Source organism: Drosophila gunungcola, unplaced genomic scaffold (assembly GCF_025200985.1).
Source record: "Drosophila gunungcola strain Sukarami unplaced genomic scaffold, Dgunungcola_SK_2 000121F, whole genome shotgun sequence".
NCBI classification, from domain to species: domain Eukaryota; kingdom Metazoa; phylum Arthropoda; class Insecta; order Diptera; family Drosophilidae; genus Drosophila; species Drosophila gunungcola.
Window position 1 is genome coordinate 37,949 of NW_026453282.1, and position 72,089 is coordinate 110,037.

Here is a 72,089-nt window from a genome sequence, read left to right on the forward strand (position 1 = left end):
ATTAATTAATATAAAAAAAATTATGTTAATTGTCATTTCTCGGGCAATTGAGCGATGTTGGTCATTTTTCAAGAACTGAAAAAAGTAAGTTATTCGCTTTATTGCGATACGAATTTGCGAGGAAGAGAATAGTGAAAACGGCACTCGCCATGATTAACGGCAGCAAATCTAGCAAAGGTTTCTTCTGGTGGTTCCAGAAATATTTAAGTATATTTAAGTATATTTAAGTATATTTAAGTATATTTAAGTATATTTAAGTATATTTAAGTATATTTAAGTATATTTAAGTATATTTAAGTATATTTAAGTATATTTAAGTATATTTAAGTATATTTAAGTATATTTAAGTATATTTAAGTATATTTAAGTATATTTAAGTATATTAAGTATATTTAAGTATATTAAGTATATTTAAGTATATTTAAGTATATTTAAGTATATTTAAGTATATTTAAGTATATTTAAGTATATTTAAGTATATTTAAGTATATTAAGTATATTTAAGTATATTTAAGTATATTTAAGTATATTTAAGTATATTTAAGTATATTTAAGTATATTTAAGTATATTTAAGTATATTTAAGTATATTTAAGTATATTAAGTATATTTAAGTATATTTAAGTATATTTAAGTATATTTAAGTATATTTAAGTATATTTAAGTATATTTAAGTATATTTAAGTATATTAAGTATATTTAAGTATATTTAAGTATATTTAAGTATATTTAAGTATATTTAAGTATATTTAAGTATATTTAAGTATATTTAAGTATATTTAAGTATATTTAAGTATATTTAAGTATATTTAAGTATATTAAGTATATTTAAGTATATTTAAGTATATTTAAGTATATTTAAGTATATTTAAGTATATTTAAGTATATTTAAGTATACAAACCAGAAGAATAAAAAAGGAGAGACCAGACCTAGCAACGACCAACGAAGCCACACTCGGCCGCAGCTTGCAAACTGAGTCCCCATTCTACCAAAAGTAGTATCTAGTATATCTAGTATACCTAATACAACCCATACCTGTCGAGATGCTGCACTACATACGCTCCGACAAATATTTAATTTCTAGAAAATAACTTCATTTTATTAGATTTAGTATGCATACATTGTTGTAGGGAATATCCACTTTACCAATTCTAACATTGTGACACAGTGTTCTTACATAAACTGGCCAACAGAAATATGATTACCAAAAACGCGCCTCAGAGCCAGACATATGGAAAGTGCAACTGTCAGCATTTTCCTTTGGCCTGATCGCATAAGCAGCAGATGTATGTAAGCGTAACCATTTCTAGGTATAAGGCCGCTGCCGGCGTCAGCGAGCAGCGCAGCTCCGAGCCACTAGCCCTTAGAACCAATGCCATTATGACTCTCAATAAATTAAGATGTAACAAAACCGACCTTATTGTCGAGATAAATCACACATCTCCTAATTGGAAATTGTGGGATCATACTTAATACAGTGCCAAAGACTGGAGGCGTCCAGCTGATGCTGAAGGGTCCTGCGAATGATGACAATATTTTATTTCAATACAAATATGACAAAAATATGACTACATAAAATTAATTATAAGAACCATTTGTAAAATTGTGTGGGACCTTCTCTACCCGATTAGAAGTACAGCACGTAAAGCTATACAAAACCATAGGCAAGAAAATGTTTTTTTGAAAATATAAAATAAAATATATATAAAAACTAATAATTTACCAAAAAAAAAATAATGAGAAACAATAGTGTTATGTTCCGAAGAAATAAGAAGACACGATCGCGTTGCGGTCAAATATACAAGTGATTTATTCGGCTCCCTTCGCATTCTTTTTTACATGTTTTGAGTGTGTTAGATTGTGCGTGTACATGTTATAAGATGATGCAATAGGAACAGAGTTTTCATAAGAAAGGCTGATACCAGGAAATTACTTTAAAGAATGATGATGAAATATTCTTTTGTAGTTACGATACAAGTTAATCACAGAAATTTCTTTATTTTTTCCGAGAAATATTGCAACATTGTCAATGGCAACCCGCTTGTTCAATAACAAACACACGCATCCGGTTAACAGCCACAGCGCAATACCAAAATTCTGATTCTTCAAACCTTGCAGTTTCAGCCGCTTCATCAGAGCTAGGCCACCGCCGCGATCTCTTCCGTGACGTCGATGTCGCTGCCCCAACCCACAGCTTAGATCAGGGTATTTTTCAGTAGGAAACAAAAAGGAAGACATCCGGATCACGAGGAGGTGTAGCCACATCATGTTAAGTTAAGGGAAATAGTGAATAAGTGAAGGCAACAAAACCAAAATTAAAACTAAAACAAAAGCGAAAAATTTCTATACTAAAAATAAATTAAACTTAAAATTTTAAAATTTGAATTCTATTTAAATCTAAATTGAATCTAAAACTTAAAAATAAATTTAATTATTTTTAGTTATTAAAATATTATTCCTATAAAGTTTTTATTTAATATTCATTTGAAAAAAAATAATTAAAGTTATAAAAGTAATTAAGTGATTTAAATTTTATTAAACATTTTTACTATATTACAATTAAAATTCGAATTAAACTTACAAAAGAGAACAACATCAAGCTAATCTAGTTCCACAACAAAGGCAAATCCATAGACAAGAATTACATCAGGAATACAGAGACAATATGGCAGTGCAAGAGATACAAGAAGCAGTTAGAAACATAATTGCTCAGTAATTACATTAAACTCAAAATCAGAAAGCCTCGAAGGTTTGGATAGGGTACCAGACATCGTAAAAAAGCTTACGGGAATTTTCTGGCAACCCAACAGAATTCAGCTCTTGAATAAAGGGTGTAGATAGAGTTCTTAAAACATATAAACACACTGTAGGCACATCTAAGTATTATGGGATTCTACATACCATACGTAATAAAATCAAGGGAAACGCAGACACTGCGCTAGAATCTTATAATACTACACTTAACTGGAATCCCATTTCTAATTGCTTAACTTTGCACTACGCAGATAAGCAGGATTTGTGCACTCTTGAATACAAAATGAGGACTTCGCGGAGATTTATCTCGTATTCTCGGTATTATGGAACCAACCGTTCTTCCTTCAGCTTTACATCTTTGTATAATCTTAGAGAGCCAAGCGTTCCGTTTGACGCCATCTCGGTTTGCGGAAATATTAATATTGTGCACTCTTGAATACCAAATGACAACTCTATGCCAGGGTGCTCACCAGTCGGTAGACGAGTTTAATCAATCGGTCTAAAAAAACCTTTCGCTTATCCTTAAAGTGGGATGTATGGAATTAGGGATGGAAGCAGAACAACTCATGACGAAAATGTATTGGGACAAAGCCTTAGACACTTTTGTGCGCGGACTTCGCGGAGATTTATCTGGTCTTCCGGTATGATGACCAACCGATTGTCCTTCAGCTTTACATCTTTGCACAAAGTTAGAGAGCCAAGCGTTCACAAAACAGCCAATTTATTTAACGACCCTAATAGAATAATTAAATTTAAAATTAATTTAAAAACATTTGATGCCATTTTGGGAAACGATAGTTTAAAAAATGTAGGAGCAATAATTAACGCTAATACCAAATCTATTAAAAATTGGAAAAGCAGTCAATATTAAAGAAAACAAAATCAAAGCAGTAATTTTAATTATGCCTCGGACAGATCATCTTACTGGGACACATAAATCAGATCTTAAACAACTTATTCAGAAATATCCAAATCTATTTGACGAACCAAATGAAAAATTGACCTACACATCCAACGTGAAAGCTAAGATAATACCGACACAAATTCTTTTAAAAGAAAGCGATATAAACAGCCTTCTTCTTCACAAGACTTCCATTGGTCTGTAATGCGATGCCCTAAGTATTGAAGTTCCTTACACTTATCAGCGTTTACTTTCAGGTTCGCCGCTCGCAGTCTTCTGAATACTTTCTTTCGGTTCCGCATTTGCTCCTCTAGTGTCCGTCCGATGAGGATTATATCATCCTGATATGCGAAAGCGTGCGGCATCGTTTCGGGCCCAATTACCTGGTCCAACGCCCGCTGGAATATTGCTGATGCCGAGTGTAAACCGAAAGGCATAACTTTCCATTGAAACAGGCCGTTCCCTGGCACTGTGAATGCGGTGTACTGCCTGCTGGCTGCCTCTAACGGTATCTGCCAGTACCCGTCCTTTAAGTCGAGGCTGCTAATGTATTTAGCTTCACGGAGTTGGTCCAGGATGTAGTTGATCATCGGCATTGGATATGCATCCTTCACGGACTTTGCGTTGATCTGCCTGAAATCCACAAATAGCCTTCATTTCCCGTTCTTCTTTCTCACCATGACTATTGGTGAGCTGTACGGACTCCTTGACGGTTCGATGCAGCCCTTTTCAAGTAGCTCGTCTACTTTGGCGTTGATCTCTCCCTGGATTTTTGGATTCTTCGGATAGTACCGCTGTTTGACCGGCTGATCGTCCTTCATGGTGATCCTGTGTACTGCCACGTTTGACGTGCCTTGCAGATTTTTCAGGCTCTCCAACTCGATCTTTAACAACTGGTATACATCCTTTTCCGAAAATCCTTTCGCGGCTTCCACGACTGCTACCGACAGTTTTTCCTCCAGCCAGCCTCGGTGTCTGTCCCTCGCCGGTATCACCACTCTGTGACCTGAGCATTTCACCTCGTCTCCGATTTTGGTGAGGAAGTTCCATCCTAGCACCAGTGCGTCGATCAATCCTGGGAGGATCAGCAGCTCCATTGACACTTTTCTTGTGCCCAGTCCGATTTGAATTTCTAGCTGCGATTTTACGTCTCCGCATCTACCGTCCGCCATCCGTACTTGCCTCTTTGTGGGTCCAACCTTTCCTGCCGCCTGCAGCCTGTCCGCCAGCTCTTTGCTGATGAAACTCGCTGTCGCGCCGGTGTCCACCGTGGCCTTAACATTCGCGTCACCTAAGAGCACTGTGGCGGACAGTTGCATTTCTTCCGCCTTCAGGTCGCCCATTATTTTTGAGAGGCAGCACATTACGATCTCTGGCCGCCCCTCGGAGGCTGGGATCGTTGCGCGCTACCCGAACAGCACTCCACCATTTGGACGCTTATCTTTCCGCATCGCCAGCAGAACGTGAGTCGCCGGTTCCGGCACTCCTTCGTCCAATGGTCCGCGCCCCCGCATCTGCGGCAGAGTGGTTTGTGTGGTTTGTGTGGTTTCCTTTCCTGATCTTTCCTTGGACTATCAGGGTACCAAAACCACTCACCTCGTTACTTAAAAAGCACCCTAATCTCAGAAGAAGTAAATTACAGTATCAAAATTTTAACGAGGAATTTGTGTTGACAACAGATGCCTCCGATCGCGCAATCGGAGCAGTAATTTCAGAAAAGGAAAGGAAAGCCGAAGAAAACTACTAAACGGCAAAGAAAGATATGTTAGCACTTCATGGACAGTAATAACACTTAGAGGATATCTCTACGGTGGAACCAAGGTTAAAATCTATTCTGACCACGAACCACTTACACACGATTGTAATTGAAAGGGAGGTAGAGCGATCAAGAAATGGAAATAATATCTTGACGAATATAATAAAGAACTACTTTATAAACCCGAAAAGGAAAACATAGTGGCCGATGCTTTGTCTAGGATCCCTAAAAGCAGCCAAATAAACTCATTAACCGTGTGGTTAGCGGCGAAGAACAATGCCACAGCTCGTAATAAAATCACGAGAAACGCAGAAACTGCGTTAGAATCTTATAATACTACACTTAACTGGAATGCCATTTCTAAATGTTTAACTTTGCACTACGCAGATAAGCAGGATTTGTGCACTCTTAAATACCAAATGACAACTCTCTGCCAGGGTGCTCACCAGTCGGTAGACGAATTTAATCAATCGGTCTACAAAAATTTTTCGCTTATGGAATTAGGAATGGAAGCAGAACAACTCATGACATGTATAGGAACACTTTTGTGCGAGGACTTCGCGGAGATTTATTTCGTCTTCTCGGTATGACGGAACCAACCGATCTTCCTTCACCTTTACATCTTTGTATACTGTTAGAGCTCCTTTTGACGCCATCTCGGTAGGCGGAAATATTAAAATTACACATCACAAAACAGCCAAAACAGCCTAGTACAATAATTAAATTTTTTTATTACCAACTTTAAAACTTTTTGATGCCATTTTGGGAAACGATAGATTAAAAAATGTAGGAGCAATAATTAACGCTAATACCAAATCTATTAAAAAATGGAAAATCAATCAATATTAAAGAAATCAAGAATGGAAGTAAACCCTAAGCCGAAGTTCGTATACCCTTGTAGCTATTGCAAATATTAATATTCTTGAAAACATTAAAATTATGATTTACTTGAAGCTGTGATGATTTGCAGCTCAATTATTTGATAGTTCCTATGAAAGCTACATGATATCGTTGTCCGATTTTAATAAAATTAAATGCGTTATTTTGAACTGTCAAATTATTAATTAATCAAAAAGAATTAACAAAAAATACGAAATAAAAAAGTTAAATTAAAAATTTTTTTTTAATATTTTTATTGTTTTTAAGGAAGCTATATGACATAGTAGTCCGATTTTAATGAAATTTAAACCATAATTCTGAAATATTTATCCATTGCTTATGTCGAAGAACTAATCAAAATATAAAAACAGAAAAGTTATAATTTTTTTTCATTTATTTTTCCGATTGTTCCTATAAGAGCTATATGCTATAGTGGTCCGATCCGGCTCGTTCCGACTTATATACTACCTGCAATAGAAAGACAACTTTTGGGAAAGTTTGATGCAGGTAGCTTTAAAACTGAGGGACTAGTTTGCGTAGAAACGGACGGATAGACGGATGGACAGACGGACATGGCTAGATCGACTCTCCTCGTGATGCTGATCAAGAATATATATACTTTATAGGGTCGGAGATGTCTCCTTCACTGCGTTGCAAACTTCTGACTGAAATTATTATACCCTCTGCAAGGGTATAAAAAAATCAAAGCAATAAATTTAATTATTCCTCGGACGGATCATCTTACTTGGACACATAAATCAGATCTTAAACAACTTATTCAGAAATATCCAAATCTATTTGGCGAACCAAACCAAATCCAACGTGAAAGCTTAGATACGCACAAATACCGACACACCAGTCTACTCGAAATTTTATAAATATTGTAACGACCTGATTTCTTATGTATGCTCGCTCGCTACGTTAACGGGCGGCTAGCTCAGAGAGGTTATGGGTTCGTTCCACCAAATTTATATTGGGTGATTGTATTTGACCAATGAATAACGCAAGAGTTCTGTTGGGATCGTAACGGTTTTTTTTTTCGTCTCCTTATACAAGCCTCGCGGCTCTTCAGCTGCTGCTGCTCCTCGTCGTCCTCTGCGGCGTCGCTCCTCGTAGCTGTCCTTCGCGGCGTCGCTCCTCGTCGTCGACTGCTTGCTGGTATCTGACTCGTGACGGCTCCTTCGAGACTCTGGATATTATGCGAACCTCACTGTCGGGACCGGCAAGGTGTTTCGGATAGCAGGTAGAACGAGGTTTTGCCTTTCGCCTAGCCACCTTTATCGCAGGCTCCCTAAGTTGGTCCGGATTGTGTCGGGAAGGTGTATCGCCTAGCAGGTTGAACTAGGTTCGACCTCTTCGCCCAGTCACCTTTATCGCAGACTCCACGCAAGGACTCCCTGAGCTCTATTTAACCACGACCTAGCACCCGTTATATCTCATCGTTGAAGCCTCAGCCTTGTAGACCCTCAGTCGTTCGGCGTCTCGACTTTGCGATCTTGATCCTGGTACTCGGCACTTGATTAACTTCTACTGGTCTCGCGTACACGCACTCGCTTTGATTCTCGCACTATTACTTCTTCTGTGCTGCGCTTGCGCCGCCTTTTATAGCCTGTGATGGTCCCGTTATTTCCCTTTTCCAGCTCGCGTGACCGGGTCCAAGGTCCACTGCCGCACCGTTAGTTCACGGTGCGTCCTCTTTTTGCGGGTCCGAAGTCCGCCAATTTACCGTTCGACTCTGTTGCCCTTGGCGTGTGAGGGTGCAATGTCCAGCGTGGTACCGTTAATCCACGGTGTCTCCGCTTTGCCCGGGTCCAAGGTCCGTTGTTTACCGTTTGACCTTGTTGCCCTTGACTCCTCCGGCATTCTCGCCTCCTTCGCTGTTGCTATGCAGCTCTCCTGCCTCGGCATTTGTGGGGAGTTTTAAGACTCCTCACATTTCCCCCTTCCTTCGGAAATGTTATGAAAGTGGTTATCTCTCCCTGTTGTTCGTTCATTAAAATTCCCCGCCAAACTCGTTCTCCTTGTGACCCCATACAGTTCCCCAAAAGACTTCAACTTTCCCTGAACTGTCCTCGTAAGACTCCCCCCAGACAGCGCTCTGAAAGAGCTTTCCCGTGGCTGTGTTGCGTTAGCCTGTTTCCCAGAAAGTTCCCGAAAGACTTGAACTTTCCCCAAAACTGCATCTCGTTCCTTAGACAGTTCCCCGCGTAAAATTTGAATTTCCATAAACTGTCTTCGTAAGACTCCCCCAGACAGCGCTCTGAAAGAGCTTTCCCATGGCTGTGATGCGTTAGCCTGTTCCCCAGACAGTTCCCCGAAAGACTTAAACTTTCCCAAAACTGCATCTCGCTCAGACAATTCCCCGTGTTTGAAATCACCATTCAGATTCCCGTCGTCTGGCCACTCTACTGACCCTGTCTCGATCGCACTTATCAATAGTGGGTCCAGCATTGCCATCGTTGTATCCAGTATTTTTTTTCCTCACGGCCTCGTTGTTTTGGAAAAACTGGTGAGTAAACTTGATGCTTGTAATTTTCCTTTCACTAACGACTTTTTTTTTACAGCGACACCATGAGCATGATGCCCCTGACATGTCTCGGGGTGCTTACCCTGGACCGCGTGCCCCGAAAGACCCTTGCGGCAGCAAGTGACCCTCCCTCGCCAATACGCCTGCGGCAGCCTCGTGTTTTCTGCTGACCCGTGTGCTTGGCCCGCGATCCGCCCCCTCACCGCCCCCGCTCCGCGATCGGCTGCTGCGGTTGACCACTCTTTTTTTTTCTGTGTTGTGCTGTGCTGTGATCCCCTACGTAAATAACAACTGCTGGGCTTCAATGCTGGGACCCGCTTTATTGGGCATTAAACACCCGCACCCGGCCCCCTGCTACCTTTACTCGGTAGTGCTCTCCTCCGTCCAGCATGAGCTTGGCCCACCTGTCCTTCCTGCGCCTCCCACGCTGCCGTCGCGCCTCTTCGGCCACCCGCTACGGCCACTCGCCTCCGGAACCTCCGAACACGGTTCCGCGCCCTCCGACTGCTGTCTCCGCAGCGTCGGCCTCGCAGGCCGTCTCCAGCGGTGGTGGCCACTCCCACGGCCCCTTCCCCAGAACCGCCTCGGGCGTCACCTTCAGTCCCTCGCGATCGGCCGTCTCCGCGACGCGTTTCGCCGACTTTGTTCTCGGATCGCGCGGGTTCAACGGCGGTAAGCGCTGCCACTCGATGGCCTCGATAGCATCCCGCATACGGGTCTCCTCCGCTGCCTTCTCGGGCGCGGGCCACCTCCATGTGACCGTCTGCTGATGACACCGCCGCCCCTCCACCACGATGGTCCGCAGTGCTTGCGCGACCTGCGCCTGTGGCAGCGTGGTAGCGGCGACGGCGATCGTGGTGGTGGCGGTGGTGGTGGTGTCGGTGCACGTGGTGGCGGTTGCGGCGGCTGCGCTTCCGACGGCGACTGCGGTGCCGACAGCGGCGGCTGCATCTGCTCCTCCGGCGACTGCAGCTGCTCCTGCGGCGGCTGTGGCTGCTCCTCCGTCGGCTGTGGCTGCTCCTGCGGCGGCTCCCAGAGTGCGGCCTCCTCTGCTTCGGCGTCCCTCAGCCTCTGCTGTCACGCGGCGACTGCTGCCCTCCTCGCCACCCGCCGGGCCTCCCATTGGCGGACAGTGATCGCCCGCGCCTCCAAGATGCGAGCCCACTCCTTGGGCTTACCCGACGGTGGTTTCTGCTCTAGGCAGATCCTCCCGAGCCCTGCCGTCGCCATGCTCAACCAGCAGCTCGTCGCCGTCCGAGGACACCTCGGGACTGACGGTCTCCGTCCCCTCCTCCTTCTCACTCGTGTCCTCCTGTCCACTCTCGTCAGAGGAGATGTCGACGACCTCTCCGACCTCCGTCGCGCTCGGGCCTACATCCTCCTCCTCAGCCGGCAACTCCACGTCCGAGATCTCTCCGGTGGACTCCTCGTCAGCCTCGCTGACCGGTGACGGGGATCGCGACACCAGGGGGGACGCCAGAAGCTGGAGGACGGAATCGGAGTCCCGTCTCCATTTCGCCACTGGCTGTTCCCCGGCGCGCTCCTCCCTCACCTCGTGCTCCACTCGTTGTTGGGTGTTGCTCTTACGTGCGTCATCATGACTATCTTTTTTGGAAAGACCTGAACCATGCAGCGCCGTCGCTGACGAAACCTCGGTTCTTCCGCGTATCCTCGGTTCCGTTATTCGCGGAGACGTGTACCGGTAACGGGACTCGCTCTCCGCTCTGTGCCCGTGTAATGTTTCAAAGTAACGGTGCCCTCCGTGTACACGCCTCCTACGCAACCCGTGCATGTGTGCGTTTAGCCGGTAACGGTGCCTACGGCTTTTAACCCTCCCTATTCCGCTCTCGCGCTCCTGAAGTGTGCCTGTGTGTGTGTGCTTGACCGTTAATTTCGATACCGTGTATCGTCCTCCCCCTTTCTTTGGTTGTTGAGACTGTCCTTCTTTGCTTTGCGGTTTTAACTGGCTTATGTGCGTTTTCCTTTCTTTGCCCGTGTGTTCGTGCCGCAGGTTGCAAATAACCGGAGAATAGAAATTAATTATTTTAAACGGTCCCTCGTATCTGGGGGCCAGTTTCGACGCGAATCCTTCTGCCGCCTTGGATAGATGGTGCTCCTTGGCCCATACCGTGTCTCCAATCTGCGGTTTCCAAGGGCGCCTCCGGAGATTGTAGTGGCGCGCCTGATCCTACGCCGCCTTCTCCATGTTCCGTCTGACCAGCTCGAAGATTTCGTTTATTTTTTTTTGCATTGTCCGATGGGGTCTGGGTTTCCCTTCCTGTGCCGGTGGTTTCTTCATCAAACAACGCGTACCCTGCGTGACGAATGCCGGCGAATACCCTGTGGACTCGGCTACACTAGTGTTCACGGCCAGCTGCAATTCCGGCCATTTCTCATCCCGTTCTCTGGTCTTGTCCGGCAAACTAGGCGATCATTGTTTTTACAGTTCTATTGGCCCTCTCCGTGGGATTCTCTTGTGGTGTGTACGGGGCTGTGAACTGGTGCCGCACTCCCAACTCTGTCAACAACCGCTTGAACGCCCTGCCCGTGAATTGCACCCCGTTATCGGTGATCAAGACCTTCGGCACGCCGTACCTTGAGACAATCCTTTCCCGGATTGCCTTTTCCAGCGTCTCTGTGGTAGCCCTCACATTGACACTATTTCCGTCCATTTCGAGAACCGATCTACGAGCACTAGTAGCATCGAGTTCCCGTGTTTCGACCGAGGAAGCGGCCCAACGAAATCGGCGCATACTGTGGCCCAGGGCTCCTCTGGGATCTGTGTGAGCATTTTTCCGGCTGCCTGGAGCTGACTGGGCTTGTACCTGAGGCAGCTCTCACAATTCCGCACGTGCTTCCTAATGTCGCGGTGCATGCCCGGCCAATAATACCTCGCTGCCACCCTCGCGATCGTCTTCCGGCCGTCGGCATATCGTGGTTCTCGGCCATGACTCGCTGCCTTGACCCGCTTGGTACGCAAAGCTTCCATGCGACCACATCCTCGTTGCCTGCTCTGTGAGGAATGTGCCGGTACAGCCGGTCAGCGTCCACTAAAAGTCCGGATATTTTTGGGGGTTCTGTACTATCTTGGCCCTTATGTCCCTTATCCAGCTACATTCGGCTTGTTTTGCTGGCTGACCAGGTGACTTCGTTTTCAACCTTCGGCAGGTTTCAGGTAAGGGCTGCCGCGACAGTGCGTCCACCACAATATTCAGCTGTCCTTTCCTGTATGTGATTTCGATGTCGTATTGCTGGAGCTCCAGTGCCCACCGCGCGATTCTTCCGGTTGGGCTCTCGATGCTATTCAACCACTTCAGGGCCATGTGATCTGTTATTACATTGAAGTGGTATCCCTCTAGGTGTGGCTTTAATTTCCTTATGATCCACACGATTGCTAAACATTCCTTTTCAGTGGCGGAGTAACTCTTTTCCGACCCGTTTAGAGTCCGGCTGGAATAGGAGATCACCCGCTCACCCTGGTCGGAATTTTAAGTGAGAATGGCGCCCAGCCCGTAATCGCTGGCATCGGTCTGCAGCACAAACGGCTTTGTAAAATCCGGGCATGCCAAAATTGGGTCAAAGGCCTGCTGGTGGTCGTCGGTCCATTCCCATTTGACACCCTTTCGGAGAAGGGCGTTCAGCGGATGCACTAGTGTGGCAAAATCTGGCACAAAACGCCTGTACCACGACGCCACTCCCAAATACTGCCGCAGTTCTTTGGCAGTTGCCGGTGGTTTTAGCAATGCAATCGCTGATACCTTTTCCGGATCCGTCCCAATGCCTTGGTCTGTAATGCGATGCCCTAAGTATTGAAGTTCCTTACACTTATCAGCGTTTACTTTCAGGTTCGCCGCTCGCAGTCTTCTGAATACTTTCTTTAGGTTCCGCATTTGCTCCTCTAGTGTCCGTCCGATGAGGATTATATCATCCTGATATGCGAAAGCGTGCGGCATCGTTTCGGGCCCAATTACCTGGTCCAACGCCCGCTGGAATATTGCTGATGCCGAGTGTAAACCGAAAGGCATAACTTCCATTGAAACAGGCCGTTCCCTGGCACTGTGAATGCGGTGTACTGCCTGCTGGCTGCCTCTAACGGTATCTGCCAGTACCCGTCCTTTAAGTCGAGGCTGCTAATGTATTTAGCTTCACGGAGTTGGTCCAGGATGTAGTTGATCATCGGCATTGGATATGCATCCTTCACGGACTTTGCGTTGATCTGCCTGAAATCCACAAATAGCCTTCATTTCCCGTTCTTCTTTCTCACCATGACTATTGGTGAGCTGTACGGACTCCTTGACGGTTCGATGCAGCCCTTTTCAAGTAGCTCGTCTACTTTGGCGTTGATCTCTCCCTGGATTTTTGGATTCTTCGGATAGTACCGCTGTTTGACCGGCTGATCGTCCTTCATGGTGATCCTGTGTACTGCCACGTTTGACGTGCCTTGCAGATTTTTCAGGCTCTCCAACTCGATCTTTAACAACTGGTATACATCCTTTTCCGAAAATCCTTTCGCGGCTTCCACGACTGCTACCGACAGTTTTTCCTCCAGCCAGCCTCGGTGTCTGTCCCTCGCCGGTATCACCACTCTGTGACCTGAGCATTTCACCTCGTCTCCGATTTTGGTGAGGAAGTTCCATCCTAGCACCAGTGCGTCGATCAATCCTGGGAGGATCAGCAGCTCCATTGACACTTTTCTTGTGCCCAGTCCGATTTGAATTTCTAGCTGCGATTTTACGTCTCCGCATCTACCGTCCGCCATCCGTACTTGCCTCTTTGTGGGTCCAACCTTTCCTGCCGCCTGCAGCCTGTCCGCCAGCTCTTTGCTGATGAAACTCGCTGTCGCGCCGGTGTCCACCGTGGCCTTAACATTCGCGTCACCTAAGAGCACTGTGGCGGACAGTTGCATTTCTTCCGCCTTCAGGTCGCCCATTATTTTTGAGAGGCAGCACATTACGATCTCTGGCCGCCCCTCGGAGGCTGGGATCGTTGCGCGCTACCCGAACAGCACTCCACCATTTGGACGCTTATCTTTCCGCATCGCCAGCAGAACGTGAGTCGCCGGTTCCGGCACTCCTTCGTCCAATGGTCCGCGCCCCCGCATCTGCGGCAGAGTGGTTTGTGTGGTTTGTGTGGTTTCCTTTCCTGATCTTTCCTTGGACTATCAGGGTACCAAAACCACTCACCTCGTTACTTAAAAAGCACCCTAATCTCAGAAGAAGTAAATTACAGTATCAAAATTTTAACGAGGAATTTGTGTTGACAACAGATGCCTCCGATCGCGCAATCGGAGCAGTAATTTCAGAAAAGGAAAGGAAAGCCGAAGAAAACTACTAAACGGCAAAGAAAGATATGTTAGCACTTCATGGACAGTAATAACACTTAGAGGATATCTCTACGGTGGAACCAAGGTTAAAATCTATTCTGACCACGAACCACTTACACACGATTGTAATTGAAAGGGAGGTAGAGCGATCAAGAAATGGAAATAATATCTTGACGAATATAATAAAGAACTACTTTATAAACCCGAAAAGGAAAACATAGTGGCCGATGCTTTGTCTAGGATCCCTAAAAGCAGCCAAATAAACTCATTAACCGTGTGGTTAGCGGCGAAGAACAATGCCACAGCTCGTAATAAAATCACGAGAAACGCAGAAACTGCGTTAGAATCTTATAATACTACACTTAACTGGAATGCCATTTCTAAATGTTTAACTTTGCACTACGCAGATAAGCAGGATTTGTGCACTCTTAAATACCAAATGACAACTCTCTGCCAGGGTGCTCACCAGTCGGTAGACGAATTTAATCAATCGGTCTACAAAAATTTTTCGCTTATGGAATTAGGAATGGAAGCAGAACAACTCATGACATGTATAGGAACACTTTTGTGCGAGGACTTCGCGGAGATTTATTTCGTCTTCTCGGTATGACGGAACCAACCGATCTTCCTTCACCTTTACATCTTTGTATACTGTTAGAGCTCCTTTTGACGCCATCTCGGTAGGCGGAAATATTAAAATTACACATCACAAAACAGCCAAAACAGCCTAGTACAATAATTAAATTTTTTATTACCAACTTTAAAACTTTTTGATGCCATTTTGGGAAACGATAGATTAAAAAATGTAGGAGCAATAATTAACGCTAATACCAAATCTATTAAAAAATGGAAAATCAATCATATTAAAGAAATCAAGAATGGAAGTAAACTTCGGCAAGCCGAAGTTCGTATACCCTTGTAGCTATTGCAAATATTAAATATTCTTGAAAACATTAAAATTATGATTTACTTGAAGCTGTGATGATTTGCAGCTCAATTATTTGATAGTTCCTATGAAAGCTACATGATATCGTTGTCCGATTTTAATAAAATTAAATGCGTTATTTTGAACTGTCAAATTATTAATTAATCAAAAAGAATTAACAAAAAATACGAAATAAAAAAGTTAAATTAAAATTTTTTTTTAATATTTTTATTGTTTTTAAGGAAGCTATATGACATAGTAGTCCGATTTTAATGAAATTTAAACCATAATTCTGAAATATTTATCCATTGCTTTATGTCGAAGAACTAATCAAAAAATAAAAACAGAAAAGTTATAATTTTTTTCATTTATTTTTCCGATTGTTCCTATAAGAGCTATATGCTATAGTGGTCCGATCCGGCTCGTTCCGACTTATATACTACCTGCAATAGAAAGACAACTTTTGGGAAAGTTTGATGCAGGTAGCTTTAAAACTGAGGGACTAGTTTGCGTAGAAACGGACGGATAGACGGATGGACAGACGGACATGGCTAGATCGACTCTCCTCGTGATGCTGATCAAGAATATATATACTTTATAGGGTCGGAGATGTCTCCTTCACTGCGTTGCAAACTTCTGACTGAAATTATTATACCCTCTGCAAGGGTATAAAAAAATCAAAGCAATAAATTTAATTATTCCTCGGACGGATCATCTTACTTGGACACATAAATCAGATCTTAAACAACTTATTCAGAAATATCCAAATCTATTTGGCGAACCAAACCAAATCCAACGTGAAAGCTTAGATACGCACAAATACCGACACACCAGTCTACTCGAAATTTTATAAATATTGTAACGACCTGATTTCTTATGTATGCTCGCTCGCTACGTTAACGGGCGGCTAGCTCAGAGAGGTTATGGGTTCGTTCCACCAAATTTATATTGGGTGATTGTATTTAACCAATGAATAACGCAAGAGTTCTGTTGGGATCGTAACGGTTTTTTTTTCGTCTCCTTATACAAGCCTCGCGGCTCTTCAGCTGCTGCTGCTCCTCGTCGTCCTCTGCGGCGTCGCTCCTCGTAGCTGTCCTTCGCGGCGTCGCTCCTCGTCGTCGACTGCTTGCTGGTATCTGACTCGTGACGGCTCCTTCGAGACTCTGGATATTATGCGAACCTCACTGTCGGGACCGGCAAGGTGTTTCGGATAGCAGGTAGAACGAGGTTTTGCCTTTTCGCCTAGCCACCTTTATCGCAGGCTCCCTAAGTTGGTCCGGATTGTGTCGGGAAGGTGTATCGCCTAGCAGGTTGAACTCGGTTCGACCTCTTCGCCCAGTCACCTTTATCGCAGACTCCACGCAAGGACTCCCTGAGCTCTATTTAACCACGACCTAGCACCCGTTATATCTCATCGTTGAAGCCTCAGCCTTGTAGACCCTCAGTCGTTCGGCGTCTCGACTTTGCGATCTTGATCCTGGTACTCGGCACTTGATTAACTTTCTACTGGTCTCGCGTACACGCACTCGCTTTGATTCTCGCACTATTACTTCTTCTGTGCTGCGCTTGCGCCGCCTTTTATAGCCTGTGATGGTCCCGTTATTTCCCTTTTCCAGCTCGCGTGACCGGGTCCAAGGTCCACTGCCGCACCGTTAGTTCACGGTGCGTCCTCTTTTTGCGGGTCCGAAGTCCGCCAATTTACCGTTCGACTCTGTTGCCCTTGGCGTGTGAGGGTGCAATGTCCAGCGTGGTACCGTTAATCCACGGTGTCTCCGCTTTGCCCGGGTCCAAGGTCCGTTGTTTACCGTTTGACCTTGTTGCCCTTGACTCCTCCGGCATTCTCGCCTCCTTCGCTGTTGCTATGCAGCTCTCCTGCCTCGGCATTTGTGGGGAGTTTTAAGACTCCTCACATTTCCCCCTTCCTTCGGAAATGTTATGAAAGTGGTTATCTCTCCCTGTTGTTCGTTCATTAAAATTCCCCGCCAAACTCGTTCTCCTTGTGACCCCATACAGTTCCCCAAAAGACTTCAACTTTCCCTGAACTGTCCTCGTAAGACTCCCCCCAGACAGCGCTCTGAAAGAGCTTTCCCATGGCTGTGTTGCGTTAGCCTGTTTCCCAGAAAGTTCCCGAAAGACTTGAACTTTCCCCAAAACTGCATCTCGTTCCTTAGACAGTTCCCCGCGTAAAATTTGAATTTCCATAAACTGTCTTCGTAAGACTCCCCCAGACAGCGCTCTGAAAGAGCTTTCCCATGGCTGTGATGCGTTAGCCTGTTCCCCAGACAGTTCCCCGAAAGACTTAAACTTTCCCAAAACTGCATCTCGCTCAGACAATTCCCCGTGTTTGAAATCACCATTCAGATTCCCGTCGTCTGGCCACTCTACTGACCCTGTCTCGATCGCACTTATCAATAGTGGGTCCAGCATTGCCATCGTTGTATCCAGTATTTTTTTTCCTCACGGCCTCGTTGTTTTGGAAAAACTGGTGAGTAAACTTGATGCTTGTAATTTTCCTTTCACTAACGACTTTTTTTTTACAGCGACACCATGAGCATGATGCCCCTGACATGTCTCGGGGTGCTTACCCTGGACCGCGTGCCCCGAAAGACCCTCCCTCGCCAATACGCCTGCGGCAGCCTCGTGTTTTCTGCTGACCCGTGTGCTTGGCCCGCGATCCGCCCCCTCACCGCCCCCGCTCCGCGATCGGCTGCTGCGGTTGACCACTCTTTTTTTTTCTGTGTTGTGCTGTGCTGTGATCCCCTACGTAAATAACAACTGCTGGGCTTCAATGCTGGGACCCGCTTTATTGGGCATTAAACACCCGCACCCGGCCCCCTGCTACCTTTACTCGGTAGTGCTCTCCTCCGTCCAGCATGAGCTTGGCCCACCTGTCCTTCCTGCGCCTCCCACGCTGCCGTCGCGCCTCTTCGGCCACCCGCTACGGCCACTCCGCCTCCGGAACCTCCGAACACGGTTCCGCGCCCTCCGACTGCTGTCTCCGCAGCGTCGGCCTCGCAGGTGGGGCTCGCGGCTTCGGTCACGAGGTCTGCCGCGCGAGCTTCCCGCGACGTCTCCAGCGGTGGTGGCCACTCCCACGGCCCCTTCCCCAGAACCGCCTCGGGCGTCACCTTCAGTCCCTCGCGATCGGCCGTCTCCGCGACGCGTTTCGCCGACTTTGTTCTCGGATCGCGCGGGTTCAACGGCGGTAAGCGCTGCCACTCGATGGCCTCGATAGCATCCCGCATACGGGTCTCCTCCGCTGCCTTCTCGGGCGCGGGTTACCTCCATGTGACCGTCTGCTGATGACACCGCCGCCCCTCCACCACGATGGTCCGCAGTGCTTGCGCGACCTGCGCCTGTGGCAGCGTGGTAGCGGCGACGGCGATCGTGGTGGTGGCGGTGGTGGTGGTGTCGGTGCACGTGGTGGCGGTTGCGGCGGCTGCGCTTCCGACGGCGACTGCGGTGCCGACAGCGGCGGCTGCATCTGCTCCTCCGGCGACTGCAGCTGCTCCTGCGGCGGCTGTGGCTGCTCCTCCGTCGGCTGTGGCTGCTCCTGCGGCGGCTCCCAGAGTGCGGCCTCCTCTGCTTCGGCGTCCCTCAGCCTCTGCTGTCACGCGGCGACTGCTGCCCTCCTCGCCACCCGCCGGGCCTCCCATTGGCGGACAGTGATCGCCCGCGCCTCCAAGATGCGAGCCCACTCCTTGGGCTTACCCGACGGTGGTTTCTGCTCTAGGCAGATCCTCCCGAGCCCTGCCGTCGCCATGCTCAACCAGCAGCTCGTCGCCGTCCGAGGACACCTCGGGACTGACGGTCTCCGTCCCCTCCTCCTTCTCACTCGTGTCCTCCTGTCCACTCTCGTCAGAGGAGATGTCGACGACCTCTCCGACCTCCGTCGCGCTCGGGCCTACATCCTCCTCCTCAGCCGGCAACTCCACGTCCGAGATCTCTCCGGTGGACTCCTCGTCAGCCTCGCTGACCGGTGACGGGGATCGCGACACCAGGGGGGACGCCAGAAGCTGGAGGACGGAATCGGAGTCCCGTCTCCATTTCGCCACTGGCTGTTCCCCGGCGCGCTCCTCCCTCACCTCGTGCTCCACTCGTTGTTGGGTGTTGCTCTTACGTGCGTCATCATGACTATCTTTTTTGGAAAGACCTGAACCATGCAGCGCCGTCGCTGACGAAACCTCGGTTCTTCCGCGTATCCTCGGTTCCGTTATTCGCGGAGACGTGTACCGGTAACGGGACTCGCTCTCCGCTCTGTGCCCGTGTAATGTTTCAAAGTAACGGTGCCCTCCGTGTACACGCCTCCTACGCAACCCGTGCATGTGTGCGTTTAGCCGGTAACGGTGCCTACGGCTTTTAACCCTCCCTATTCCGCTCTCGCGCTCCTGAAGTGTGCCTGTGTGTGTGTGCTTGACCGTTAATTTCGATACCGTGTATCGTCCTCCCCCTTTCTTTGGTTGTTGAGACTGTCCTTCTTTGCTTTGCGGTTTTAACTGGCTTATGTGCGTTTTCCTTTCTTTGCCCGTGTGTTCGTGCCGCAGGTTGCAAATAACCGGAGAATAGAAATTAATTATTTTAAACGGTCCCTCGTATCTGGGGGCCAGTTTCGACGCGAATCCTTCTGCCGCCTTGGATAGATGGTGCTCCTTGGCCCATACCGTGTCTCCAATCTGCGGTTTCCAAGGGCGCCTCCGGAGATTGTAGTGGCGCGCCTGATCCTACGCCGCCTTCTCCATGTTCCGTCTGACCAGCTCGAAGATTTCGTTTATTTTTTTTTGCATTGTCCGATGGGGTCTGGGTTTCCCTTCCTGTGCCGGTGGTTTCTTCATCAAACAAAGCGTACCCTGCGTGACGAATGCCAGCGAATACCCTGTGGACTCGGCTACACTAGTGTTCACGGCCAGCTGCAATTCCGGCCATTTCTCATCCCGTTCTCTGGTCTTGTCCGGCAAACTAGGCGATCATTGTTTTTACAGTTCTATTGGCCCTCTCCGTGGGATTCTCTTGTGGTGTGTACGGGGCTGTGAACTGGTGCCGCACTCCCAACTCTGTCAACAACCGCTTGAACGCCCTGCCCGTGAATTGCACCCCGTTATCGGTGATCAAGACCTTCGGCACGCCGTACCTTGAGACAATCCTTTCCCGGATTGCCTTTTCCAGCGTCTCTGTGGTAGCCCTCACATTGACACTATTTCCGTCCATTTCGAGAACCGATCTACGAGCACTAGTAGCATCGAGTTCCCGTGTTTCGACCGAGGAAGCGGCCCAACGAAATCGGCGCATACTGTGGCCCAGGGCTCCTCTGGGATCTGTGTGAGCATTTTTCCGGCTGCCTGGAGCTGACTGGGCTTGTACCTGAGGCAGCTCTCACAATTCCGCACGTGCTTCCTAATGTCGCGGTGCATGCCCGGCCAATAATACCTCGCTGCCACCCTCGCGATCGTCTTCCGGCCGTCGGCATATCGTGGTTCTCGGCCATGACTCGCTGCCTTGACCCGCTTGGTACGCAAAGCTTCCATGCGACCACATCCTCGTTGCCTGCTCTGTGAGGAATGTGCCGGTACAGCCGGTCAGCGTCCACTAAAAAGTCCGGATATTTTTGGGGGTTCTGTACTATCTTGGCCCTTATGTCCCTTATCCAGCTACATTCGGCTTGTTTTGCTGGCTGACCAGGTGACTTCGTTTTCAACCTTCGGCAGGTTTCAGGTAAGGGCTGCCGCGACAGTGCGTCCACCACAATATTCAGCTGTCCTTTCCTGTATGTGATTTCGATGTCGTATTGCTGGAGCTCCAGTGCCCACCGCGCGATTCTTCCGGTTGGGCTCTCGATGCTATTCAACCACTTCAGGGCCATGTGATCTGTTATTACATTGAAGTGGTATCCCTCTAGGTGTGGCTTTAATTTCCTTATGATCCACACGATTGCTAAACATTCCTTTTCAGTGGCGGAGTAACTCTTTTCCGACCCGTTTAGAGTCCGGCTGGAATAGGAGATCACCCGCTCACCCTGGTCGGAATTTTAAGTGAGAATGGCGCCCAGCCCGTAATCGCTGGCATCGGTCTGCAGCACAAACGGCTTTGTAAAATCCGGGCATGCCAAAATTGGGTCAAAGGCCTGCTGGTGGTCGTCGGTCCATTCCCATTTGACACCCTTTCGGAGAAGGGCGTTCAGCGGATGCACTAGTGTGGCAAAATCTGGCACAAAACGCCTGTACCACGACGCCACTCCCAAATACTGCCGCAGTTCTTTGGCAGTTGCCGGTGGTTTTAGCAATGCAATCGCTGATACCTTTTCCGGATCCGTCCCAATGCCTTGGTCTGTAATGCGATGCCCTAAGTATTGAAGTTCCTTACACTTATCAGCGTTTACTTTCAGGTTCGCCGCTCGCAGTCTTCTGAATACTTTCTTTAGGTTCCGCATTTGCTCCTCTAGTGTCCGTCCGATGAGGATTATATCATCCTGATATGCGAAAGCGTGCGGCATCGTTTCGGGCCCAATTACCTGGTCCAACGCCCGCTGGAATATTGCTGATGCCGAGTGTAAACCGAAAGGCATAACTTTCCATTGAAACAGGCCGTTCCCTGGCACTGTGAATGCGGTGTACTGCCTGCTGGCTGCCTCTAACGGTATCTGCCAGTACCCGTCCTTTAAGTCGAGGCTGCTAATGTATTTAGCTTCACGGAGTTGGTCCAGGATGTAGTTGATCATCGGCATTGGATATGCATCCTTCACGGACTTTGCGTTGATCTGCCTGAAATCCACAAATAGCCTTCATTTCCCGTTCTTCTTTCTCACCATGACTATTGGTGAGCTGTACGGACTCCTTGACGGTTCGATGCAGCCCTTTTCAAGTAGCTCGTCTACTTTGGCGTTGATCTCTCCCTGGATTTTTGGATTCTTCGGATAGTACCGCTGTTTGACCGGCTGATCGTCCTTCATGGTGATCCTGTGTACTGCCACGTTTGACGTGCCTTGCAGATTTTTCAGGCTCTCCAACTCGATCTTTAACAACTGGTATACATCCTTTTCCGAAAATCCTTTCGCGGCTTCCACGACTGCTACCGACAGTTTTTCCTCCAGCCAGCCTCGGTGTCTGTCCCTCGCCGGTATCACCACTCTGTGACCTGAGCATTTCACCTCGGCTCCGATTTTGGTGAGGAAGTTCCATCCTAGCACCAGTGCGTCGATCAATCCTGGGAGGATCAGCAGCTCCATTGACACTTTTCTTGTGCCCAGTCCGATTTGAATTTCTAGCTGCGATTTTACGTCTCCGCATCTACCGTCCGCCATCCGTACTTGCCTCTTTGTGGGTCCAACCTTTCCTGCCGCCTGCAGCCTGTCCGCCAGCTCTTTGCTGATGAAACTCGCTGTCGCGCCGGTGTCCACCGTGGCCTTAACATTCGCGTCACCTAAGAGCACTGTGGCGGACAGTTGCATTTCTTCCGCCTTCAGGTCGCCCATTATTTTTGAGAGGCAGCACATTACGATCTCTGGCCGCCCCTCGGAGGCTGGGATCGTTGCGCGCTACCCGAACAGCACTCCACCATTTGGACGCTTATCTTTCCGCATCGCCAGCAGAACGTGAGTCGCCGGTTCCGGCACTTCTTCGTCCAATGGTCCGCGCCCCCGCATCTGCGGCAGAGTGGTTTGTGTGGTTTGTGTGGTTTCCTTTCCTGATCTTTCCTTGGACTATCAGGGTACCAAAACCACTCACCTCGTTACTTAAAAAGCACCCTAATCTCAGAAGAAGTAAATTACAGTATCAAAATTTTAACGAGGAATTTGTGTTGACAACAGATGCCTCCGATCGCGCAATCGGAGCAGTAATTTCAGAAAAGGAAAGGAAAGCCGAAGAAAACTACTAAACGGCAAAGAAAGATATGTTAGCACTTCATGGACAGTAATAACACTTAGAGGATATCTCTACGGTGGAACCAAGGTTAAAATCTATTCTGACCACGAACCACTTACACACGATTGTAATTGAAAGGGAGGTAGAGCGATCAAGAAATGGAAATAATATCTTGACGAATATAATAAAGAACTACTTTATAAACCCGAAAAGGAAAACATAGTGGCCGATGCTTTGTCTAGGATCCCTAAAAGCAGCCAAATAAACTCATTAACCGTGTGGTTAGCGGCGAAGAACAATGCCACAGCTCGTAATAAAATCACGAGAAACGCAGAAACTGCGTTAGAATCTTATAATACTACACTTAACTGGAATGCCATTTCTAAATGTTTAACTTTGCACTACGCAGATAAGCAGGATTTGTGCACTCTTAAATACCAAATGACAACTCTCTGCCAGGGTGCTCACCAGTCGGTAGACGAATTTAATCAATCGGTCTACAAAAATTTTTCGCTTATGGAATTAGGAATGGAAGCAGAACAACTCATGACATGTATAGGAACACTTTTGTGCGAGGACTTCGCGGAGATTTATTTCGTCTTCTCGGTATGACGGAACCAACCGATCTTCCTTCACCTTTACATCTTTGTATACTGTTAGAGCTCCTTTTGACGCCATCTCGGTAGGCGGAAATATTAAAATTACACATCACAAAACAGCCAAAACAGCCTAGTACAATAATTAAATTTTTTTATTACCAACTTTAAAACTTTTTGATGCCATTTTGGGAAACGATAGATTAAAAAATGTAGGAGCAATAATTAACGCTAATACCAAATCTATTAAAAATGGAAAATCAATCAATATTAAAGAAATCAAGAATGGAAGTAAACTTCGGCAAGCCGAAGTTCGTATACCCTTGTAGCTATTGCAAATATTAAATATTCTTGAAAACATTAAAATTATGATTTACTTGAAGCTGTGATGATTTGCAGCTCAATTATTTGATAGTTCCTATGAAAGCTACATGATATCGTTGTCCGATTTTAATAAAATTAAATGCGTTATTTTGAACTGTCAAATTATTAATTAATCAAAAAGAATTAACAAAAAATACGAAATAAAAAAGTTAAATTAAAAATTTTTTTTAATATTTTTATTGTTTTTAAGGAAGCTATATGACATAGTAGTCCGATTTTAATGAAATTTAAACCATAATTCTGAAATATTTATCCATTGCTTTATGTCGAAGAACTAATCAAAAAATAAAACAGAAAAGTTATAATTTTTTTTCATTTATTTTTCCGATTGTTCCTATAAGAGCTATATGCTATAGTGGTCCGATCCGGCTCGTTCCGACTTATATACTACCTGCAATAGAAAGACAACTTTTGGGAAAGTTTGATGCAGGTAGCTTTAAAACTGAGGGACTAGTTTGCGTAGAAACGGACGGATAGACGGATGGACAGACGGACATGGCTAGATCGACTCTCCTCGTGATGCTGATCAAGAATATATATACTTTATAGGGTCGGAGATGTCTCCTTCACTGCGTTGCAAACTTCTGACTGAAATTATTATACCCTCTGCAAGGGTATAAAAAATCAAAGCAATAATTTAATTATTCCTCGGACGGATCATCTTACTTGGACACATAAATCAGATCTTAAACAACTTATTCAGAAATATCCAAATCTATTTGGCGAACCAAACCAAATCCAACGTGAAAGCTTAGATACGCACAAATACCGACACACCAGTCTACTCGAATTTTATAAATATTGTAACGACCTGATTTCTTATGTATGCTCGCTCGCTACGTTAACGGGCGGCTAGCTCAGAGAGGTTATGGGTTCGTTCCACCAAATTTATATTGGGTGATTGTATTAACCAATGAATAACGCCAGAGTTCTGTTGGGCTCGTAACTTAGAGGATATCTCAACGGTGGAACCAAGGTTAAATACTGACCACGAACCACTTACACACGATTGTAATTGGAAGGGAGGGATAGCGATCAAGAAATGGAAATCATATCTTGAAGAATATAATAATAATATAATAATATAAACCTGGAAAGGAAAACATAGTGTCCGATGCTTTGTCTAGGATTCCTTAAAGCAACCAAATTAACTCATTAACCGTGTGGTTAGCGGCGAAGAATACTGCCACAGCTCGTCATTGCTTGTCGTAGGAGCCAAAGGGGACGCACAGCCGTAGAAGCAACGAACTCTTGAATTGCCTGGACCTGCGAACATTACGCGGGACAGGATTCTGATTGGGCTGGTGCACGACGGGAATCCCGGAGGCCGGATCCCCAAAAATCAGTGGAAGGCAGTCGAGGAGAAGCTATCCATCTTGTGCATGGCACTGCTCCGAGACATCCCCCAGCCAACACCATGCTGCAAGGACGCGGGGTGGTTTCAAGGCAGCGTCAAGGTGGTGGCCTGCGATAGACAGCGGTGAGGCGAGGTGTACAAATGGCCGAAAACCGTCGCGCTGGATTGGCGTGAAGTCCATAGTAAGCCCCGAGCGAGGATCTGGATGCCGTCCTACATAAAGACGCCGGAAGACATCCTCTTCATGTTGCAGAGGTGCAACCCAAACCCCCCACTCACGACTGGAAGGTCGTAAAGGTGGAGCAGCATGAAAGCCGGTGAGTCAGGTCATCGTCGTTCTGAACAAAGGTGATGAAGCCGTCTGTTAAAGACGACGACCTCAGTGACGATGAGGAAGCCGACGTCACAGTGGTGGAGAGAAACGTTGCAGATGTCATTAAGACTATTGCAGGTGAACCTCCACCACAGTAAGACAGCGTCTGCTGCTCTGCTGCTCCGCCTGGCTGACGGCGGGGCAGACCTAGTGCTGGTGCAGGAACCTTGGGTCGTTGGAGGCAAGGTCTCTGGACTAGGAATTCAAGTTGCTACTTGACCCTAGAGGTAAAATTCAAACCTTAGTTTTAGCCAAAAGGCACCTTAGCATATTTCTGCTTCATAATTACAGCAACGGAGACAACGCCGTAGCAAGCCTAGAACTTCCAGCGGCTACCATAAGGGTGACTTCAACGTACATGGTCATCGAAAAGGAGGACTTCCAGACGAGCTAGTCCGACAACTGGTCGAAGAGAGCGAGGCGCTCAACATCGGCCTGGTAATCTGCTGCGACGCTAATGCTCACCACACTCAGTGGGGAAGCCCATCAAGCAATAACAGGGGTGAGTCTCTTTTTAATTTCATCCTTGGCTCGAACTATTCCTTTGCAACAGGGCTAGCACCCCCACCTTCATCCCAAAGAATAGCCAAACGGTCATTGACCTCACCTTGGTGTCAGAAAGTGTGCTTGAAAAAGTCAGAAATTGGGAAGTCTCAAGCGAGCTTTCCTTTTCAGACCAAAGATTAATAGAAACTAAATTATCGTTAGACCCTTCCACTCCAGGTGAATTCGTCGAAAACGGAGCTGGTGCTGTTCACAAACAGATACAAGGTTCCTCAACTAAACCCACCAACATTAAATTAACTGCTCTCTCTCTCTCTCTTTTAATGATAACGCTAGATACTTGGGGTTAGTACTAGATAAGCGTCTAACATGGAGACTGAACAGCCAAGAGAGAACGAGAAAGGCAACAATTGGCCACTATTCCTGCAAAAAAGCCATCGGAACAAAATGGGACATGTCCCCGAAAATCGTCAACTGGATACACACAGCGATAGTCAAGTCTATTCTACTCTACGGAGTGTCAATATGGTGGCCTGCGCTAATGAAACAGACAACCACAGCAAACCTTAACAAGGTTCAAGGCACAGTAAGGCAGCGTCTGCTGCTCCGCCTGGCTGACGGCGGGGCAGACCTAGTGCTGGTACAGGAACCTTGGGTCGTTGGAGGCAAGGTCCCTGGACTAGGCACCAAGGAATTCAAGTTGCTACTTGACCCTAAGGAGGTAAAATTCGATCCTGCATTTTAGCCAAAAGGCACCTTAGCAAATTTCTGCTTCATAATTACAGCAACGGAGAACTACAGCGAATTTATCCGCAACATTTCGGATCCATTCAAATCGGTTTCACACAAAATAAAGTAGAAGAAACTCAGCAAGAAGAATTAATATTAGAAACACATAACAGAGCACATAGAAATGCAGAAGAAGACAAAATATTATTTCCCCAAAATGCAACAAAAACTCACGACATTAGTTAAACAATGCAGGATAGGTAAGGAAGGAAAATATGATACGCATCCGCCCAATCCAGAAACGAAAGAAACTCCAATTCCTGAATACCATGGACACATAGTCCATATTGACGTCTTCTCAACCGAAAAGAAATTAGTATTGACCGCAATAGATAAATTTTCCAAACTAGCACAGCCAAAATTATAAAATCTAAATCTACCGAAGACATTAAGAAACAGTTACACGAAATAATATTCTACTATGGGGTATCCAAATTTGTAGTAATGGATAATGAAAAGGCTTTTAATTCAGAACCTTTATGATGACAGATCATAACAAAAATGACAAAATTCACTTAACGGACAGATTGAACGATATCATTCGAACCTTTCGGAAAAATTGAGATGTCTTAAAACCAAACAAATATACAATACCTTTAAAGAATTGTTAGACAGAGCCATTTACGAATACAATAGATAGATGACCATGTATCTTATGTTAGCAGCGTATATCGCGTGTATTGGGGGTAGCTAAAACCGGTCCGTTCAACTAGCAACTTATACCACTAACCGCGGAATCCCTGACTAAAACACAACGGTATTTTGTTAGGAACTGATCTTTATTTGGCGCTCACCGCGTCTTTTATACCCTTTTCCACATATGTACTAGTTACAGTGTTCTTATGTATAACCAATTTTGGCGGGTTAATTCTGGGTGAACGTAGAGGGGGATGGCCGAGTCCTCTGGAGGGTCCTGGAAGGTGCACAGGTCCTGTAATTGAATGACGAGTCGTAGGTGTTTCGTTGTTTGGTAGGGGTGTGGGCGCAACCACTTTTATTCACTATGAAAATCGAACTAACTATTCTAACTTATTCTAATGCTATTGAGAGCGCAATGGAGACTTCATGGAGACTTCGTGGTGGGGAAAAGGGAAGCTGGGTGAGAGCGGAGAGCAGATGGGGAGAGCGGAAAGCCGGGAATACCGGGTGCTCTTCGTGGCCTGAACATTCCGCCCCCCTTGCAATCGCTAGCGTTGCAAAAGAAGATGGCTTCTAAGGTTGGTGGCAGGCGCCGGAAATGATCCACCCAAAAACCGTCTTCTGGGCGACCGGCAGTCCTTCGTCGACCATCAGGAACCCCGACTGGATCACCTTGGGGTACACGTCCGCCCCAAGAATGACAGAAATTGTGGCGGGAAGATAGAACCGCTCATCCGCGAGCTGTATGCCCTTAAATTTGGTACGGACGGCGTGTGTGTGTGCGAATGCCCACCTTGGGCTCCATCTTGGTCGTCCCGCATTTGGACTGTATCGTCGCGTTGCACACCTTGCCGTCACCAACACTGGTCGTTGGCAACCGAAATGCGGCGGCCCGAGAAGCGTCGATGCAGCTCACTGGTGTGCAAGGGTCGATTAAAGCTGCGGTCTCGAAAGTCTTGCTTCCGGTCTTCACCATCACCGAAGCAGTCGGAAGGACGTTGGTGTAGGGGAGGCTGAGCGCTGCGACGGGCGATTTGGCGGATTTTGCCGGCGCGAACGTTGCCCAAAATTTGACCGCTCATGCATATGCAGCAGCGTGTGGTGGTTCCGTTGGCACTTCTTGCATTTTCCACTGCGACAGTCAGCTTTCGAGTGGTCGTGGGCAAGACAGTTCGAGCAATACTTGTTTACCAAGACTGCACGAAGCCGCTTCTCAGCGCTCAGCTTCAGAAACCTGCTACACTTCCGTAGAAGATGGACTCCCTTGCAGACTCGGCAACGGTAGGATTTAATACCTCGAGTACGTCTGCCGTCCAGGGGTTCTTCGGTGCGTGTTCGGGGATCCATTTTTCTGATCTAGATCATGGATGAATGAAGGTGAATAAAGGGAAATCATATTAGGAATTGTGGATAACAACTTAGGACTAAAAAAATGTGGTCCAATTTATTGTGGAAGTTTTGAAGGCTCCACAGGCAGAAGTACGACTTTGGTGGTTGGACGTTTGACAACCCCGCGTGCCGTGCGGATGTCCACTACACGGACATTGCCATCGGCTCCTGGGAAGACAGAGTCAATTCTGCCGAGCCGCCACTCGTTGGAAGGCAAATTTTCGTCCTTTATGACAACCATGTCGCCGACGTGAAGATTCTTCGCGGGGGCCTGCCACTTATTGCGCTTGTGAAGTTCTTTAAGGTATTCTTCCTTCCATCGCATACGAAACTGCTGATGGAGAGCCTTTAGATGCTGCCAGCGGTTGATCATAGACCTGGTGTCCCCTTTGACTTCTGGTTCCACGGTAGGAGAGGTCCTCCAACAAGAAAATGACCTGGTGTCAGGGCCAAGAGTTCGGTAGGGTCTTCGGACATAGGGGAGAGTGGCCTGGAATTTAGGCAAGCTTCAATTTTTGCCAGAAGCGTCGAAAGCTCTTCGAAAGTATATTTTCGAGTGGCTGTGGACTTATAGAACAGTGTTTTAAAGCTTTTAACACCAGCTTCCCATAGGCCTCCCATGTGAGGGGCTCCCGGAGGTATAAATTGCCAGGTGAGCTGCTGATGACCATAGGCATCTGTTACAGACTCTTTTACAGCCTGAAGGAAGTCGCGAGAAAGCAAGGCGGCAGCGCCAACGAAGGTTTTTCCGTTGTCAGACTGGACTTGTCGAGGACACCCTCTCCGGGAAACGAAGCGAGCGAAAGCGGCGAGAAACTTCTCGGTCGTGAGATCAGAGGTAGGCTCTAAGTGGATGGCCTTGGTGGAAAAACAAACGAACACTAACACATATCCTTTTGTTATGAGACACGCTCTTCCGGTATAATTTTTAATTTCGAATGGGCCGGCGAAGTCCATTCCCGTGTACGTAAATGGTCGGGAGAACGACGCACGGTTTTTCGGCAAAGTGCCCATCAACTGTGTTTGTAGCCTTTTCTTGTAGATCACGCATACCTTGGAGGAGTTTACTATTGCCTTTACTAAGTTCTTTAGTTTTGGTATCCAGTATCTTGACCGAATGAGGCGTACCATTAACTGGTTGCCGCCATGGAGGGTTATGCGATGAGTGAACTGGACAAGTAGGCGAGAAAGTGAGAGCTATATGGAAGGATAACTGGATGCCGTTCATCATATTGAAGGCTGTCGGAGGCCGTCACGCGACCGCACGCTCTTATCAGACCATGTTGATCTATGAATGGGTTCATGATCAGGATAGAACTTGAAGAAGGCACAGAGCGCTTTTCACTTAAGCAGTGATAATCATGGGAGACTTCTGCGCTGAGTATTCAGAATAAGTAGTCGTTCCGCGGCCGAAATTTCCGCCGCTAGCAGGTGCTTATCAGAGGGTGTTGCTTGTTTTTTGCATCGCTGGATGAAGCGATTGACATAAGCGAGAACCCGCAGTGCTTTGTCGAACTTGGAAAAACGGTCAAGGAAATCTTCAGACGGAATAGTTGCGACGTGGGACTTAAGGGGACGTTTCTCTAGCTCGGTCGCTGGGGAATTGTCGCCCTGACTTGGCCATTGGCTGCGTGGCTTTTGCAACCATGCGGGACCATGCCACCAGGTCTGCGGGATTGTGTTCGGATTGAACATGCGACCACTTCTCGGCCTTTGTAGACTGGGTAATCTTGGTCACCCTATTGGCAACAAAAGTAGTCCACTGGCAAGCTGGCTTGTTTAACCATGCGAGCACAATGGTGGAGTCTGTCCAGCAGAAGAGTTCGGATGTGAGTATTGGCATACTCGGAAGAACACTTGCTGCCATTTCAGCCAGTAACAAGGCCCCGTAAAGCTCTAATCTGGGAAGCGATACCGTTTTACCGGCGCAACTCGCGTCTTTGCAGTGAGAAGGTGCACCATAGTCGTATGCCCCACTTCCACTCGTACATAGATCGCAGCACCGTAGGCCGTTTGAGACGCGTCACAAAAACCGTGATGCTCGACTCTGAATTCTGGTCGGAAGGAGACCCACCTTGGAATGGTGATTCGATTTAAGTCAGAATAGCTTTGTAGAAAGCTCTGCCATCTCAGACACAGATCACTTGGAAGTTCGTCGTCCCACCCCAGGTCCTGCAGCCAAATCTCCTGCATGAAGATTTTCGCACGCACTACGAAGGGCGCGAGCCACCCTGCAGGGTCAAACAATTTGGCAATTTGTGACAGAACCTGGCGTTTTGTAAGGGAAGATTCATCAAATATTCATTCAAGAAATATTCATCAGATGTGGCTTTCCAACGGACACCGAGCGTTTTTGCCGTGCTTTCGGCATCGATCTCCAGAAAATCGGAGCGCAGGAGATGGTCACTCGGAATGTGAGCCGAAATATCCTTATGATTGGACGTCCATTTTCTCAATGGAAACCCAGCGGAGTTGAGGGCACTTTGTAGCTCTTGAATCGGGAGCCGAGCGTCTTCTTTAGAGTCGGCGCCAGCTAGGATATCATCTACATACATAAAATGACGAATGATATCACTCGCTTTAGGATGGCTGTGTTGTACGTCAGTTGCCAGTTGTTGAAGCACGCGAATGGCCAGGTACGGAGCGCAATTGACTCCAAAGGTGACCGTTTACAACTCGAACTCTCGGATGTCCCCATCAGGATTACGGAACAATATCCGCTGGAAAGGCGTGTGCTTCCGATCTACCCAGATCTGCCGATACATCTTTTCAATATCGGCGCTAAACACGTATTGAAAATACCGCCACTTTAGGATTTGAATGGCCTGAACATTCCGCCCCCCTTGCAATCGCTAGCGTTGCAAAAGAAGATGGCTTCTAAGGTTGGTGGCAGGCGCCGGAAATGATCCACCCAAAAACCGTCTTCTGGGCGACCGGCAGTCCTTCGTCGACCATCAGGAACCCCGACTGGATCACCTTGGGGTACACGTCCGCCCCAAGAATGACAGAAATTGTGGCGGGAAGATAGAACCGCTCATCCGCGAGCTGTATGCCCTTAAATTTGGTACGGACGGCGTGTGTGTGTGCGAATGCCCACCTTGGGCTCCATCTTGGTCGTCCCGCATTTGGACTGTATCGTCGCGTTGCACACCTTGCCGTCACCAACACTGGTCGTTGGCAACCGAAATGCGGCGGCCCGAGAAGCGTCGATGCAGCTCACTGGTGTGCAAGGGTCGATTAAAGCTGCGGTCTCGAAAGTCTTGCTTCCGGTCTTCACCATCACCGAAGCAGTCGGAAGGACGTTGGTGTAGGGGAGGCTGAGCGCTGCGACGGGCGATTTGGCGGATTTTGCCGGCGCGAACGTTGCCCAAAATTTGACCGCTCATGCATATGCAGCAGCGTGTGGTGGTTCCGTTGGCACTTCTTGCATTTTCCACTGCGACAGTCAGCTTTCGAGTGGTCGTGGGCAAGACAGTTCGAGCAATACTTGTTTACCAAGACTGCACGAAGCCGCTTCTCAGCGCTCAGCTTCAGAAACCTGCTACACTTCCGTAGAAGATGGACTCCCTTGCAGACTCGGCAACGGTAGGATTTAATACCTCGAGTACGTCTGCCGTCCAGGGGTTCTTCGGTGCGTGTTCGGGGATCCATTTTTCTGATCTAGATCATGGATGAATGAAGGTGAATAAAGGGAAATCATATTAGGAATTGTGGATAACAACTTAGGACTAAAAAAATGTGGTCCAATTTATTGTGGAAGTTTTGAAGGCTCCACAGGCAGAAGTACGACTTTGGTGGTTGGACGTTTGACAACCCCGCGTGCCGTGCGGATGTCCACTACACGGACATTGCCATCGGCTCCTGGGAAGACAGAGTCAATTCTGCCGAGCCGCCACTCGTTGGAAGGCAAATTTTCGTCCTTTATGACAACCATGTCGCCGACGTGAAGATTCTTCGCGGGGGCCTGCCACTTATTGCGCTTGTGAAGTTCTTTAAGGTATTCTTCCTTCCATCGCATACGAAACTGCTGATGGAGAGCCTTTAGATGCTGCCAGCGGTTGATCATAGACCTGGTGTCCCCTTTGACTTCTGGTTCCACGGTAGGAGAGGTCCTCCAACAAGAAAATGACCTGGTGTCAGGGCCAAGAGTTCGGTAGGGTCTTCGGACATAGGGGAGAGTGGCCTGGAATTTAGGCAAGCTTCAATTTTTGCCAGAAGCGTCGAAAGCTCTTCGAAAGTATATTTTCGAGTGGCTGTGGACTTATAGAACAGTGTTTTAAAGCTTTTAACACCAGCTTCCCATAGGCCTCCCATGTGAGGGGCTCCCGGAGGTATAAATTGCCAGGTGAGCTGCTGATGACCATAGGCATCTGTTACAGACTCTTTTACAGCCTGAAGGAAGTCGCGAGAAAGCAAGGCGGCAGCGCCAACGAAGGTTTTTCCGTTGTCAGACTGGACTTGTCGAGGACACCCTCTCCGGGAAACGAAGCGAGCGAAAGCGGCGAGAAACTTCTCGGTCGTGAGATCAGAGGTAGGCTCTAAGTGGATGGCCTTGGTGGAAAAACAAACGAACACTAACACATATCCTTTTGTTATGAGACACGCTCTTCCGGTATAATTTTTAATTTCGAATGGGCCGGCGAAGTCCATTCCCGTGTACGTAAATGGTCGGGAGAACGACGCACGGTTTTTCGGCAAAGTGCCCATCAACTGTGTTTGTAGCCTTTTCTTGTAGATCACGCATACCTTGGAGGAGTTTACTATTGCCTTTACTAAGTTCTTTAGTTTTGGTATCCAGTATCTTGACCGAATGAGGCGTACCATTAACTGGTTGCCGCCATGGAGGGTTATGCGATGAGTGAACTGGACAAGTAGGCGAGAAAGTGAGAGCTATATGGAAGGATAACTGGATGCCGTTCATCATATTGAAGGCTGTCGGAGGCCGTCACGCGACCGCACGCTCTTATCAGACCATGTTGATCTATGAATGGGTTCATGATCAGGATAGAACTTGAAGAAGGCACAGAGCGCTTTTCACTTAAGCAGTGATAATCATGGGAGACTTCTGCGCTGAGTATTCAGAATAAGTAGTCGTTCCGCGGCCGAAATTTCCGCCGCTAGCAGGTGCTTATCAGAGGGTGTTGCTTGTTTTTTGCATCGCTGGATGAAGCGATTGACATAAGCGAGAACCCGCAGTGCTTTGTCGAACTTGGAAAAACGGTCAAGGAAATCTTCAGACGGAATAGTTGCGACGTGGGACTTAAGGGGACGTTTCTCTAGCTCGGTCGCTGGGGAATTGTCGCCCTGACTTGGCCATTGGCTGCGTGGCTTTTGCAACCATGCGGGACCATGCCACCAGGTCTGCGGGATTGTGTTCGGATTGAACATGCGACCACTTCTCGGCCTTTGTAGACTGGGTAATCTTGGTCACCCTATTGGCAACAAAAGTAGTCCACTGGCAAGCTGGCTTGTTTAACCATGCGAGCACAATGGTGGAGTCTGTCCAGCAGAAGAGTTCGGATGTGAGTATTGGCATACTCGGAAGAACACTTGCTGCCATTTCAGCCAGTAACAAGGCCCCGTAAAGCTCTAATCTGGGAAGCGATACCGTTTTACCGGCGCAACTCGCGTCTTTGCAGTGAGAAGGTGCACCATAGTCGTATGCCCCACTTCCACTCGTACATAGATCGCAGCACCGTAGGCCGTTTGAGACGCGTCACAAAAACCGTGATGCTCGACTCTGAATTCTGGTCGGAAGGAGACCCACCTTGGAATGGTGATTCGATTTAAGTCAGAATAGCTTTGTAGAAAGCTCTGCCATCTCAGACACAGATCACTTGGAAGTTCGTCGTCCCACCCCAGGTCCTGCAGCCAAATCTCCTGCATGAAGATTTTCGCACGCACTACGAAGGGCGCGAGCCACCCTGCAGGGTCAAACAATTTGGCAATTTGTGACAGAACCTGGCGTTTTGTAAGGGAAGATTCATCAAATATTCATTCAAGAAATATTCATCAGATGTGGCTTTCCAACGGACACCGAGCGTTTTTGCCGTGCTTTCGGCATCGATCTCCAGAAAATCGGAGCGCAGGAGATGGTCACTCGGAATGTGAGCCAAAATATCCTTATGATTGGACGTCCATTTTCTCAATGGAAACCCAGCGGAGTTGAGGGCACTTTGTAGCTCTTGAATCGGGAGCCGAGCGTCTTCTTTAGAGTCGGCGCCAGCTAGGATATCATCTACATACATAAAATGACGAATGATATCACTCGCTTTAGGATGGCTGTGTTGTACGTCAGTTGCCAGTTGTTGAAGCACGCGAATGGCCAGGTACGGAGCGCAATTGACTCCAAAGGTGACCGTTTACAACTCGAACTCTCGGATGTCCCCATCAGGATTACGGAACAATATCCGCTGGAAAGGCGTGTGCTTCCGATCTACCCAGATCTGCCGATACATCTTTTCAATATCGGCGCTAAACACGTATTGAAAATACCGCCACTTTAGGATTTGAATGGTAAGGTCGGACTGTAAGACTGGGCCAGCATGAAGGATATCATTTAAACTGGCCCCATTCGCAGAAAGACTGGATGCGTTGAATACTACGCGCAGCTTTGTAGTAGTGCTCTCAGGCTTAAGTACGGCATGATGTGGAAGGTAGTAGCTGCCGAAATCGTGGGTAGGAAAGACCTCTCTCATATGGTTCAGATCCAGATATTCTTGAATCACTGAGTCGTATCGTATCTTTAGCGGAATGTCTCTTTTTAAGCGTTGCTCGTTTCTCAAAAATTGTGATAACGCAAACGACCTGGAGTACCCTAACCCTGACCCTGGATGTTCCGGGTCGCGAAAAGGTAGGGTTACGACGTATCTGCCGTTCGCATTTCTCGTGGTCGTTCGGAGAAAATTATCTTCGCAGACGGAATCGGATTCCTTTACCAACTTTATTGGTAGATCCTCCACCTCCCAGAATTTGGTGAGGATTTTATCTAAGCCATTGTCGTACGCTTGGGAAATTTGCGTAGAGAAGGTGGCAATCTGACTCTGGGTGGAAGCGGATACTGGCCCAGTGAGCACCCACCCGAAAATTGTTTCTTGTCCAAGAAGGGAGCCACAGATGTTGGTTTTTGCCCCATTTAGGAGAACCGAAGGCAGAATGTCGGCTCCTATCAGAACATCTATCTGTGCGCTCTCATAAAACTTCGGATCCGCCAATGGTAAATCGGGAAGATTTCGAAGAAAGTCTTGCGGAATTGGGTAGGAAGGCAGATTCCCTGCCAGTTGAGGAAGGACATAGGCTGACGTCTCTAACTGCAGAGCGGGCCTACTTGGAGATCTGATTGTAAAATGACAGAGCTTCTTGGACTGAGCGGACACTGTCTGATTTAAGCCTGAGACTTGGGCTTGGACGACTTGGAAGGGTATTTTGAAAAGATTGAACAGACGCTCTGTCACAAATGTTTCTTCGGATCCTGAGTCGATAAGGGCACGAGCTTGGAAATTCGAACCCAGGTGGCAAATATTTATGATGGCTGTCCCCAGCAGAACCAATCTTGCACCTGACGCAAAACAGACTAGCACTCCCGACTGGTCATCGGAAGCGGCTGAGCCTTCTGTCGAAGTTGCTTGTCGTGACATGGGAACATCAGGCCGACTTGGAGGGCTGGCAAAAGGGTTGCTTCGGTGCAGCAGCGTATGGTGGCGACTGCGGCAGGTGAAGCAGCTGTGGGTACTTGTGCAGTCCCGAAGCTGGTGCCCTCGGGCAAAGCAGTTCAAGCACAATTGCTTGTTTCGGATATAGGCGGCCCGCTCGTCTACTGTCATTTGGAGGAAACGTGGACAAGTGCGTATAGGGTGGCTTTCCCTTGAGCACAGATCGCAACGTCTCGGTTTCGGAACAATCTTAGTCTCATATGAATTTATTCTGCTTAAAGACCCGCTAGCGTTCGTTGCTTTGGGCTGCGAATGATTTGACCCAGAAGGTCGCACGTCATCTATGGCCTCGAGGGTTCGATGGCGCTCAGTGAGAAAGGTTCTCAGGTCAACCCATTTTGGAATTGCGGCTTTATCGTGCAAGGACTGCTCCCATTAGGAAAGTGTAAGCTTGGGGAGCTTTGACGAACACATATAGACAAGAATGCAGTCCCAATCTGTAATCAGGATTCCGGACAGTTCCTAGGCGTTCAGACAGCCTTGAATCGTAGTTTGCAGTTCCTTTAGAGCTGCCCCAGATTCTTGCGAAATCGACTGGAGGTTGAAGAGGATTTTAAGCTGGCTATTTACTAGCAATCGCTTGTTGTCGAACCGCTCAGATTAAAAAATGTAGGAGCAATAATTAACGCTAATACTAAATCTATTAAAAAATGGAAAATCAATCAATATTAAAGAAATCAAGAATGGAAGTAAACTTCGGCAAGCCGAAGTTCGTATACCCTTGTAGCTATTGCAAATATTAAATATTCTTGAAAACATTAAAATTATGATTTACTTGAAGCTGTGATGATTTGCAGCTCAATTATTTGTTAGTTCCTATGAAAGCTACATGATATCGTTGTCCGATTTTAATAAAATTAAATGCGTTATTTTGAACTGTCAAATTATTAATTAATCAAAAAGAATTAAAAAAAAAAAAATACGAAATAAAAAAGTTAAATTAAAAATTTTTTTTAATATTTTTATTGTTTTTAAGGGAGCTATATGACATAGTAGTCCGATTTTAATGAAATTTAAACCATAATTCTGAAATATTTATCCATTGCTTTATGTCGAAGAACTAATCAAAAAATAAAACAGAAAAGTTATAATTTTTTTTCATTTATTTTTCCGATTGTTCCTATAAGAGCTATATGCTATAGTGGTCCGATCCGGCTCGTTCCGACTTATATACTACCTGCAATAGAAAGACAACTTTTGGGAAAGTTTGATGCAGGTAGCTTTAAAACTGAGGGACTAGTTTGCGTAGAAACGGACGGATGGACAGACGGACATGGCTAGATCGACTCTCCTCGTGATGCTGATCAAGAATATATATACTTTATAGGGTCGGAGATATCTCCTTCACTGCGTTGCAAACTTCTGACTGAAATTATTATACCCTCTGCAAGGGTATAAAAAAATCAAAGCAATAAATTTAATTATTCCTCGGACGGATCATCTTACTGGGACACATAAATCAGATCTTAAACAACTTATTCAGAAATATCCAAATCTATTTGGCGAACCAAACCAAATCCAACGTGAAAGCTTAGATACGCACAAATACCGACACACCAGTCTACTCGAAATTTTATAAATATTGTAACGACCTAATTTCTTATGTATGCTCGCTCGCTACGTTAACGGGCGGCTAGCTCAGAGAGGTTATGGGTTCGTTCCACCAAATTTATATTGGGTGATTGTATTTGACCAATGAATAACGCCAGAGTTCTGTTGGGCTCGTAACTTAGAGGATATCTCAACGGTGGAACCAAGGTTAAAATACTGACCACGAACCACTTACACACGATTGTAATTGGAAGGGAGGGATAGCGATCAAGAAATGGAAATCATATCTTGAAGAATATAATAATAATATAATAATATAAACCTGGAAAGGAAAACATAGTGTCCGATGCTTTGTCTAGGATTCCTTAAAGCAACCAAATTAACTCATTAACCGTGTGGTTAGCGGCGAAGAATACTGCCACAGCTCGTCATTGCTTGTCGTAGGAGCCAAAGGGGACGCACAGCCGTAGAAGCAACGAACTCTTGAATTGCCTGGACCTGCGAACATTACGCGGGACAGGATTCTGATTGGGCTGGTGCACGAGGGGAATCCCGGAGGACGGATCCCCAAAAATCAGTGGAAGGCAGTCGAGGAGAAGCTATCCATCTTGTGCATGGCACTGCTCCGAGACATCCCCCAGCCAACACCATGCTGCAAGGACGCGGGGTGGTTTCAAGGCAGCGTCAAGGTGGTGGCCTGCGATAGACAGCGGTGAGGCGAGGTGTACAAATGGCCGAAAACCGTCGCGCTGGATTGGCGTGAAGTCCATAGTAAGCCCCGAGCGAGGATCTGGATGCCGTCCTACATAAAGACGCCGGAAGACATCCTCTTCATGTTGCAGAGGTGCAACCCAAACCCCCCACTCACGACTGGAAGGTCGTAAAGGTGGAGCAGCATGAAAGCCGGTGAGTCAGGTCATCGTCGTTCTGAACAAAGGTGATGAAGCCGTCTGTTAAAGACGACGACCTCAATGACGATGAGGAAGCCGACGTCACAGTGGTGGAGAGAAACGTTGCAGATGTCATTAAGACTATTGCAGGTGAACCTCCACCACAGTAAGACAGCGTCTGCTGGTCTGCTGCTCCGCCTGGCTGACGGCGGGGCAGACCTAGTGCTGGTGCAGGAACCTTGGGTCGTTGGAGGCAAGGTCTCTGGACTAGGAATTCAAGTTGCTACTTGACCCTAGAGGTAAAATTCAAACCTTAGTTTTAGCCAAAAGGCACCTTAGCATATTTCTGCTTCATAATTACAGCAACGGAGACAACGCCGTAGCAAGCCTAGAACTTCCAGCGGCTACCATAAGGGTGACTTCAACGTACATGGTCATCGAAAAGGAGGACTTCCAGACGAGCTAGTCCGACAACTGGTCGAAGAGAGCGAGGCGCTCAACATCGGCCTGGTAATCTGCTGCGACGCTAATGCTCACCACACTCAGTGGGGAAGCCCATCAAGCAATAACAGGGGTGAGTCTCTTTTTAATTTCATCCTTGGCTCGATTTATTCCTTTGCAACAGGGCTAGAATCGGATTCCTTTACCAACTTTATTGGTAGATCCTCCACCTCCCAGAATTTGGTGAGGATTTTATCTAAGCCATTGTCGTACGCTTGGGAAATTTGCGTAGAGAAGGTGGCAATCTGACTCTGGGTGGAAGCGGATACTGGCCCAGTGAGCACCCACCCGAAAATTGTTTCTTGTCCAAGAAGGGAGCCACAGATGTTGGTTTTTGCCCCATTTAGGAGAACCGAAGGCAGAATGTCGGCTCCTATCAGAACATCTATCTGTGCGCTCTCATAAAACTTCGGATCCGCCAATGGTAAATCGGGAAGATTTCGAAGAAAGTCTTGCGGAATTGGGTAGGAAGGCAGATTCCCTGCCAGTTGAGGAAGGACATAGGCTGACGTCTCTAGCTGCAGAGCGGGCCTACTTGGAGATCTGATTGTAAAATGACAGAGCTTCTTGGACTGAGCGGACACTGTCTGATTTAAGCCTGAGACTTGGGCTTGGACGACTTGGAAGGGTATTTTGAAAAGATTGAACAGACGCTCTGTCACAAATGTTGCTTCGGATCCTGAGTCGATAAGGGCACGAGCTTGGAAATTCGAACCCAGGTGGCAAATATTTATGATGGCTGTCCCCAGCAGAACCAATCTTGCACCTGACGCAAAACAGACTAGCACTCCCGACTGGTCATCGGAAGCGGCTGAGCCTTCTGTCGAAGTTGCTGGTCGTGACATGGGAACATCAGGCCGACTTGGAGGGCTGGCAAAAGGGTTGCTTCGGTGCAGCAGCGTATGGTGGCGACTGCGGCAGGTGAAGCAGCTGTGGGTACTTGTGCAGTCCCGAAGCTGGTGCCCTCGGGCAAAGCAGTTCAAGCACAATTGCTTGTTTCGGATATAGGCGGCCCGCTCGTCTACTGTCATTTGGAGGAAACGTGGACAAGTGCGTATAGGGTGGCTTTCCCTTGAGCACAGATCGCAACGTCTCGGTTTCGGAACAATCTTAGTCGTTGCTTTGGGCTGCGAATGGCTTGACCCAGAAGGTCGCACGTCATCTATGGCCTCGAGGGTTCGATGGCGCTCAGTGAGAAAGGTTCTCAGGTCAACCCATTTTGGAATTGCGGCTTTATCGTGCAAGGACTGCTCCCATTAGGAAAGTGTAAGCTTGGGGAGCTTTGACGAACACATATAGACAAGAATGCAGTCCCAATCTGTAATCAGGATTCCGGACAGTTCCAAGGCGTTCAGACAGCCTTGAATCGTAGTTTGCAGTTCCTTTAGAGCTGCCCCAGATTCTTGCGAAATCGACTGGAGGTTGAAGAGGATTTTAAGCTGGCTATTTACTAGCAATCGCTTGTTGTCGAACCGCTCAGATTAAAAAATGTAGGAGCAATAATTAACGCTAATACCAAATCTATTAAAAAATGGAAAATCAATCATATTAAAGAAATCAAGAATGGAAGTAAACTTCGGCAAGCCGAAGTTCGTATACCCTTGTAGCTATTGCAAATATTAAATATTCTTGAAAACATTAAAATTATGATTTACTTGAAGCTGTGATGATTTGCAGCTCAATTATTTGATAGTTCCTATGAAAGCTACATGATATCGTTGTCCGATTTTAATAAAATTAAATGCGTTATTTTGAACTGTCAAATTATTAATTAATCAAAAAGAATTAAAAAAAAAAAAATACGAAATAAAAAAGTTAAATTAAAATTTTTTTTTTAATATTTTTATTGTTTTTAAGGGAGCTATAGGACATAGTAGTCCGATTTTAATGAAATTTAAACCATAATTCTGAAATATTTATCCATTGCTTTATGTCGAAGAACTAATCAAAAAATAAAAACAGAAAAGTTATAATTTTTTTTCATTTATTTTTCCGATTGTTCCTATAAGAGCTATATGCTATAGTGGTCCGATCTGGCTCGTTCCGACTTATATACTACCTGCAATAGAAAGACAACTTTTGGGAAAGTTTGATGCAGGTAGCTTTAAAACTGAGGGACTAGTTTGCGTAGAAACGGACGGATAGACGGATGGACAGACGGACACGGCTAGATCGACTCTCCTCGTGATGCTGATCAAGAATATATATACTTTATAGGGTCGGAGATGTCTCCTTCACTGCGTTGCAAACTTCTGACTGAAATTATTATACCCTCTGCAAGGTTATAAAAAAATCAAAGCAATAAATTTAATTATTCCTCGGACGGATCATCTTACTGGGACACATAAATCAGATCTTAAACAACTTATTCAGAAATATCCAAATCTATTTGGCGAACCAAACCAAATCCAACGTGAAAGCTTAGATACGCACAAATACCGACACACCAGTCTACTCGAAATTTTATAAATATTGTAACGACCTGATTTCTTATGTATGCTCGCTCGCTACGTTAACGGGCGGCTAGCTCAGAGAGGTTATGGGTTCGTTCCACCAAATTTATATTGGGTGATTGTATTTGACCAATGAATAACGCCAGAGTTCTGTTGGGCTCGTAACTTAGAGGATATCTCAACGGTGGAACCAAGGTTAAAATACTGACCACGAACCACTTACACACGATTGTAATTGGAAGGGAGGGATAGCGATCAAGAAATGGAAATCATATCTTGAAGAATATAATAATAATATAATAATATAAACCTGGAAAGGAAAACATAGTGTCCGATGCTTTGTCTAGGATTCCTTAAAGCAACCAAATTAACTCATTAACCGTGTGGTTAGCGGCGAAGAATACTGCCACAGCTCGTCATTGCTTGTCGTAGGAGCCAAAGGGGACGCACAGCCGTAGAAGCAACGAACTCTTGAATTGCCTGGACCTGCGAACATTACGCGGGACAGGATTCTGATTGGGCTGGTGCACGAGGGGAATCCCGGAGGCCGGATCCCCAAAAATCAGTGGAAGGCAGTCGAGGAGAAGCTATCCATCTTGTGCATGGCACTGCTCCGAGACATCCCCCAGCCAACACCATGCTGCAAGGACGCGGGGTGGTTTCAAGGCAGCGTCAAGGTGGTGGCCTGCGATAGACAGCGGTGAGGCGAGGTTTACAAATGGCCGAAAACCGTCGCGCTGGATTGGCGTGAAGTCCATAGTAAGCCCCGAGCGAGGATCTGGATGCCGTCCTACATAAAGACGCCGGAAGACATCCTCTTCATGTTGCAGAGGTGCAACCCAAACCCCCCACTCACGACTGGAAGGTCGTAAAGGTGGAGCAGCATGAAAGCCGGTGAGTCAGGTCATCGTCGTTCTGAACAAAGGTGATGAAGCCGTCTGTTAAAGACGACGACCTCAGTGACGATGAGGAAGCCGACGTCACAGTGGTGGAGAGAAACGTTGCAGATGTCATTAAGACTATTGCAGGTGAACCTCCACCACAGTAAGACAGCGTCTGCTGGTCTGCTGCTCCGCCTGGCTGACGGCGGGGCAGACCTAGTGCTGGTGCAGGAACCTTGGGTCGTTGGAGGCAAGGTCTCTGGACTAGGAATTCAAGTCATGGTCATCGAAAAGGAGGACTTCCAGACGAGCTAGTCCGACAACTGGTCGAAGAGAGCGAGGCGCTCAACATCGGCCTGGTAATCTGCTGCGACGCTAATGCTCACCACACTCAGTGGGGAAGCCCATCAAGCAATAACAGGGGTGAGTCTCTTTTTAATTTCATCCTTGGCTCGAACTATTCCTTTGCAACAGGGCTAGAATCGGATTCCTTTACCAACTTTATTGGTAGATCCTCCACCTCCCAGAATTTGGTGAGGATTTTATCTAAGCCGTTGTCGTACGGGAAATTTGCGTAGAGAAGGTGGCAATCTGACTCTGGGTGGAATCGGATACTGGCCCTGTGAGCACCCACCCGAAAATTGTTTCTTGTCCAAGAAGGGAGCCACAGATGTTGGTTTTTGCCCCATTTAGGAGAACCGAAGGCAGAATGTCGGCTCCTATCAGAACATCTATCTGTGCGCTCTCATAAAACTTCGGATCCGCCAATGGTAAATCGGGAAGATTTCGAAGAAAGTCTTGCGGAATTGGGTAGGAAGGCAGATTCCCTGCCAGTTGAGGAAGGACATAGGCTGACGTCTCTAACTGCAGAGCGGGCCTACTTGGAGATCTGATTGTAAAATGACAGAGCTTCTTGGACTGAGCGGACACTGTCTGATTTAAGCCTGAGACTTGGGCTTGGACGACTTGGAAGGGTATTTTGAAAAGATTGAACAGACGCTCTGTCACAAATGTTGCTTCGGATCCTGAGTCGATAAGGGCACGAGCTTGGAAATTCGAACCCAGGTGGCAAATATTTATGATGGCTGTCCCCAGCAGAACCAATCTTGCACCTGACGCAAAACAGACTAGCACTCCCGACTGGTCATCGGAAGCGGCTGAGCCTTCTGTCGAAGTTGCTGGTCGTGACATGGGAACATCAGGCCGACTTGGAGGGCTGGCAAAAGGGTTGCTTCGGTGCAGCAGCGTATGGTGGCGACTGCGGCAGGTGAAGCAGCTGTGGGTACTTGTGCAGTCCCGAAGCTGGTGCCCTCGGGCAAAGCAGTTCAAGCACAATTGCTTGTTTCGGATATAGGCGGCCCGCTCGTCTACTGTCATTTGGAGGAAACGTGGACAAGTGCGTATAGGGTGGCTTTCCCTTGAGCACAGATCGCAACGTCTCGGTTTCGTAACAATCTTAGTCTCATAAGAATTTATTCTGCTTAAAGACCCGCTAGCGTTCGTTGCTTTGGGCTGCGAATGACTTGATCCAGAAGGTCGCACGTCATCTATGGCCTCGAGGGTTCGATGGCGCTCAGTGAGAAAGGTTCTCAGGTCAACCCATTTTGGAATTGCGGCTTTATCGTGCAAGGACTGCTCCCATTAGGAAAGTGTAAGCTTGGGGAGCTTTGACGAACACATATAGACAAGAATGCAGTCCCAATCTGTAATCAGGATTCCGGACAGTTCCAAGGCGTTCAGACAGCCTTGAATTGTAGTTTGCAGTTCCTTTAGAGCTGCCCCAGATTCTTGCGAAATCGACTGGAGGTTGAAGAGGATTTTAAGCTGGCTATTTACTAGCAATCGCTTGTTGTCGAACCGCTCAGTTAGGTTATCCCAAGCTGAGCGAAAGCCATCGTTGGTGAGAGGGGAATTTGCGATTATGGCATGCGCGTCACCGCTCGTTTTAGCGTTTAAGTGGAACAGCTTTTCCACAGGCGTGAGCCTTGGATTATTTATATATATCACTGTAAAAAGGTCCCGGAAAGTGGGCCAGCGTAAGTAATCGCCTGAGAAAACCTCTGTGTCGCACGGAGGCAGCCGACAGCCAGAGGAGATATAGTTCTGGGCAGGGGCTTGAGCTTGAGCTGGCGGAGCTGTGCCCTGTTGGATTATATCTGTGAGCTGAGCGGCGTATCTCTCATACACTGTATAACAGTAGTTATACTTTGACTTGAGAATGGGCAATGGGCAACAAAATTGAAGAAAAAAAACTGGTTAATGGAAAACGCCTACAAAAGGGAGGGTTTATCCGGCTCGAAGGACCAAAAATGAACGTAGAGGGGGATTGCCGAGTCCTCTGGAGGGTCCTGGAAGGTGCACAGGTCCTGTAGTTGAATGACGTCGTAGGTGTTTCGGTGTTTGGTAGGGGTGTGGGCGCAACCACTTTTATTCACTATGAAAATCGAACTAACTATTCTAACTTATTATAATGCTATTGAGAGCGCAGTGGAGACTTCATGGAGACTTCGTGGTGGGGAAAAGGGAAGCTGGGTGAGAGCGGAGAGCAGATGGGGAGAGCGGAAAGCCGGGAATACCGGGTGCTCCTTCGTGGCCTGAACACTGGGAGTTATGTATACTCTATTTCGGGACAAGTGTATGTCATAAATGTCAACTCTTTGGCTTATCCCATCCTATTTAAGTGTAATCTGTAGTGGTGTTGCACCAGCAACCTAAATATCCATCTTCAAACGTCAACATTCTGTATTCATTGGTATCCCGAACACTATATTAACTTGTTTCTTATCATTCTTACAAGTACGTCAAACATAAATTAAACTTATTACGATTATTGATATAATTATAACCATTAGAGCCAGTAGCACCAGTATGAATATTAATTCCTCTTAACTTAATATTTTTTGCTTTTTGTACTTCTAGTTGTTTTTAATGTTAATTATATTATTTATAAGACTTGATGCCATTGGTTTTATTTTTCTTTCTTAATATTTAACGCTACGCTACGCTATTGTATTGTCTTCTGTGATTGTTTCGTGCGCAGCTGGTTGTAGAGTTGTTTATTGAACATCTGTTGCGCAGTCTCAGTACTCCTTGGGTTTGAATTTGCGTGACCTGACTTCGATGGTTTCCACATGTCCATTCCAACACCGGGTCTTTGAAAACCTTAACGGCCAAGAATTTAAAGTAAACAATTTTACCCATATGTTTTCTCCTGGAATTCACATATTGAGTTCCGACTTTGCTTTAGGGTCGATAACTCACAGGATTTGTCAGTGGCTGATTTCCAGACCCAGTTTCCCGGACAAAGAAAATGCTGATTACTTTGACGAGAGCAGGCGTTTAATTGTGTATTTGTTTAAAGTTGTATATTAACAAGTCAGCCTTTAACTGAGGTACGATGGTTTTTCCATAACTTCCGAATGGTATTGGTATCATTCTATACACCGTTGATGCTTCCTGATCGAACAATCGGTATTTCTGCGTGTATGACGAGTTTCTCATCCATAATCATCGCTTGGGCTCTCATTAAATTGTATATTACTCTTATTGTTGTTGCTAATCCAGATAGCTGTAGGTTCGGTGCTAGTTTTTCATTAATTAGTGCAATTTCATTTTTTATTTGCGGTGGTTTTAACAATTCCTCCGTGATTCGTCTTTCATCACTTTGAACTGTTCGTTCATTTCCTCTGATTTTTTTGTTATGATATTTAACGTCGAATCTATTAAGGATGTTTGTTTCATATACATATGTTGCAGATCTTGTATATTTGCTTCAATTATATTATAAGTTGTATAGTTCCAATAAACTGAAAGGGTGATCTTTTCTGCCTTTTTGCTTTAAATATCAACACGTTATTTCCTTCAAGTTGATTTATTTTACCATTATTTGACAAGCTCCTTCGTATAAAATTAAAGCATTGCAATTAACTGCTAGCTCCCAGATATATTAATCATCTGTCTTAACTCGTTATTGTAAGGCTCCAAGTTATAATATAAAATTAAATTCCATTTCGACGCTGCGATGTCCATCAGTCCAAAATTGTCCACGTATATGACCGTTTTATTTTCCAATGGTTGCATATTTGTTATTCCGCTCTCCGATTTTGCTAGTGCTTTTATCCCGGTAATAAGAGATAACATTAAAAGACAATTTATTAAAGCTGATGATTTGTTGTCAGGCCTCCTCCTATCTACCTTTTGATCCGTTTTTAATGGACATAGTATGACAATGGGTCTTTTAATAACTCCACTTTGAGTTTAAACAAAAACGACTCTGACATTTCCATCGGCTCCAGGATGAGTTTCTACTATCCTTCCAAGCGGCCATTTAGTTGGACTAGTACTTTCATTTTTTATAAGTATCACTTGCCCTTCTTCCAAATTAATTTTTTCACCTTCCCATTTTGGTCGTTTCTGAAGCGTAACGAGATATTCGTCCTTCCATTTCTGCCAGAAATGAGTCTTCATTTTTGTTAATAGCTTCCATCTATCAAGAGGTGATATATAAAAAATGCGCTGGTGTCAAAATCTCTTCAAGATTGTTTCCATCGTCAACCGGATACAATGGTCTGGAATTTAAAATAGCTTACATTTCTGCTAATAATGTGCTCATTTCTTCATAAGTAAGTGTGCTATCTCCTATGACTCGTTTTAAATGATACTTTACTGATTTCACTCCAGCTTCCCAAATTCCTCCAATGTGAGGACTTGCCGGGGGAATAAAATGCCATTTTATGCGTTCTTCCGCTGGGGTCGGATTTATAATGTTTCGTTTTATAGCTCCTATGAGGTCCATATTTAATTTTCTTTCTTCACCAACAAAGTTACTACCATTGTCAGAATATATATGTCTGCAACGTGCTTTTCTTACTACAAATTTTTTGAGGGCTGCCATAAAAGCATCGGTAATAAGATCATTTACTGCTTCTAAGTGAACGGCCCTTGTATTTATACATATAAAAACGGCGTTGTATCCTTTGTACGAATTTTTTCCTCTTCCTTTAGAAACTCTCATATTAATAGGTCCGGCGTAGTCTACTCCTGAATGCGAATAAGGTTGTGATATAGTAACTCTTTGTTCCAGAATCTTTCCCATTAATTGCTGTGCACATTGCTGTCGAAATCTGGTGCACCGTACACAATGATGTACAACGGTTTTAGTTGTATTTTTAAACCCATTATCCAGAATTTCCTTCGGATCCGCGCTTCTATTATCCTATTTCCTCCGTTCATCGTGCTTAAATGTGTTTTTTCAATTAACAGCTTAGCCAAATGTGACTTATTTATTATAATTAAATGTTTTTGATTAAAATTTAGCTCCGAAAATTGTAGTCTGCCTCCGACTCTTAAAATTCCATTGCCTCCGACTCTTAAAATTCCATTGCTATCCTTAAATGGGTGTAAGGGTGCTAATTTACACTTGGAGTCTATCTCCTTTTTTCCTTTCAGTTTTTTGACTTCTTCGGGAAATTCTTTAAGCTGATGTAGCTTGAAAATTTTAATTTCTGCTCGTTCCAATTCTTCTGCTGATAAATTATTCGATCCTGACATAATTTCTTTTTTACATCGTTTTATGATTCTCAGTACATAAGCCATTACTTTTATCAATTTTCCCATATTGCTGAATTTATTTTCCATATCATGCAGAACATTTACCTGTTTTACCGTACTCAAATTTTGTAGTACTGTATCCCCTTCTTCCAAGGGCCAGTCTTTTTTTTTCTTTACTAAGCCACTTCGGTCCTTTCCACCAAATGCCAATGGTATGCCTCTCGTTCCTAAATCAGCAGGTCTTTCCTTTGACCATATGTGTCTTCATGCAGTCATTGGTGACAGTTGCTTGATTTGTTCTACTTTTGATCGTATAAACCTATCTTTATTTCTGAAATTTGTATCCAACTTAACGCAATTTTTTAATCACTCCAAGCATAGACATCAGTTTTCGTCGCTATGGTCGCAGCATTGTTTTATCCAGCATTTCATCCATTCAACTTCAGATATCTACAGCCTTTGGATAAATAATTTTGCTATGATAGTCGATGGTACCAACCATCCCATTGGATCAAAAATTCTTGCTAAGGTCCTCTTTTTGTTATAATCCTTTCTTCTGTCATATTGATTTTAAACCCGAACTCATCACTTTGGAGTTTCCAAATCAATCCCAGTGTCTTCACTGTCTCTTCATTCTCAAACATTTTCTTCATTAAAGTTTTTGGTAACGATTATAGAATTTCACGATGGTTTGCCGCCCATTTTCTTAAATGTAAACAATATCTTCCCAGCTCTGTTGATATTTTATTCTGAATTTTAATATAGCTTTCGATGTCTTCGGCACCTGTCATTAAATCATCCATGTAAAAATCATTCTGAATTATTTTATTCTTTCGTCGTTACATCTTATTCCAATTTCTAATAGAGTTCTTGGTGCTAAAAATGGAGCAGATGCAGTTGCATATGCTACCGTTTTAAGCTTAAATTCCTTTATGCTTTCATTTTATTTCCTATTCCACAATATTCGCAAATAGTCTTGATCGTCTTTATGTACCCTTCTTTGTCTGTACATTTTTTCAACATTAGCTGTTATAACATACTTCCAATTTCTCCATTTCATAATGCGATGCGTCAAACTCCACCAGGAGTTTAGTAGTAAGACTATCCGCTCTTATAACCGGTTGATGCGGAATATAGTATTTAACTACATCATCGACCTCTGCTTCCTCCATGTGTCCTTGTCGTATATAATCATCCATGAATTCCGAATTTTGTTGCCTTAATTTTGTATCTTTTTTAAACTTCTTTTCCAAATTTATAAATCGTGCCATTGCTACTTTCCGGGATTCTCCCAACTCTTTATTTTCCACCAAGGGCTTTTTGACCACAAAACGTCCGTCCACATCAATCGTCGTGTTTTCTTATAATTCCACACATTTCTCATTATCTGTTATGGCAATTGTTTCTGGAACTTCTTCCAATTCCCAAAATTTCTCCGCGCTTACTACCCGGTATTTGCACCACTCCTGATAAAATCCAGCCTAGTTTAGTACGTTGACCGATCATCGTTTATTCCTGCTTCAATCCTTGAGTAACCATTTTGGATTAAATTTCCAAAGCTATTTTATAATTTGTATCACATATCAGCAGATGCTTTATCAAATATGATGCTTCACCCTTCATCTTAAGTTTCATCATTTCATCGCTGTCAACCATTTCCTTTAACATGTCAAAAAATCCCGACCATGCGGAAATGTCTCCAAAAAATGCGGGAATCTCCATCTCCCTAACAGAAACTTTCTTTTTTCCATTTTTATCTTCTCGTACACCTATAAAATCGTTGGGGTTATTTGTCCGTTAATTTTTAATTCTTTTAGATTTTCAGTAAGCCGCTGAAAATCTTCCTTAATATGTTTTTTCCGTATCCACCTTTTAAGAAGTAGTCTCCTGTGAACGCTGATGCGTTTGCCAACAGCTCCTGATGCTGAATTTGAATAGTTCCCATTGACTCTGTACTTCAGATAGGAATTTCAAGTCGGACTTTTCTATTTGACCAACATCTTCTTCCCATATCTTCATCTGGCTATATATGGCTGATTGACTAGCCGCCATTTGTACCATTTTACTATTTATTCATTAGTGGATTTATTTCTTAACAATTCTAATTATTTGAACAATTTTTCTTATATTCCTCTGATGAAAGGTTGGTATGCCTATTAAAATCGTTTATTTTCCTCCTTTTCTGCTTCTTCTTTCCAGATCTTTTGGATTTTTTCTTTTTCTCCTGAGTTGGTCGGGACTTCTTTAGTCGGGCCTTGTACTCCTCGATCGCAAATGGTTGTGCTCCTGCTCCTTTCTTCGCCGCTGCTTCCCAGAGATCCTGTGCTTTTTTCCAGTACTCGATTAAATTTCTGATGAAACTCTTCCGTCTAATGGTGACTATGCCGTGGATTACGTTTCTTCCGTGTCCGCAGTCGTCTCGCCGATGTGGTGATTTTTTCTTTGCACCAAGCCCCCACTGACGCTATCCTATTAGCCGTGGTCCGACGCTTGATTCGTATTATTTTGTGGACCTCCCACGCCGTTATAGATTTATTTTCAAGCATCCGCTGTCGCTTGCCGATGTGTAAGCCGCGGTCCGACACTTGATTTCGGTAGATTTGTGGAACTCCCACGCCGTTGTAGCTGCGCTCCAGTCACTTGCTTAATGTGGTGATATACAACAATTTATCATTAGGAACTGATATTTATTTGGCGCTCATCGTGTCCTTTATATCCTTTTCCACTTTTGTACTAGTTACAATGCTCTTATATATAAGCAATTCTAGGGGTTAATTCTAGGATGTATACTCTATTTCGTGACAAGTGTTTGTCATAAATGTCAAATGTCAATTCTTTGGGTTATCCCATCCTATTTATGTGGGAAGAAGAACATGCTTCTTTGGTCACAAGTGTACCAGCAACCTAATGATCGATGGAAGTGAAATATTGGCATCTTCACAATTTGTCCAATATCTCATCCATTCTGGGTATCGGAAATTTATCGTTGATAGTGATCTCATTTAAATTTCTGTAATCTACTACTACTACTTCATCTTGCCTGATGCATCGCTCTTTTTTGGAACTATACAAAAGGGTGAGCAGTAGGGTGATTTTGATTTACGAATTATTCTCTGTTCAATCATTTCGTTTTTCGTTATTGATCCTTTACGGTCTTATCCTCTTCAATCTCTTTTTTAACTGATGGTGGACTAGGGCATTTTACTGCGGTCTTGTTCTTTTCCATATCATTTTCACCATATTTTATGTTTCTTCTTCATAGTTTATTTTCGCTTCACTTTCATTCAAATATTCTCTACCTATTAAAATTCCATAATTCTCAGAAAATTTATGTAAATAAAACTTCTGTTTAACTGAGCAGATTTTGCATGGGTCCACTGTTACACTTTTACTTAATTCCTTTGATCCATTTTTTGTGAATACTTTTAATTTCTCATCTTGTTCTTCATTATTTCTAAAATTTTTCGTACTTAAATTTATAGATGACCCAGTATCTATCATAGCTCTATGAAGTATTCCTTTACTCTGACATATGGGCAACACTTTCTTTATCCGAGGCAATTTGTTGAAAATTTACGTCCACTTTATTATGTGCGCTGTCATTCTCTCGTTGTCTCTTAACAGATGTATTCGGGTAATTATTTTAGTTTATGCCTGGAAATTTATGGGGTTTTGGGCCCTGATTTCGAGGGGAAATTTGATTTCGGTTTGGTGAACTTTGACGATAATTATTATTGTTGTTTCTTGGATAGTTATAAGAATGGCATTTTTTTCTCTGATAATAATAATTCGGATGTGTATTTCCCGAATTCCTTTGATTATCATGGCGCCTGGGGCTATAATTACCAAAAGGGTCTGCATCCCAATGACCTAAGACCATTGCTGCTTATTTTAAATTGGTAAGTGTTGTTATATCTTTGTTGGACAAGGAATTATACAACCTATCGGGAAGTTTCCTTTCGATATAATCCCTAATTGTTTTGTTTAAAGAACTTGTGTAAATTAACCTTGCTGTTGGATCTGATTCTAATTCTATCTTATTGTGTTCATTTGATGATCTGGTTTTTAGTTTATTTTCGAACTTACAGATGCTTCCTTGATATGGCCTGTGATCCTTTAAAAGTTTTAATTCTGCTGTTCCCCATGTATTGAATTTTTCCTCGTCGATGACTGCTTGCTCGGAATCGACGATGGTCATCTCAATAGATCCAAAGATGAAGTGGATTTGACGAACACCTTGAGAAGGGTAAAGTTGCAGTAAATACTCTACTCTTTCAATGTTACGACTTAACTCCGATGAATTTCCGTCGAAATTTGATTTGTCCGATTAGTTGATTCAGATGAATCTCAGACAACTGCGGTAGCACTGGAGGATTTGCCATGTTTAATGTTCTTTGTTGTTTTTTTTAATTTTGTTTTTAATATTGACATTATGTTTTAAATTTTTTAAGCGTGCGTTGACCGAATTGAATTTTTTTTTTGTTTCTGCGTGCAAAAATTACGCATAGATTCTTTGGCGGATCTCGTTATTTGTCTTTTTGTATATGACTTCAAGACCAATTAAATTTCCAAGCCATAAGCTTAAAATATAAAAAAAAATATATTTTATTTATTTTTAAACTGGGTGTGTGGGTGTATGTGTAGATGAGGATACGTCACTCCCCCAACCTTTGATAGTTTTGGGTATAATATAATGTTATCTTTTATGGATGGATTTAAAATATCTGTTTTAGGTTTTACAAATTTAACAATTACTTTCTTTGGTATATTTTTAAACTTATAATAACTGGTATTAATGTTATTACTTGAAATACATAAAGTTATTTCTTTGGTTTCAATATATGATAAATGTTTTAGCTTTGTTTCATTATTATTAACATATACGCTTAGTGTGTAATCTAGCATTTTATTTGGCAGTATAAATTCATCTATTTGTAATGAACAATTAAGAATTTTAATGATGTTATTACCTTCTTTTGATATTTCTTTCTTAATGAAAATCTGGTTTAAAATCGTTTTTGGAATATTCCATGCAATTAATATGTTTGGTTCAATGCAATTTAGTTGGGTTTTGGTGTACTTGCACTCTGTAGTTTCTTGTCTTATAATTCCATTTATGCATTCATCAAATATAACCTTTTCTGTTTCTTTGTCAAATACTTTATTTTCAAAAACGTAATATTTACTGAACAATTTTTCTGTTAAAATTTTATTATTTTTATCTAAATAAGGAAAAAATTCAAAGACCAGAAAATTATAAGATTTTCGTTCGTATCAGTTTTGAGCCAAGTAGAAGTTTTTGTTTTCAATAATTTCTCAGGGTTAACGTGATTCAAATAATCGTGTTTTAATAGTTTTGGGTTAAAAATGCCAAGTCTTAGTAATTGAATTCCCAACTCAATGTCTTCAATATAAAGTGTTGTAAGTTAAACAAGCACTGCTGCTTGCTGTTCTTTTTTTTCGTCTTCTTTTAATTTATTTATTGTTTTAAATCCCTTATTTATAACATCTTTTATCATATTTAAATCGCTATTTTGGGCGCTATTTTCTGCTAAATTATTAATCTTCTGCTCTAATTCATTTTTATCATCTTGATCTAATATTTATAAGCTGTTCCAATAAAATTATTTCGACCTCTTTTTCTCCGTTTGATAATTTTTAAACCATTTATTTCCCGTGCAAGTTTTCTATTAGATATTGAACCTGAATAATAATAATCTTAACAGTTCCTTGAGATATTAAATTCGAGCAAACCGTTAAGTTTGAATGATCAGCAGTTAGGTCAAAAGCTAATATAAACTGTTTTCCTTTGTAAATTGGAGCCCTCGATCGTAATGTTATATTCCACTTCCCCTAATTAGCATATTATAACCTCTGCACTTCGTGCTTTTTCAGTAATCACAATTTAATTTCTTTTGGTGATTTTGGAGTGGGGAAATTTGTTTTGGCACTGATCTTCTTTGGATTTGGTTTTATTCCTGTAGTTGTCACTGTATGACCTAAGAAATCTGTTTTTTTTTTTTTCAAAAACTCGCATTTATCTAATTGTAGTTTTAAGTTGACTTCCCTGAGTTTTTTTAAGACATTCCTAAGAGACAAAATGTTCCAATGAAGTAGAAAAATGTCGTATTATGTCGTCAAGATAGACTTAAATCCTCTTAAAGATTGTTCATGCATCTTTGGAAAGTTGCAGGTAAAAGTCAAATGGCATACGGGTATATTCGTAGTGTCCATGCTTAGTAGAAAATTCTGTTTTTGCAATTGATTTGGGATCCATTTGAATTTGGTGGAATCCTTTTGCTAAATCAATTGTCGTGAAATATTGGCAGCGGCCAAGTTTGTCTAATATTTCATCCATTCGGTATTTATCGTTGACAGTTATCTCATTGAGATTGTGATAATCTACTACCAATCTGTATTTTGTTTTGCCTGAAACGATCCAAATGGGTGAACAGTAAGGAGATTTAAATAATTATTCCCCGTTCAATCATTTCATTTACTTGTTTATTGACCTCCTCATCAAAAGTTTGAGGGTATTTGTAAGGTTTTCTATATACTGGTCCACATTGTGCCATGCCTCATCTGCAGCTTATTAGCCCACTATCGATATTTCTTAAGCAATGAATCACGAGATCGCGTCGCCCATCACTAGAAAGCAGTATATGTGAGATTTGCGGCATGAAAAGCATAAAAGATGCTCAATCAGAATTAACTGCTCGAGTTAATAGCCTGAGTGATGGTCAGGAAAACCAAGTCTACTTATTGAATACCGTTTGGTGAGCATGTGTAAAAGTGAAATCAGATCTGCTGTAGAAATGCTGGAAAAAACTACAAAGCGTACATTGGCACTCCCACATCCTGGCTCGCATGGAGGCGTAGCTAATCTTGGCGCTATTGGAGGCGCAGCTGTTCTTGGCGCTCAAGGAGTCGCAGGTAATCCTGGCTCGCATTAGGGCGCAGCTAATCTTGGCGCTACTGGAGGCGCATACGTTCCTGGCTCGCATGGAGGCGCAGCAAATCTTGGCGCTACTGGAGGCGCATACGTTCCTGGCTCAACGTCAAAATAGAAATGTCGGTATGTACGGGCTTGATAATGTTGGTGGTGTTGATGGGCATGGTTTAGGTAACAATAATAGCAATGTAGTTCAATATCAGCACTTTTGAAGTATACATCCAAGTCCAGAATCGTGGCCTTTATTTTCAACCATGTTTTGGGAATCATCGAACGCATATGGATATACCAACTTGGAAAACCTTTTGAGGTTGCAAAAGAGTTTAATAGGAGTGGCTAGAGAAGATGTTAAGGGTCTATTGATTAATCCGGCTAATGTTGTATACATTATGGATAGACTTCAGTTTACTTATGGAAGGCCAGAAATTTTAATAAATAGTCAAATGAACATGGTTAACCAAATAGCCCCGGTTACAGAAAATAATTTAGAAAAGTTGGTCGAATTTGCTTCTAAGGTAGACAACTTGGTTATATTTTTGAAATCAGCAAGGGCAACCATTGCAGCCCCAGTTAATATTAAACAGACGATTAATGACAAAGGCTTACAGAAATCTATTTAACGTTCTTCGAATAATGCACCTAAAGGAAACAAGAAGGAATGTTATCAATGTCAGGGCGAACATTATATGTATAACTGTGATAAATATTTAAAAAATGGTATAGCCGAAAAACTCTTCGCCTCGTTTTGGTTGTCTTCGACGCGGACACACTCTGCAAGCTTGTAAGTAGAAACGAGAGTACAACATTTAGACGATTCTCAAAAGGAAGATAACATTGAACCAAAAGAAGCTACGATTAACACGAGCAAGCCAGCTTCTCGACAATTATGGTTTAAGGTATTGGCAGTTGAGATTATGGGGCCAAACAATAAGATCATACAGACTTACGCATTCTTAGACGAATGTTCGTCTGCTTCATTAATAAACGAGAAATTAGCAGAATTTCTGGGTGTACTTGAACCAAAGAGAAAATTGACCTTAAGCTGGATAGAAAACCATTCTAAAGAATTTTTGTCCATGGAATGCAATCTTCGCGTAAGATCACCTGGAGCTGATAAGAAATGGCTGCGTATCTATGGAAACACAGTTCCCACTTTGGATCTACCTTTGCAATCGGTAGATGTCGAGAAGCTCACGAAAAAATATGCTCTGCTGAGAAATCTTTCAATAAACGGATATACAGATGCAGATCCTTTGATTTTAGTTGGAATTAATAACTGTCACTTAATAGCAAACATTAAAAGTGTATACTAAGATACAAATCTAGTTGCAGCTAAAACACCGCTAGGTGTTTAGTATTTGACGCGGCAGCTACGATCAACGGTATTTCTCTAAATACCATGCTTTTAAAGGGACCTGATGAAAACCCACCATTGACGACGATTCTTTTTAAATTCAGGCAAGGCCAAGTCGCAGTATGTGCTGACATCAAGGAAATGTTCTTGCAACTGCAAGTTCGTAGAGAAGATCAAGATTCGTTGAGATTTCTTTGGAGACATGGTAATCGAAATGCTCAGGTCGACACATACAAGATGACTGTCCTTATATTTGGAGCAGCATGCTCGCCCTGTTGTGCTCAATACATAAAGAACATTAACGCACAAAATTCCGAAAGTTACAGGGAAGAGGTAATCGATGCCATTCAAACAAAGCATTATGTGGACGACTTCGTAGCCAGTTTCAAATCTGAAGAAGAAGCATTTCAGATCAGTCAGGATATTAAACGGGTCCATAATTTGGGAAAGTTTGAGCTCAGAGCCTTTGTTTCCAATTCCAAACATATACAACAATCGCTTAATGTCTCAAGGAACATTGATTTGGTGGAACCAACGGTTCGAATTAACAGCGAATCAACGGATAAGAATTTAGGAATGTGTTGGGATAGTCAGTCTGATAAGTTTGTATTCGATCTCAAGCTTAACCGTGTCGACAAGGAAATCGTGAGTGGAATGAAGTGCCCTACTAAACGCCAACTGCTAAGTCTAGTTATGTCCGTTTATGATCCATTTGGAATGTTAGCAGACCTAATGATACACGGCAAAATCTTGATCCAAGATGTTTGGAGATCTGGGGTACACTGGATTGACATATTAGAGGAAAATTTATTTTACAAATGTAAGCTTTGGGACCTTCAGTTAGAGCAAGCAAAACAATTTCAACTAAATATATGCTATCTGCTATCTCCCTGTCCCGCTCTTGCGCTTCTGATGTGTGTGTCGGTGTGTGTGTGCTTGACCGTTAAGTTCGATACCATATATCGTCCTGCCCACGTCTTTTTAACCCTCCCTGTCCCGCTCTCGAGCTTCTGCCTCGACTGCCTCCCACATCCTGGCCTCCTCCGCCGCCTCGTCGGGCGCGCGCCACGTCCACGTGACAGTCTGCTGATGACACCGCCGCCCCTCCACTACGATGGTCCGCAACGCCTGCTCGATTTGCGCCTGTAGTAGGTGCCACTCCAGCTGCCTCGGCGGAGGCGATGGTGTTGGTGAGGGTGAGCGGGGTAGCGGCGACGGCGATCGTGCTGGTGGCGGGGGTGGTGGTGTCGGCGCACGTGGTGGCAGTAGCGGCGGCAGCGCTGCCGACGGCGGCTGAGGTGCCGACAGCGACTGCTCGGGACAACCAATTCAACTAAAACTCCAGGAGATGTTAACAGCTTCTGTCATCGTAAGCAATACCGAATTGCGCAACAATTAAAGGATCATTTTTGGAGTCAATGGATTAAAGAATATCTGCCGACCTTGACTAGACGAACCAAATGGCATTCACGAACCAAGCCGATCGCCGTTGGTGATATAGTAATAATTTGCGAGGATAATCAGCCCAGGGGATGTTGGAAAAAAGAAATTATAATAAGCACGATTCCGGCTAAGGATAGTTACATTAGATTGGCAGAAGTCGAGACATCTTCTGGGATTCTTAAGCGTCCAGTATCAAAGCTAGCAGTATTGGATGTGTTAGGTAAAACCCCATAGTCGTTTTACGGTGGGTGGGATGTTGCTGGTTCGTTAGAATTCAAAATTTTTGCCATGCCTCATCTCCAGCTTATTAGCCCACTATCGATAATTCTTAAGCAATGAATCACGAGATCGCATCGCCCATCACAAGAAAGCAGTATATGTGAGATTGGCGGCACGACAAAACAATTTAATAATTTTTTATTTTTTGTGTTCTATATGGAAATTGCTTATTGTCCATTGCCAAATTAAAATTTTATCTGGAAAGCAAATAAGTTGTAATTATATTTAGTGTTGTTTTCTATTTGCCACATGGTGTGGCAACACTTTCAATGTTTCAATTGTTGCTATGTTATCTGTAAATATTAATTAATATTAATAGATGACCCCGTATCTATCATTCCTTTAAAGTATTTTTTATTAATAACCATTTTTGTATAAGGGCATTGTCTTCTGAGTCCGAGGCAGTTTGATGAAAATTTACGTCCAGCCTATTTTATCCGCTCTGGCTTCCCTTTGTCTTTTAAGTGACGTGTTTGGGGCAGTATTTGAAGTTGATGGTTTGTAATTCCATGGATTTCGGGCCCTACCTTGAGCTAAAGAATTTCTCACTTCTTGATAGATAAGCTGATTATTTTTGTTAGATTGATTTTGATTTGAATGACGCTGAGGTGCATTGACTTCTGAGTCCGAGGCAGTTTGATGAAAATTTACGTGCATCCTATTTTGTCCGCTCTGGCTTCCCTTTGTCTTTTAACTGACGTGTTTGGGGCATTATTTGAAGTTGATGGTTCGAAATTCAATGCATTTTGGGCCCTACCTTGAGCTATTGAATGTCTAACTTCTTGATAGCTAAGCTGATTATTTGTGTTAGATTGATTTTGATTTGAATTAATTGATTTTAAGTCTTGAATTGAAATGATTTTAAAATTTAATTATCTTGTAAATCATGCCTCGGTTTCCCGAAAGCTTTCGATCTTTTAAGTGAGTTATTTTTAATTGAGTGAACTTTCTATTTAGATTTGGTGAGCTTTGATTTTAATTGAGTGAAAGAGAGTTCTTTGTCTTATCTTGTTTACAGGTTAAAAGGAGACGCAATTTGAATATGGCATTTAACATGTTCTCATGTATTTGAGGTTGTCTTCTCCATTGCCTTCTGATTTAATTTAAATATTAATTTTCTTTTTAAACTTGGTTTTATAATGCACAATCTTCCTGCCTCTGTTTGTTTCTTCAAAATCTTTTTTTTCATCGAATTGTCTGAGTGCTCCTGTCCTTTCAAAAGGATTCGTTGTCTTGGCCCTTACCAATGGTGATTGTTTACAATCTGTGTCGATTTCATATTCATGACTTTTTTAATTTAGTTTGTCTATCTTCCTAATTTTGTTTTCTTGTACGTTATAAACAGGTTAGCCTGCATACATAAATGTATTGGCTGGTGCTCTACCTGTTTAGTTTATGTTTAGTTTTGATGATTATAAGTATAAAGGAAGAACTCAAACTTTGTGTATTTGTTTTCTATATCTGATTCACTGCCTATAATTCTTAATTTCTCATTGATTGTTTTATAAAATCTTTCTACGTCTGAAAAACAATTTCTGCTGGTAGTAACTTGAATTTGTACTTCTTCTGAATTTAGCCATGCCTGTAATGCTGCACACATAAACGATGAATATATTTCTGCTTTAATGTTTTGCGGTTTTCCCAGTTCATTGAATACTTTCATTATTGCTCTAATTTTTCTCTCATGTATTGGATTTCTGAAGTGGTTTCAAATGACATTTTTGTGTTCCTATGTTCTGTTTTTGCAATATTGCAAATTTTTCATTCACTTATGTTTTGATTTAATTTCTGATAATCACGGAAATAGAAAATTTCTTTGAACCAGTTAAAGGTTTTATCGATTCGGGTGGAGAAGTTGTTTATGTTTTTTTAATATTGTTTCTTTAGATTCTGCGTAAGTTATTTCGTTAATTGATTTGGACTAATTATTTCGAGGTAAGCCTGTTGGAATATTAGAAAATCGGCTTCATTGTGGAAATAAATAGAAATACTAAAGGTACTCTATAAATATATCTTGTGCAAATGTGTTTATCATTTCTTTGTATGTTATTTGAAATTTAAGATTATGAAAATAATGTACTACTTCTATTTTATCTTCGTTGCCCTTTGCCAAATTTAAAAGGTCTTTCAGAAATTGTAATATGATTTTGATTATCTTCTTGAGCCCTGTGTATGGTTGCGCCTACACTGTTAGCAATTTTTTCTAACATAATTTTTTCTATCCTAGTTCTGATTAATGCGTCAGCTACATAGTTTTCCTTCCCTGGTAAATAATTTATTTGATAAACATCTATGTAATTTCATTTTGGCTCTTCCACTTCAAAATCAACTTTGGTCGCGTGTAGACGTGTTTTCTTAACGCTCCGGAAAAACAATAAGCCACTAAGTCGAAAACGTTCGAAAAAATTTATAAACGCGAGGTTTTGCGATTCGCGATGCTAATTCGCATATCGTAAACTAAAGTTTTAGTTAATTAATTAATTAATATTAGGCTCTATCAATAAATGAGTAAGAACGTGGTTCAGCGTCTCTCTTTGGCCCGTAACAATGCTTATTTCTCGTTCACGAGTAATACTCTAGAACCGAAAGTGCAAGAAAGTGCAAGTTTACTGACCGCCGAAAACCAGAGAGCTAGTTCTTGCTCTCCCGCCCTGCTTTTCACCGATCAAACACCATGGAATGAGCAATGCAAAACTCCAACCGAGCTTCTGCCACCTAGTGCAACAACAACAGCAACTACTACGTCAACTACAACGGTCTCTGTCGCCAACAATGCAATAACGACTCCACTCTCTTCTTTTGCAGCGGGTAAAGCAACAACACAACCAAGTGCAAAAATCGGATCAAACAGCAAAAACAAAGCTACGCTAGAAAAACATACAATTCCGCAAGCGGGTTCGGGCATGCAGGCAGGCATGGATCGCTATATTAATATTTCCTAGCGCAAGCTAACCCCCCCAAAAAAATGTGACGGCAATATGCCCAAAATAAACCGTACCAACAAAGGCCCTGAAAATCTCGGGCCATTAAATGAAAATAGATTTTCCATTCTGGCGGATCCTGAAACAGAGTACGAAGAATTTGACCACCTACCTTTATTCGGGAGAAGATCTCCAACGTCCTAGTCAATAAAATAGTTGAGCTTGTCGGGAAGGATAACTTTCATGTTATTCCGCTTATGAAAGGGAATATAAGCAAAACCAAATTTCAAACCAAAACCGAAGATGATTTCCGAGCAGTGTCGAGTACCTAAACGATGCCAAAAAGAATTACTACAGCCAGCTGAAAAGTTGCAAGGGCTTACAAGTTGTCCTCAAGGGAATAGAACCCGATGTGACCCCCTCTGAAATTATAGAGGCTTTAAAAGAAAACGGTTTTTGCGCCAAAAATGTTATAAACATTATGAACAAAAACAAGAAGCCGCAATTGATTTGTGATCCATTTAAATTTGGTGGAATCCTTTTGCCAAAACCATTGTAGTGAAATATTGGCAGCGGCCAAGTTTGTCTAATATTTCATCCATTTGGTTTATTATTATTATTTATCGTTGACAGTTATCTCATTGAGAATGCGATAATCTACAACCAATCTGTATTTTGTTTTGCTGGATGCGTCACTTTTTTTTGGGACGATCCAAATGGTTGAACAGTAAGGAGATTTAAATAAATATTCCCCGTTCAATCATTTTATTTACTTGTTTATTAACCTCCTCATCAAAAGTTTGAGGGTATTTGTAAGGTTTTCTATATACTGGGTCCACATATTTGTTTGTATTGAATGTTTAATAGTACTGGTGAAAGCCAAATTTTCACTTTCTTTGTACTGAATATCTTTAAAATTAAACAAAACACTTTTTTAACGTTCCTTTTCTTCATCGTTTAAATGTTCTTGTTTAAACTGATTACATTCTCTTAGTCCATTTTTGATAGCATAATTAACAGATTGGTCCTCTGATATAGGTGTCTTGTCCTCTTCAATCTCTTCATTGATTACAATTTCTGCCTCCCGATCTTTATGTTTTTTTTATCGTAATCTTTTATAGCTTTACTTGCTGCTAGATATTTACTACCTAACTAAATGGCATAATATCTGAGAAAATTTGCAAATAAAACATCTGTTTGGATGGGCAAATTACTGTTGGCTTAACTGTTACACTGTTTTTTAATTTAACCGGTCTATTTATTGTATAAACTTTCTGTTGCTGGTTCGTTAGAATTCAAAATTGTTGCCATAAATGAAATTCATAATTATATACACATGAATCTACGCAGTAAGAAAAAGTCTGGATTTGAATTGAGCGAAATGGCTGGAACATCTACTCCGGCGCCAAAGAGTCAACCAGAATCAGAAGCAGAAATGGATTCCGACAAGGATAAAACAATCATGAATTTAAAAGAGAAGGTCCCCGAAAATTATATCTTTCGGAAAATGATGGACATGATGAAAAGCATAAAAGATGCTCAATCAGAATTAACTGCTCGAGTTAATAGCCTGAGTGATGGTCAGACAAACCAAGTCTACTTATTGAATCCCGTTTGGTGAGCATGTGTAAAAGTGAAATCAGATCTGCTGTAGAAATGCTGGAAGAAACTACAAAGCTTACATTGGCACTCCCACATCCTGGCTCGCATGGAGGCGTAGCTAATCTTGGCGCTATTGGAGGCGCAGCTGATCTTGGCGCTCAAGGAGTCGCAGGTAATCCTGGCTCGCATTAGGGCGCAGCTAATCTTGGCGCTACTGGAGGCGCATACGTTCCTGGCTCGCATGGAGGCGCAGCTAATCTTGGCGCTACTGGAGGCGCAGCAAATCTTGGCGCTACTGGAGGCGCAGCTGATCTTGGCGCTCATGGAGTCGCAGGCAATCCTGGCTCGCATGGCGGCGCATACGTTCTTGGCGCTCATGGAGTCGCAGGTAATCCTGGCTTGCATGGAGGCGCAGCAAGTTTTGGCACTACTGGAGGCGCATTCGTTCCTGGCTCGCATGGAGGCGCAGCTGATCTTGGCGCTACTGGAGGCGCAGCAAATCTTGGCGCTATTGGAGCCGCAGCTGATCTTGGCGCTCATGGAGTCGCAGGCAATCCTGGCTCGCATGGCGGCGCATACGTTCTTGGCGCTCATGGAGTCGCAGGTAATCCTGGCTCACACGGAGGCGCAGCAAATCTTGGCGCTAGATATTCACTACCTAACCAAATGTCTTAATTATCTGAGAAATTTTGCAAATAAAATATCTGATAACTGTTACACTGTTATTTAAATTAACCGGTTCAATTGTTGCTATATTATCTGAAAAGTTCCGTTTCATTATATGACCCCGTATCTATCATTCCTATAAAGTAATTATTACTAATAACCATTTTTGTATAAGGGCATTGTCTTCTGAGTCCGAGGCAGTTTGATGAAAATTTATGTACATCCTATTTTGTCCGCTCTGGCTTTCCCTTTGTCTTTTAACTGACGCGTTTGGGCATTATTTGAAGTTGATGGTTCGAAATTCCATGGATTTCGGGCCCTACCTTGAGCTAAAGAATTTCTAACTTCTTGATAGGTAAGCTGATTATTTTTGTAAGATTGATTTTGAATTGAATGACGCTGAGGTGCATTGTCTTCTGAGTCCGAGGCAGTTTGATGAAAATGTACGTCCATCCTATTTGGTCCGCTCTGGCTTTCCCTTTGTCTTTTAACTGACGCGTTTGGGGCATTATTTGAAATTGTTGGTTCGAAATTTTGTGCCCTACCTTGAGCTATTGATAGCTAAGCTGATTATTTGTGTTAGTTTGAGTCCGAAAAATTGTTGTAATGAATATGAATATATATTAATATAGTTTCTTGACTGAAAATTGGATTTTGTTCTATTGTTTAATTATTTTTATGAACATTTTCCGATAATTACTTTGGGAAAATGTTTCAAACGGATTTGCATCATAGTATCCCAATTCCATAGAAGCAATCTTTAATTTTTCAATAGTTGTTATATCTTTTTTAGCCAAGGATGTATACAATCTATCAGGGAGTTTTCTATCAATAGAATAGTGAACTTTTTCTATCGGTTTGGTTTCTAAAGCTAGTTTGTCAAAAGTTGTACGTGATCTATTTTCTATCTTCTATCTTTGTTTTAGATACTCGATTCTTGTTACAAAGCGGCTAAGATCTCCTGGGGATCCATTGAAGTACGGCAAATCTTTGATTTGGCCCAAAATTTGGTTCAGGATGACCTCTGACAATTGTGCAACTGCCGTTTTAATTTTTTTTCTTTTTGACAGAATAAACTTGACCGAATTGGATTTAAGTTTTTAAACTATAGGTTTACTAAAAAAAAATTTTTTTTTTTATCCTTTAACTAGGTTTTTTTTTTTGGAGAACACATAAGTCTTGAACTGAACTAATTTTAAAATCTAATTATCTTGTGGATCATGCCTCGGTTTCCGAAAGCTTTCGATCTTCTGAGTGAGTTATTTTAATTGAGGGAACTTTCTAATTCGATTTAGTGAGCTTTGATTTTATTTGAGTGAAAGAGAGTTCTTTGTTCATCTTGTTTACAGGTTAAAAGGGGCGCAATTTGAATATGACATTTGGAAGGTTGTCTTCTCACATTGGCTTCTAAAAACAAAATTTAATTCAAATGAAAACCGTTGAAAAAATTAAAATCAGCAATTCATTTATACAATCCGCGTTCTTCGGGTACAAACATGTATATGCTTAAATGTATAAGTACATATACGTGTATGTATGTAGAAGGTTTATTAATTAAACGAAGAAATTGGAAAGATATTTATTTTTGTATGTACGTTTTATAAACATTTAAACTGTGGTAGCTGCATAAGCATTAAAATAACTGATTTATGTACTGCTTGCTGGTATCTGACTCGTGACGGCTCCTTCGAGACTCTGGATGTTATGCGAACCTCACTGTCGGGACCGGCAAGGTGTTTCGCCTAGCAGGTAGAACGAGGTTCTGCTTTTTCGCCTAGCCACCTTTATCGCAGGCTCCCTAAGTCGGTCCGGATTGTGTCGGCAAGGTGTATCGCCTAGCAGGTTGAACTAGGTTCGACCTCTTCGCCCAGCCACCTTTATCGCAGACTCCACGCAAGGACTCCCTGAGCTCGACCTAGCACCCGTTGAATCTCAGCGTTGAAGCCTCAGCCTTGCAGACTCTCAGTCGTTCGGCGTCTCGACTTTGCGATCTTGATCCTGGTACTGGGCACTTGATTAACTTTCTACTGGTCTCGCGTACACGTACTCGCTTTGATTCTCGCACTATTACTTCTTCTGTGCTGCGCTTGCGCCGCCTTTTATAGCCTGTGATGGTCCCGTTATTTCCCTTTTCCAGCTCGCGTGATCGGGTCCAAGGTCCACTGCCGCACCGTTAGTTCACGGTGCGTCCTCTTTGTGCGGGTCCGAAGTCCGCCATTTTACCGTTCGACCCTGTTGCCCTTGCCGTGTGAGGGTCCAATGTCCAGCGTGGTACCGTTAGTCCACGGTGTCTCCGCTTTGCCCGGGTCCAAGGTCCGTTGTTTACCGTGAAACCTTGTTGCCCTTGACTCCTCCGGCATTCTCGCCTCCTTCGCTGTTGCTATGCAGCTCTCCTGCCTCGGAATTTGTGGGGAGTTTTAAGACTCCTCACATTTCCCCCTTTCTTCGGAAATGTTATGAAAGTGGTGATCTCCCCGCCCCTGTTGTTCGTTCATTCAAATTCCCCGCCAAACTAGTTCTCCTCGTGACCCCATACAGTTCCCCAAAAGACTTCAACTTTCCCTAAACTGTCCTCGTAAGACCCCCCCCAGACAGCGTTCTGTAAGACCTTTAACTTTCCCATGGCTGTGCTGCGTTAGCCTCTTCCCCAGACAGTTCCCCGAAAGACTTGAACTTTCCCAAAACTGCATCTCGTTCCTTAGACCAGTCCCCGCGTAGAATTTGAATTTCCCGCCCAGACATTTCCCCGTGTTTGAAATCACCATTCCGATTCCCGTCGTCTGGCCACTCTACTGATCCTGTCTCGATCGCACTTATCGATAGTGGGTCCAGCATTGCCATCGTTGTTGCCGTTATCGTTATCGTTTCCGCTGTCTTAAGTTGCCTCCGTGTGACCGTTTCTTGAGAAATCCAGTATTTTTTTTGTTCCCATCGATCGCAACTATCGATCTACCGCCTATCGCCTGGCGCCCCCGTCCCTAATTTCCTCACGTCCTCGTTGTTTTGAAAAAAACTGGTGAGTAAACTTGATGCTTGTAATTTTCCTCTCACTAACGACTTTTTTCTTTACAGCGACACCATGAGCATGATGCCCCTGACATGTCTCGGGGTGCTTACCCTGGACCGCGTGCCCCGGGAGCCCTTGCGGCAGCAAGTGACCCTCCCTCGCCAATACGCCTGCGGCAGCCTCGTGTTTTCTGCTGACCCGTGTGCTTGGCCCGCGATCCGCCCCCTCACCGCCCCCGTTCCGCGATCTGCTGCTGCGGCGGACCACTCTTTTTTTTCTGTGTTGTGCTGTGTTGTGATCCCCTACCCAAATAACAACTGCTGGGCATAATGCTGGGATCCGATTTATTGGGCCTTAAACACCCGCACCCGGCCCCCTGCTACCTTTACTCGGTAGTGCTCTCCTCCGTCCAGCATGAGCTTGGCCCACCTGTCCTTCCTGCGCCTCCCTCGCTGCTGTCTCCGCAGCGTCGGCCTCGCAGGTGGGGCTCGCGGCTTCGGGCACGAGGTCTGCTGCGCGAGCTTCCCGCGACGTCTCCGGCGGTGTTGGCCACTCCCACGGCCCCTTCCCCAGAACGGCCTCGGGCGTCACCTTCAGTCCCTCGCGATCGGCCGTCTCCGCGACCTTCATGTGACCGTCTGCTGACGACACCGCCGCCCCTCCACCACGATGGTCTGCAGCGCTTGCGCGACCTGTGCCTGTGGCAGCGTGGTAGCGGCGACGGCGGTCGTGGTGGTGGCGGTGGTGGTGGTGTCGTTGCTTCCGACGGCGACTGCGGTGCCGACAGCGGCGGCTGCATCTGCTCCTCCGGCGACTGCAGCTGCTCCTGCGGCGGCTGTGGCTGCTCCTCCGTCGGCTGTGGCTGCTCCTGCGGCGGCTCCCAGAGTGCGGCCTCCTCTGCTTCGGCGTCCCTCAGCCTCTGCTGTCACGCGGCGACTGCTGCCCTCCTCGCCACCCGCCTCCCATTGGCGGACAGTGATCGCCCGCGCCTCCAAGATGCGAGCCCACTCCTTGGGCTTACCCGACGGTGGTTTCTGCTCTAGGCAGATCCTCCCGAGCCATGCCGTCGCCATGCTCAACCAGCAGTTCGTCGCCGTCCGAGGACACCTCGGGACTGACGGTCTCCGTCCCCTCCTCCTTCTCACTCTCGTCCTCCTGCCCACTCTCGTCAGAGGAGATGTCGACGACCTCTCCGACCTCCGTCGCGCTCGGGCCTACATCCTCCTCCTCGGCCGGCAACTCCACGTCCGAGATCTCTCCGGTGGACTCCTCGTCAGCCTCGCTGACCGGTGACGGGGATCGCGACACCAGGGGGGACGCCAGAAGCTGGAGGACGGAATCGGAGTCCCGTCTCCATTTCGCCACTGGCTGTTCCCCGGCGCGCTCCTCCCTCACCTCGTGCTCCACTCGTTGTTGGGTGTTGCTCTTACGTGCGTCATCATGACTATCTTTTTTGGAAAGACCTGAACCATGCAGCGCCGTCGCTGACGAAACCTCGGTTCTTCCGCGTATCCTCGGTTCCGTTATTCGCGGAGACGTGTACCGGTAACGGGACTCGCTCTCCGCTCTGTGCCCGTGTAATGTTTCAAAGTAACGGTGCCCTCCGTGTACACGCCTCCTACGCAACCCGTGCATGTGTGCGTTTAGCCGGTAACGGTGCCTACGGCTTTTAACCCTCCCTATTCCGCTCTCGCGCTCCTGAAGTGTGCCTGTGTGTGTGTGCTTGACCGTTAATTTCGATACCGTGTATCGTCCTCCCCCTTTCTTTGGTTGTTGAGACTGTCCTTCTTTGCTTTGCGGTTTTAACTGGCTTATGTGCGTTTTCCTTTCTTTGCCCGTGTGTTCGTGCCGCAGGTTGCAAATAACCGGAGAATAGAAATTAATTATTTTAAACGGTCCCTCGTATCTGGGGGCCAGTTTCGACGCGAATCCTTCTGCCGCCTTGGATAGATGGTGCTCCTTGGCCCATACCGTGTCTCCAATCTGCGGTTTCCAAGGGCGCCTCCGGAGATTGTAGTGGCGCGCCTGATCCTACGCCGCCTTCTCCATGTTCCGTCTGACCAGCTCGAAGATTTCGTTTATTTTTTTTTGCATTGTCCGATGGGGTCTGGGTTTCCCTTCCTGTGCCGGTGGTTTCTTCATCAAACAACGCGTACCCTGCGTGACGAATGCCGGCGAATACCCTGTGGACTCGGCTACACTAGTGTTCACGGCCAGCTGCAATTCCGGCCATTTCTCATCCCGTTCTCTGGTCTTGTCCGGCAAACTAGGCGATCATTGTTTTTACAGTTCTCCGTGGGATTCTCTTGTGGTGTGTACGGGGCTGTGAACTGGTGCCGCACTCCCAACTCTGTCAACAACCGCTTGAACGCCCTGCCCGTGAATTGCACCCCGTTATCGGTGATCAAGACCTTCGGCACGCCGTACCTTGAGACAATCCTTTCCCGGATTGCCTTTTCCAGCGTCTCTGTGGTAGCCCTCACATTGACACTATTTCCGTCCATTTCGAGAATCGATCTACGAGCACTAGTAGCATCGAGTTCCCGTGTTTCGACCGAGGAAGCGGCCCAACGAAATCGGCGCATACTGTGGCCCAGGGCTCCTCTGGGATCTGTGTGAGCATTTTTCCGGCTGCCTGGAGCTGACTGGGCTTGTACCTGAGGCAGCTCTCACAATTCCGCACGTGCTTCCTAATGTCGCGGTGCATGCCCGGCCAATAATACCTCGCTGCCACCCTCGCGATCGTCTTCCGGCCGTCGGCATATCGTGGTTCTCGGCCATGACTCGCTGCCTTGACCCGCTTGGTACGCAAAGCTTCCATGCGACCACATCCTCGTTGCCTGCTCTGTGAGGAATGTGCCGGTACAGCCGGTCAGCGTCCACTAAAAAGTCCGGATATTTTTGGGGGTTCTGTACTATCTTGGCCCTTATGTCCCTTATCCAGCTACATTCGGCTTGTTTTGCTGGCTGACCAGGTGACTTCGTTTTCAACCTTCGGCAGGTTTCAGGTAAGGGCTGCCGGGACAGTGCGTCCACCACAATATTCAGCTGTCCTTTCCTGTATGTGATTTCGAAGTCGTATTGCTGGAGCTCCAGTGCCCACCGCTCGATTCTTCCGGTTGGGCTCTCGATGCTATTCAACCACTTCAGGGCCATGTGATCTGTTATCACTTTGAAGTGGTATCCCTCTAGGTGTGGCTTTAATTTCCTTATGGCCCACACGATTGCTAAACATTCCTTTTCAGTGGCGGAGTAACTCTTTTCCGACCCGTTTAGAGTCCGGCTGGAATAGGAGATCACCCGCTCACCCTGGTCGGAATTTTAAGTGAGAATGGCGCCCAGCCCGTAATCGCTGGCATCGGTCTGCAGCACAAACGGCTTTGTAAAATCCGGGCATGCCAAAATTGGGTCAAAGGCCTGCTGGTGGTCGTCGGTCCATTCCCATTTGACACCCTTTCGGAGAAGGGCGTTCAGCGGATGCACTAGTGTGGCAAAATCTGGCACAAAACGCCTGTACCACGACGCCACTCCCAAATACTGCCGCAGTTCTTTGGCAGTTGCCGGTGGTTTTAGCAATGCAATCGCTGATACCTTTTCCGGATCCGTCCCGATGCCTTGGTCTGTAATGCGATGCCCTAAGTATTGAAGTTCCTTACACTTATCAGCGTTTACTTTCAGGTTCGCCGCTCGCAGTCTTCTGAATACTTTCTTTAGGTTCCGCATTTGCTCCTCTAGTGTCCGTCCGATGAGGATTATATCATCCTGATATGCGAAAGCGTGCGGCATCGTTTCGGGCCCAATTACCTGGTCCAACGCCCGCTGGAATATTGCTGATGCCGAGTGTAAACCGAAAGGCATAACTTTCCATTGAAACAGGCCGTTCCCTGGCACTGTGAATGCGGTGTACTGCCTGCTGGCTGCCTCTAACGGTATCTGCCAGTACCCGTCCTTTAAGTCGAGGCTGCTAATGTATTTAGCTTCACGGAGTTGGTCCAGGATGTAGTTGATCATCGGCATTGGATATGCATCCTTCACGGACTTTGCGTTGATCTGCCTGAAATCCACAAATAGCCTCCATTTCCCGTTCTTCTTTCTCACCATGACTATTGGTGAGCTGTACGGACTCCTTGACGGTTCGATGCAGCCCTTTTAAAGTAGCTCGTCTACTTTGGCGTTGATCTCGCCCTGCATTTTTTGATTTTTCGGATAGTGCCGCTGTTTGATCGGCTGATCGTCCTTCATGGTGATTCTGTGTACTGCCACGTTTGACGTGCCTTTCAGATTTGTCAGGCTCTCTAACTCGGTATTTTAAAACTGGTCCACATCCTTCTCCGAAAATTCCTTCGCGGCTTCCACGACTGCTACCGACATTTTTTCCTCTAGCCAGCCTCGGTGTCTGTCCCTCGCCGGTATCATCACTCTGTGACCTGCGCATTTCACCTCGGCTCTGATTTTGGTGAGGAAGTTCCATCCTAGCACCAGTTCGTCGATCAATCCTGGGAGGATCAGCAGCTCCATTGACACTTTTCTTGTGCCAAGTCCGATTTGAATTTCTAGCTGCGATTTTACGTCTCCGCATCTACCGTCCGCCATTCGTACTTGCCTCTTTGTGGGTCCAACCTTTCCTGCCGCCTGTCCGCCAGCTCTTTGCTGATGAAACTCGCTGTCGCGCCGGTGTCCACCGTGGCCTTAACGTTTGCGTCACCTATGAGCACTGTGGCGGACAGTTGCATTTCTTCCGCCTTCAGGTCGCCCATTATTTTTGAGAGGCAGCACCATACGATCCCTGTCCGCCCCTCGGAGGCTGGGATCGTTGCGCGTTTTCCGAACAGCACTCCACCGTTCGGACGCCTATCTTTCCGCATCGCTAGCAGAACGTGAGTCGCCGGTTCCGGCACTCCTTCGTCCAATGGTCCGCGCCCCCGCATCTGCGGCAAGCGTTGGCCGGATTCTGTATAAATCCACTGCGATCGGCTGGTGGTCCGTGTTCCTGCGGCGTATGCCTCCGTGGCGCCTCCGTGTCCTCCTGGCACCGCCTACACACCGCACCCTGATCTGCCCTTGGCCTTGGCACTGGGCGGTTTTATGTCCTCTGGGAGTGGTTTTCCATTTCAAACTTCTCCCGTTGCTCCTCCAGCTCCTCGAACTCGTCTGCCAGCGCCATCAGGGTGTCTAGGTGCCGACACTCGTACGGCCGGATAAACATTCGGAGAGCCGGCGTGCTGTTCTCCTTTATACTGTTCAGGACTTCTTTGGCAGACATTCCCAAGGGCCGCATCATCGTCTGCATGTCCACCATCTAATCTTTAAATTTTTCCCCCTATGTCTGCCTCCGCTGCCTGACCTGGTCCGCTAGCTTCTCCATGTAGCCTCGA

The 72,089-nt window shown here is 44.9% G+C and overlaps 1 pseudogene; it reads right to left on the reverse strand.

Annotated features, from left to right (window-relative positions):
* Positions 1–29,007: 29,007 nt before the first annotated feature.
* Positions 29,008–55,440, reverse strand: LOC128265397 (uncharacterized; annotated as a pseudogene).
* Positions 55,441–72,089: the final 16,649 nt, after the last annotated feature.